General features: G+C 43.9%; 1 protein-coding gene across 1 annotated transcript; it reads left to right on the forward strand.

The window, feature by feature from the left end:
* Positions 1 to 16,742: 16,742 nt before the first annotated feature.
* Positions 16,743 to 60,710, forward strand: LOC115194650 (phosphatidylinositol-binding clathrin assembly protein; the record flags this gene model as incomplete). Its single annotated transcript, XM_029754509.1, is given in 6 exon segments — positions 16,743 to 18,101; positions 36,814 to 36,956; positions 59,159 to 59,234; positions 59,486 to 59,588; positions 60,267 to 60,360; positions 60,599 to 60,710. Coding segments are annotated over 6 exon segments (658 nt in total), but the record flags the coding sequence as incomplete, so codon positions are not given.
* Between the last annotated feature and the right edge of the window lie 1,451 nt (positions 60,711 to 62,161).

The raw sequence follows: 62,161 nt of genomic DNA on the forward strand, positions 1-62,161 counted from the left end.
ATTCTTACCTAAGGGATGGGTTCCAGTCTCCTCATTGCTCTGTTCTCGTTTTCTTCATTGATGTACCGTGGTCATCCATCTTAACTAACTGTATGATTACCTTTCTAACTTACTCCTAATGGTAATATCTACTGTATGATTACCTTTCTAACTGACTCCTAATGGTAATATCTACTGTATGATTACCTTTCTAACTTACTCCTAATGGTAATATCTACTGTATGATTACCTTTCTAACTGACTCCTAATGGTAATATCTACTGTGTGATTACCTTTCTAACTTACTCCTAATGGTAATATCTACTGTATGATTACCTTTCTAACTTACTCCTAATGGTAATATCTACTGTATGATTACCTTTCTAACTTACTCCTAATGGTAATATCTACTGTATGATTACCTTTCTGTCTCCTAATGGTAATATCTACTGTATGATTACCTTTCTGTCTCCTAATGGTAATATCTACTGTATGATTACCTTTCTGTCTCCTAATGGTAATATCTACTGTATGATTACCTTTCTGTCTCCTAATGGTAATATCTACTGTATGATTACCTTTCTAACTGACTCCTAATGGTAATATCTACTGTATGATTACCTTTCTAACTGACTCCTAATGGTAATATCTACTGTATGATTACCTTTCTGTCTCCTAATGGTAATATCTACTGTGTGATTACCTTTCTAACTGACTCCTAATGGTAATATCTACTGTATGATTACCTTTGTCTCCTAATGGTAATATCTACTGTATGATTACCTTTCTGTCTCCTAATGGTAATATCTACTGTATAATTACCTTTCTAACTGACTCCTAATGGTAATATCTACTGTATGATTACCTTTCTGTCTCCTAATGGTAATATCTACTGTATGATTACCTTTGTCTCCTAATGGTAATATCTACTGTATGATTACCTTTCTGTCTCCTAATGGTAATATCTACTGTATAATTACCTTTCTAACTGACTCCTAATGGTAATATCTACTGTATGATTACCTTTCTAACTGACTCCTAATGGTAATATCTACTGTATGATTACCTTTCTGTCTCCTAATGGTAATATCTACTGTATGATTACCTTTCTGTCTCCTAATGGTAATATCTACTGTGTGATTACCTTTCTAACTGACTCCTAATGGTAATATCTACTGTATGATTACCTTTCTAACTGACTCCTAATGGTAATATCTACTGTATGATTACCTTTCTGTCTCCTAATGGTAATATCTACTGTATGATTACCTTTCTGTCTCCTAATGGTAATATCTACTGTATGATTACCTTTCTGTCTCCTAATGGTAATATCTACTGTATGATTACCTTTCTGTCTCCTAATGGTAATATCTACTGTATGATTACCTTTCTGTCTCCTAATGGTAATATTTACTGTATGATTACCTTTCTGTCTCCTAATGGTAATATCTACTGTATGATTACCTTTCTGTCTCCTAATGGTAATATCTACTGTATGATTACCTTTCTGTCTCCTAATGGTAATATCTACTGTGTGATTACCTTTCTAACTGACTCCTAATGGTAATATCTACTGTATGATTACCTTTCTAACTGACTCCTAATGGTAATATCTACTGTATGATTACCTTTCTGTCTCCTAATGGTAATATCTACTGTATGATTACCTTTCTAACTGACTCCTAATGGTAATATCTACTGTATGATTACCTTTCTGTCTCCTAATGGTAATATCTACTGTATGATTACCTTTCTGTCTCCTAATGGTAATATCTACTGTGTGATTACCTTTCTAACTGACTCCTAATGGTAATATCTACTGTATGATTACCTTTCTGTCTCCTAATGGTAATATCTACTGTATGATTACCTTTCTGTCTCCTAATGGTAATATCTACTGTATGATTACCTTTCTGTCTCCTAATGGTAATATCTACTGTATGATTACCTTTCTGTCTCCTAATGGTAATATCTACTGTGTGATTACCATTCTAACTGACTCCTAATGGTAATATCTACTGTATGATTCCCTTTCTGTCTCCTAATGGTAATATCTACTGTATAATTCCCTTTCTGACTGACTCCTAATGGTAATATCTACTGTATGATTACCTTTCTGTCTTCTAATCGTAATATCTACTGTATGATTCTAACTTCACTGACAGGTAGTTGAGTGTCTCTGATGTGCTTCTCCACCTAGTACCTCTCTGATTTGTCTGTGGTCCACTGCAGTTGATAGAATGTTTTAAATATCCAATCGGCTTCATGGGGGGACTTGATAGGATATTCTAAATAGAGACGACATAACATGATAGCTGCATGAGTGCAGCCTTTCAGCGTATCACTTTGCCAGGCCTGTTGGTGGCATCATTCATAAGGAAGTAAAGTTGTGTCAGATTGCAAGATAGGGGCCTGTTTTCTATCTATTCTGTCTGTGTGTGGCATCAGCGTGAGGAAACATTCAGAAGTGTGTGTGGGAAATCTTTGTCTGCATCTTTCTCAGAGGTTCCAAAGGCCCTCTCAGTACTGTTCTGCTCTCTGTCTGTGTCCAGGTGACACTGTTTCAACGATCCAATAACTTTCAATAATATGCAATAGAAAAGTCCCAAAAGTGCAAACCCTGCCCATCTGCCACTCCAGGCAGGCTAAAGCAAATGCTGAAAATATTAGAAAATGTATAAGTAGTATTTGAACCCAGGTCTGTCACTTTCCTTTTAGAGTGAAATAAACAGGAGAGGATGGTACTAACTTAATAACCTCATGATGTTTCCTATCTGTTCTAATGTCCTGTACTAACTTAATAACCTCATGATGTTTCCTATCTGTTCTAATGTCCTGTACTAACTTAATAACCTCATGATGTTTCCTATCTGTTCTAATGTCCTGTACTAACTTAATAACCTCATGATGTTTCCTATCTGTTCTAATGTCCTGTACTAACTTAATAACCTCATGATGTTTCCTTTGTGTCTTTTCCTATGAATTAAGCCACACAAAAATGCATTGAATCTGCTGAAGTAGTTTTTGTACATATTTGCACGAATTGCGTGTGAGATTGTGGATATCTATGTCCAACACAATCTCATCTCTGTCAAACTTGACCTTCTTGGTTATATCTGGCTCGGTATAGATGACCTCAGACATCTTCAACAATGTTTGATGCTTTCTATTATATAAGTCTACTGTACGTTAAGGTTCAGGTTCTAGTGATATCGGTGCCTCTGCCCTGTCTCTGTCTCTGTGTTGCCTCTGTCCTGTCTCTGTCTCTGTGTTGCCTTTGTCCTGTCTCTGTCTCTGTGTTGCCTTTGTCCTGTCTCTGTCTCTGTGTTGCCTCTGCACTGTCTCTGTCTCTGTGTTGCCTCTGCACTGTCTCTGTCTCTGTGTTGCCTCTGCCCTGTCTCTGTCTCTGTGTTGCCTGTGTGTCTGTCTCTGTCTCTGTGTTGCCTTTGTCCTGTCTCTGTCTCTGTGTTGCCTGTGTGTCTGTCTCTGTCTCTGTGTTGCCTGTGTGTCTGTCTCTGTGTTGCCTCTGCCCTGTCTCTGTCTCTGTGTTGCCTTTGTCCTGTCTCTGTCTCTGTGTTGCCTCTGTTCTGTCTCTGTGTTGCCTCTGTCTCTGTCTCTGTGTCGCCTCTGTCCTGTCTCTGTCTCTGTGTTGCCTCTGTCTCTGTCTCTGTGTTGCCTCTGTCCTGTCTCTGTCTCTGTGTTGTCTCTGTCCTGTCTCTGTGTTGCCTCTGTCCTGTCTCTGTCTCTGTGTTGCCTCTGTCCTGTCTCTGTCTCTGTGTTGCCTCTGTCCTGTCTCTGTCTCTGTGTTGCCTCTGTCCTGTCTCTGTCTCTGTGTTGCCTCTGCCCTGTCTCTGTCTCTGTGTTGCCTCTGCCCTGTCTCTGTGTCTGTGTTGCCCCTGCACTGTCTCTGTGTCTGTGTTGCCCCTGCACTGTCTCTGTCTCTGTGTTGCCCCTGCACTGTCTCTGTCTCTGTGTTGCCTCTGTCCTGTCTCTGTCTCTGTGTTGCCTCTGCACTGTCTCTGTCTCTGTGTTGCCTCTGTCCTGTCTCTGTCTCTGTGTTGCCTCTGCACTGTCTCTGTCTCTGTGTTGCCTTTGTCCTGTCTCTGTCTCTGTGTTGCCTCTGCCCTGTCTCTGTCTCTGTGTTGCCTCTGTCCTGTCTCTGTCTCTGTGTTGCCTCTGTCTCTGTCTCTGTGTTGCCTCTGCACTGTCTCTGTCTCTGTGTTGCTTCTGTCCTGTCTCTGTCTCTGTGTTGCCTCTGTCATGTCCCTGTCTCTGTGTTGCCTCTGTCTCTGTCTCTGTGTTGCCTCTGTCCTGTCTGTGTTGCCTCTGCCCTGTCTCTGTCTCTGTGTTGCCTCTGTCCTGTCTCTGTCTCTGTGTTGCCTCTGTCTCTGTGTTGCCTCTGCACTGTCTCTGTCTCTGTGTTGCTTCTGTCCTGTCTCTGTCTCTGTGTTGCCTCTGTCATGTCCCTGTCTCTGTGTTGCCTCTGTCTCTGTCTCTGTGTTGCCTCTGTCCTGTCTGTGTTGCCTCTGCCCTGTCTCTGTCTCTGTGTTGCCCTCTGTCCGGTCTGTGTTGCCTCTGCCCTGTCCCTGTCTCTGTGTTGCCTCTGTCTCTGTCTCTGTGTTGCCTCTGTCTCTGTCTCTGTGTTGCATCTGTCTCTGTCTCTGTGTTGCCTCTGTCCTGTCCCTGTCTCTGTGTTGCCTCTGTCTCTGTCTCTGTGTTGCCTCTGCACTGTCTCTGTCTCTGTGTTGCCTCTGTCCTGTCCCTGTCTCTGTGTTGTCTCTGTCTCTGTGTTGCCTCTGTCCTGTCTGTGTTGTCTCTGTCCTGTCTCTGTCTCGCCTCTGTCCTGTCTCTGTCTCGCCTCTGTCCTGTCTCTGTCTCTGTGTTGCCTTTGTCCTGTCTCTGTCTCTGTGTTGCCTTTGTCCTGTCTCTGTCTCTGTGTTGCCTCTGTCCTGTCTCTGTCTCTGTGTTCCCTGTGTGTCTGTCTCTCTTTGTGTCTGTCTCTAACTTTTGTATAGTTAAACAGGACTTCCTGTGTAACTAAATGCTGTGTAGATAACTTCCTTTGCAAATAGCACCTTTTTTATAGCAATGCTACATAGGTGTGTGTGTGTGTGTGTGTGTGTGTGTGCGTGCGTCTCAGTCATCAGATCTCAACCCAATTGAACATTTATGGGAGATTCTGGAGCGGTGCCTGAGAGAGCATTTTCCACCACCATTAAAACACCAAATGATGGAATTTCTCATGGAAGAATGGTGTTGCATCTCTCCGATAGATTCTACAAGTGTCTGGAGCTCTATGCCAAGGTGTACTGAAGCTGTTCTGGCTCGTGTTGTCCCCAACGCCTTGTCTCTCCTTTCTCTTCCTTTCCTCTTTAGTTCTTTCTCTCTCTCTTTTTCTCAATCTTTCTGCCCCCTTTCACATCTCTTTTCTCTTTCTCTCTTTTCTCTTTCTGCTTCTCTCTCTGCTCTCTTTCTCTCCCCCTCTCTCTCTTTACTTTTCTTATTACTAACTCAGTCTTGAGCTGTGGTAGATCCTCCATTTGTACTCTCATTCATTCTTTCCTTCCTCCCCTCTCTCTGACCTCTAACTCCCTTTCTCTCACCCCCCCTCCCCTCTCTCTCCCATAGTCTACACCCTCACAGCTTTAGAGGAGGGAAAATAACCACAATGCCACTGGTATAATTATAGAAGGACATTGTTCCAATGATTCTACAGCACACACACACACGCACACACACACACACATGCATGAATGCACATGGATAAGTCATTTTGCATTCAATAGTATGATTTACAATACAATTGTGTGGATGTACACAAGGATGGGTGTTCACTAATAATACCACAGTTCTTAATGAAAAGGTGTTCACTAATAATACCACAGTTCTTAATGACAGGTGTTCACTAATAATACCACAGTTCTTAGTGAAAATGTGTTCACTAATAATACCACAGTTCTTAATGAAAAGGTGTTCACTAATAATACCACAGTTCTTAATGACAGGTGTTCACTAATAATACCACAGTTCTTAATGACAGGTGTTCAGTAATAATACCACAGTTCTTAGTGAAAATGTGTTCACTAATAATACCACAGTTCTTAATGAAAAGGTGTTCACTAATAATACCACAGTTCTTATTGACAGGTGTGCACTAATAATACCACAGTTCTTAATGAAAAGGTGTTCACTAATAATACCACAGTTATTAATGACAGGTGTTCACTAATAATACCACAGTTCTTAATGACAGGTGTTCACTAATAATACCACAGTTCTTTATGAAAAGGTGTTCACTAATAATACCACAGTTCTTAATGACAGGTGTTCACTAATAATACCACAGTTCTTAATGAAAAGGTGTTCACTAATAATACCACAGTTCTTAATGAAAAGGTGTTCACTAATAATACCACAGTTCTTAATGACAGGTGTTCACTAATAATACCACAGTTCTTAATGAAAAGGTGTTCACTAATAATACCACAGTTCTTAATGAAAAGGTGTTCACTAATAATACCACAGTTCTTAATGAAAAGGTGTTCACTAATAATACCACAGTTCTTAATGACAGGTGTTCACTAATAATACCACAGTTCTTAATGACAGGTGTTCACTAATAATACCACAGTTCTTAATGAAAAGGTGTTCACTAATAATACCACAGTTCTTAATGACAGGTGTTCACTAATAATACCACAGTTCTTAGTGAAAATGTGTTCAATAATAATACCACAGTTCTTAATGAAAAGGTGTTCACTAATAATACCACAGTTCTTAGTGAAAAGGTGTTCACTAATAATACCACAGTTCTTAATGAAAAGGTGTTCACTAATAATACCACAGTTCTTAGTGAAAAGGTGTTCACTAATAATACCACAGTTCTTAATGAAAAGGTGTTCACTAATAATACCACAGTTCTTAATGAAAAGGTGTTCACTAATAATACCACAGTTCTTAATGAAAATGTGTTCACTAATAATACCACAGTTATTAATGAAAAGGTGTTCACTAATAATACCACAGTTCTTAATGACAGGTGTTCACTAATAATACCACAGTTCTTAATGAAAATGTGTTCACTAATAATACCACAGTTCTTAATGAAAATGTGTTCACTAATAATACCACAGTTCTCAATGACAGGTGTTCACTAATAATACCACAGTTCTTAATGACAGGTGTTCACTAATAATACCACAGTTCTTAATGACAGGTGTTCACTAATAATACCACAGTTCTTAATGAAAAAGGTGTTTACTAATAATACCACAGTTCTTAATGACAGGTGTTCACTAATAATACCACAGTTCTTAGTGAAAAGGTGTTCACTAATAATACCACAGTTCTTAATGAAAAGGTGTTCACTAATAATACCACAGTTCTTAATGACAGGTGTTCACTAATAATACCACAGTTATTAATGACAGGTGTTCACTAACAATACCACAGTTCTTAATGACAGGTGTTCACTAATAATACCACAGTTCTTAATGAAAAGGTGTTCACTAATAATACCACAGTTCTTAAATGAAAAGGTGTTCACTAATAATACCACAGTTCTGAATGAAAGGCCCATGGTGGTGGGTAGGCATTCGCTGCAGGCGGCAGAGGTTGGCTCTCATCAGCAGGACGCGGATATACAGGTTAAAAACTAGACGTTGTACTCTTAACGGCTATGGTATTCAACGGCACGGCCAGAGAAGAGAAAAAGTCTAAAAAGAAAGACATAATTACGGATGTGGTGGAGGGGTTTCTGGGATGGGAGGACTTCTCAGCAGAGGAGTTACATGAAAGGCTGTCACAAGCAGACCCCGCCCAAAGATAAAGTGACTCAGGGGGCAGTTGAAATCGGAAAGGGGAGTACATGTTGGGGGGTTCTGTGCAGCGGGAATTATATTGAATTCTAATCACGCCATAGCACAATAAACATTAAGTTCAAATGCCGAGACTCCGAGATCATTTAGTTTTTAAATCTGTAGCCTATCTCTGCTGCGCTGTATCAGCACAACGGACAGAGGCCTACAGCAAGGCCGTTTTGGTAATGAATAGATAGGCTGTTTGTAATATGGTTAATTACCCTATGTGAATGCAGCCGTACACACAGCTGTCTTAGGAAAATAATGCAAACTAAAAGCTGAAAGTAGTAGCCTAGTTATTCATGGATGCAAACAAAAATACTGAAAGCAGTCGGGCTTAGAATACTGACACAACTGGGAATGTGAACATAACAAACCAGCGGAACCAAGTAGTAGGCCTAGTAAATAAAATATCAGAACGATACCGGCATGACACAATCTAGGCTAGTTACATTAACAGTAAACAAACGCAGTAAACAAAAGGCGAATGGAGATCCAAATAAGCAAAACACAGCCTACAGCCTACTACAGTGAGATACAGCCTACTACAGTGAGATACAGCCAGTCTACTACAGTGAGATACAGCCAGCCTACTACAGTGAGATACAGCCAGCCTACTACAGTGAGATACAGCCAGCCTACTACAGTGAGATACAGCCAGCCTACTACAGTGAGATACAGCCAGCCTACTACAGTGAGATACAGCCAGCCTACTACAGTGAGATACAGCCAGCCTACTACAGTGAGATACAGCCAGCCTACTACAGTGAGATACAGCCTACAGCCAGCCTACTACAGGGAGATACAGCCTACTACAGTGAGATACAGCCTACAGCCTACTACAGTGAGATACAGCCTACTACAGTGAGATACAGCCTACAGCCAGCCTACTACAGTGAGATACAGCCTACTACAGTGAGATACAGCCTACAGCCTACTACAGTGAGATACAGCCTACAGCCAGCCTACTACAGTGAGATACAGACTACAGCCTACTACAGTGAGATACAGCCTACAGCCTACTACAGTGAGATACAGCCTACAGCCAGCCTACTACAGTAAGATACAGCCTACAGCCTACTACAGTGAGATACAGCCTACAGCCAGCCTACTACAGTGAGATACAGCCTACAGCCTACTACAGTGAGATACAGCCTACAGCCAGCCTACTACAGTGAGATACAGCCTACTACAGTGAGATACAGCCTACAGCCAGCCTACTACAGTGAGATCCAGCCAAGCATGCACAGCTGTCTTGCCAAATAAATAGACCTATCTATACAGGCCCGCTTCAAACATGAAAAATCATGCCGATCGCTCATGAGTTCAGCAACATGTTGCGATGTGGCACTTCTGTGTATCAAATTCGACCCACGTAATAATTTAAGCAATTTAAGCATTTCAACTGGGAAAAGAGACCCTTAAACCCAGAGTTGGACCACATACCTTATCCACGGAATAGCAGGATAGTGATTGCTTTGCAATGCTTGCAGTTAGCCACTGATTCCTTCCAAACACCTCAATGTTGAATTTGAGATTTCCAACTTGTTGTGTAATGTTTATGTCCAATGGCCAATGAGCACCGATACGTTTTATCTCAAATTTCTCTTCATATGACAAGGATTTAAAATGATTTTCCAATAGACTGTCAACATGATTCATGATGATAACTGCTTGTCTAGCTTGCTAGGTAAGAGTTTTAAAGAGCTGACATCAATCCAATCAAAGCTACGGTAGATTTAACGTGATTTGACGTCATTTTATCTGTGGCCAATGACCTTGAGCCTTCTTGGATGGGCACTTCTAATGTAACTCTACGGCAGCACCCAAGGGGCTTGAATTTTTGAGCTCTACCCTCTAGATTTTGCGGTGACGTAGGGTCCCCATGAGTGACAGAACACTGAGCCAATCACGGTGCAACTAGAGAACATGACCAACCCCTATGATCTGTATTTTCCGCTGGCTGCCCCACCACCACAGAAAGCACTGAGCTAGGCTGAAACACCTGCATGTTGGAGCTGCTTTGAAAACAATAACGAGATCATGTGTGTATGTGCCTTTATTAACTCAATGATTTTTTTCTCCCCAAAAATCAAACAAAATGAAATGTTATTTGTCACATGCGCCGAATACAACCTTACCGTGAAATGCTTACTTACAAGCCCTTAACCAACGATGCAGTTAAAGAAATAGAGTTAAGAAAATAGTTACTAAATCAACTAAAGTAAAAAATGTCATAAAAAGTAACACAATGAAATAACAATACCGAGGCCATATACAGGGGGTACCGGGACCGAGTCAATGTGGGGGGGTACAGGTTAGTCGAGGTAATTTCTACATGTAGGTAGGGATGAAGTGACTATGCATAGATAATAAACAGTGAGTAGCAGCAGTGTAAAAACAAAGGGGGGGGGGTCAATTTAAATAGTCCGGGTGGCCATTAGATGAATTGTTCAGCAGTCTTATGGCTTGGGGGTAGAAGCTGTTAAGGAGCTTTTAGGTCCTAGACTTGGCGCTGCGGTACCGCTTGCCGTGCGGTAGCAGACAGAACAGTCTGACTTGGGTGACTGGAGTCTTTGACAATTTTTTGGGCCTTCCTCTGCCTCCGCCTATTATATAGGTCCTGGATGTCGGGGAGCTTAGCCCCAGTGATGTACTGGGCCGTACGCACAACCCTCTGTAGTGCTTTACGGTCAGATGCTGAGCAGTTGCCATACCAGGCGGTGATGCAACCGGTCAGGATGCTCTCTGGTGCAGCTGTATAACTTTTTGAGGATCTGGGGACCCATGCCAAGTCTTTTCAGTCTCCTGAGCGGGAAAAGGTGTTGTCGTGCCCTCTTCACGACTGTCTTGGTGTGTTTGGACCATGATAGTTTGTTGGTAATGTGGAAACCAAGGAGCTTGAAGCTCTCAACCTGTTCCACTACAGCCCTGTCGATGTGAATGGGGGCGTAATGTTTGCAAACTGATATGTGACACGTATTAATGCCAAAATAACACGCAAAACAGGCAAAAACCTGCCCTATTCTGGACAGATTTTGGCGATAGTGAGCCCTCTCGCTTCGTCTCTTCCTCTCTGCTGAAACAATATCAACCGGAGAAAGCATCTGAGTGAGAGAAACAGCGCCCCTCTGTCTCAGAATCTGTATACCATGTATCTGATGCTGTCTGGCCAGAAATAATATTACATGCTATACTCTTTTGATCCAGACAGCATTAGATACATGGGCTGCAGATTCTGAGACAGAGGGGCGCTGTTTCGCTCACTCAGATACTTTAACTGAGATTGATGCATCTTTCTGTCTACAGAGGGGCTCTGTTTCTCGGTCAAATAAATGATCAATATTTCAATATTTTATTTAGACGGGCAAGGAGGTACGTTTTATTTGGACGCCGGCCCTGCCCCCTTCCCACACCGCAGCCCTGTCCATTGTACTGACAGTGCAGATTCAGATTTTTTACGCCAACCTATCCCAAAATAATTGTTTATTTTTGCTATTTTTATATTGGAACATAAAATGAAAACTGAGGGGGCTAAAGTTTGAACTGAGGGGATAAAGTTTAAACTGAGGGGGATAAAGTTTAAACTGAGGGGGATAAAGTTTAAACTGAGGGGATAAAGTTTGAACTGAGGGGATAAAGATTAAACTGAGGGGGATAAAGATTAAACTGAGGGGGATAAAGATTAAACTGAGGGGGATAAAGATTAAACTGAGGGGATAAAGATTAAACTGAGGGGGATAAAGTTTAAACTGAGGGGGATAAAGTTTGAACTGAGGGGGCTAAAGTTTGAACTGAGGGGGATAAAGATTAAACTGAGGGGGATAAAGTTTAAACTGAGGGGGATAAAGATTAAACTGAGGGGGATAAAGTTTGAACTGAGGGGATAAAGTTTAAACTGAGGGGATAAAGTTTGATCTGAGGGGGATAAGCCCCTTTTAGCCCCCTCATGAGCCAAACTACCTTCTCAGGCCCCAGAGCCCCAGAGCCTGAGTGGGGAGATATGGATCTTTGAAGGACAGAGGAAGTGGGAGTCTGTTTGATTTGTTTTGTCAACTATTTTAGCTGTGAGGAGTAAGTTAGTTTTGACCATCTAGTATGGGTTTTCTGTTTTACTTTAAATCCAGTAGTGGGCGGCAATGCAACTTTTTGGATGTAGTCCGACCTAAAACCCCACTGAAGAAGAAGAAGTAGTACTGAGAGACGGGAGATGGATTAACTGGTGGGCTGGACAGCGGGAGACAGTGGCGTGCGGACCGGGCCGTTAAAGAGCAGCTGTGAATAGTATACTGCTGTTCTTAAATAGCCTATACTTCAAAACACTCTATTGGAAGAGGGGTGCGGATGGGTCGCAAGGTGGAAAGTCAAAAATATAGTCTAATCAAGCATTATGATTACCATTAGGATTTTTAAAGTGCAATATGGGTAGAATTTTTTGTGCTCCTTGATTGTAGCCTAAATATTCTCCACAGCTAAAAAAGTTGAAGAAAACCTCTCTCTCCCTCTCTCTCTCACCCCTCTCACCATCCCCCTTCTCTCTCTCTACCAACTAAAACATAGACCTTCCTCCCGCTGTCCTCAATAGCAGCGATGACAGCTCACCCCCTCTGACACAGATCACTACATATTCCTACCCAGTTCTACCTCCTACTCCTGGCTCTTGGCCTGGGAATATCTGCGAGTGTCTACGTGTGCGTGGTGCAGTAGGTCTGAGTCGGCTGCTGCCAGTCCATAGTGATGGGCCCTGAGTCGGAGGCTCTGTCCAGTGAGGTGTAATCAAATGGACATTGTGACATCTGGTGCCCCTCCTTCCTAGACACATCAAGAAAACTGAAAATAGCGAGTGCGGCTTTGCTTCTGTGAAGAAAATATAAATGGTATCGAAACGGTGTTAGTTGGAAGCAAGTGTTTTAAGAGATTGAGATAAAGTTTTCTGTTTGACAGTTATTGTTTTGGGGGGAGGGGATTTATAAGCCATAGCGTATTTTGTTGTCAGTACATATTGAGGCTCTCTCTGGTGTTGGGTTCATTAATGCACTCTGTGACATTTACAGATGTAGGATCTTAATTTGATCACTCTTTTCTTACTGAGAATTTAACTGCACCACAGGAAATGCAGATGAGCTTCGCGATTTACATAAATGAATTGAAAATCCCTTACTAACACACGGTCATATTAACAGTATTACACTTTTCATGTAACCTATTTTTGGACGGCTAATAGCCTAACTGCCAATCAAGCAACATTATGGACTAAATGTTCAAATCCTGTTGCTGTAGGATTATTTTGCTGTGATTATATTGGTCAAATTAAGATCCTACATATGTGGCGCAGCTCTTCCTGAGTAGATCTACTGAGGCAGACCTCAAGTAAGCTACCGGAGGGTTCTTGACTATGCCTATTCATGAGGATGCATGAGGGGTGTGATAATCAAGGTTGGCAGTCTGAAGTTAGGATATCATGGACTGATTGGACTAGATGTTTTCAGCCAAATAGAAAGATTTGATTTTAAAGAGACGATAGAAAGCTTTGACACAAATGACATGATCGCTAGAGCTTTAAATCCAACACTGTTCTACCTGCCTATACCAAACAGCATCACAGACTGCTTTTGACACTTCAATTAAAGAAATACTTGATGGATAAATTTCAAGTGTTAATGTGTCAGATGTGTAATTCTCTTCAATAGTGTGTCAATCAATCAAGTGTCATTATGTTAATATTGTTGACATATAACAGAAGAACATAATTGGGCTATTCAGAGGTGAGAGACAGCTACCTATGAAGACACATTTCAGTTGAATAGGACTAAAACTGACTGCTGCTGCAACTGCTTGTTGCCATGGGCTACTGGTTCACATCTAGTTGCCATGGAAATAATTCTACTCTAGTGCCGCTAGATGGCGATATCCTCAAACTGTTTTGGGGAGAATGGAACTTTGAAATAGAATGGAACTTTAGAATAGAATGGAACTTTGAAATAGAATGGAACTTTGGAACATTGAAAGAGGAAGAGGAAAGAACATTTGACATTTGTTTGATACATTTTTCTATTGGATGAATGTAAATGACTATAATGTATACTGAACAGAAATATAAATGCAACATGCAACAATTTCAACGATTTTACTGAGTTACAGTTCATTAAAGGAAATCAGTCAATTGAAATAAATAAATTAGGCCCTAATCTATGTTGTTCATGTGACCTACCCGAACCAGGTCCAGACAATCAGAATTAGTTTTTCCACACAAAAAGTCTTCATTACAGACAGAAATACTCCTCAGTTTCATCAACTGTCCAGGTGGCTGGTCTCAGACGATCCCGCAGGTGAAGAAGACGGATGTGGAGGTCCTGGGCTGGCATGGTTACACATGGTCTGCGGTTACGAGGCCGGAGGCCGGATGGATGTGCTGCCAAATTCTCTAAAACGAAGTTGGAGGCGGCTTATGGTAGAGAAATTAACATTTAATTCTCTGGCAACAGCTCTGGTGGACATTCCTGCATGTCAATTGCACACTCCCTCAGAATCTGCGAAATCTTTGGCATTGTGTTGTGTGACAAAACTGCATATTTTAGTGGCCTTTTATTGTCCCCAGCACAAGGTGCACCTGTGTTATGATCATGCTCTTTAATCACCTTTTTGTTATGCCACACCTGTCAGTCAGGTGGATGGATTATCTTGGCAAATGAGAAATTCTCACTAACAGGGATGTAAACAAATGTGTGCACAACATTGGAAGAGAAATAGTAATTATGTGCGTCTGGAACATTTCAAATCAAATCAAATGTATTTGTCACATACACATGGTTAGCAGATGTTAATGTGAGTGTAGCGAAATGCTTGTGCTTCTAGTTCCGACCATGCAGTAATATCTAACAAGTAATCTACCAATTCCACAACAACTACCTTATACACACAAGTATAAAGGAATGAATACAAATATGTACATAAAAATATATAAATGAGTGATGTCCGAACGGCATAGGCAAGATGTAATAGATGGTATGGAGTACAGTATATACATATGAGATGAGTATTGCAGGGTATGAAAACATATAAAGCAGCATTGTTTAAAGTGGCTAGTGATACATTACATCAGGATGGCAAGATGCAGTAGATGGTATAGAGTACAGTATATACATATGAGATGAGTAATGGAGGGTATGTAAACATTATATAAAGTGGCATTGTTTAAAGTGGCTAGTGATACATCTAATTACATCAAGATGGCAAGATGCAGTAGATGGTATAGAGTACAGTATATACATATGAGATGAGTAATGTAGGTTATGAAAACATTATATAATATAAATAATATAAAGTGACAATCATCTGCATTTCTGGGATCTTTTATTTCAGCTCATGAAACACTGGACCAACATTTCACGTGTATATTTTTGTTCAGTATATTTATTTATAGGTGAGTTTTGAAATACATGTTTGTAATTACCTGTAAACATTATCAACTGGTGATATGGCCTTATTTTAGGCCTATAAATATTCAATGTTTTTTGGAGAGTTCAGCAGACACTATTATCCAGAGCAACTGAGTCAATGTATTTTCATATAAATATATTTTTAATTGTCTCCCTTGAGAATCGAACCCAAAACCCTGGTGTTGCAAACACCATGCTCTACCAGCTGAGCCACACTGGACTGGAAACAATGAACCACGTGTGTTGTTTTGAAATGCAAATGAATATTATCATTCATTAATGTGTATGAGGACGAATGTGTACATGTGTGAGTGTGCACGTAATATTGTTTGTACTCAGAAGAAAAACGTTGCTTGCACCACCCCTCCTGACCACTTCCTTTAACTAGAAAGACAGAATGTGGTTAATCGCTTCTCATACATGCACTTCCTGGAAAATGATTTATCTGCTACACACCTCTATGCTGTTTTACATCCACCCTCTCCTCCACCCTGCAATGTTGATCATAGATCTGCAGAACGATCGATATTTGGCTGGAATGTACCTGACACAGAGACACTTTCCAATGTGTACTCTTGAACACAGCCCTACATTGGTTTAGTCTATGCAATCCAGGTCAAACGCTCTGTGTGTGTGTGTGCGTGTGTGTGTGTGTGTGTGTGTGTGCGTGCGCGCGTTCGTGCGTGTGTGCGTGGGGGGTGAGCAAACGCTTTGAGGTTCATTCTGAAACCATGGTTTCTATCTCATTATCATCATCATCATCATTATCATCATCAGGACTTTGGTCTCTTAACCAGGGCTTTGTAAAAGTAAGAGGTGGTCTGATAAGGGAAAACATCTCATTAAGCCCATAAACTATATGGTTAAGCCCCTGCTATAGCCTACGTTGTAGGCAGTCTAGAAGTAATAACGACGATATACTACTGTATAAGCCCTATATTCAGTATTCCTACATCTCCTGATATTCAGTCAGGCAAAAATAAACAGTGACTTTATATGATTGATCATCATCATACAGTATAAATAGACATATGCCTTCAGTAGTGAAGTAGCCTATGGCAGGAGCAGAATTGGTTTCATTATAGGAAAACATCTATTGTTGGCTATCACCTAATTTATTGTATATACTGTGAAATACCTGCGGGGGAAATTACCTTGAGCGTTGTCATATATTTTGTGCGCACGTCGTACAGATGGAAGGCAGGCAGGCTAATAATAATGCACATCATTGTCCTTCTGAGGATTTTTAGGCACACGATGTTCCATACTCGGAGCGCAAGAGTCAATCAAGGACACCGAGTTTGAGAAATAATTTAATACGACCTTAAATTTGTAAATATGACATTGTTAAAATCACATTTACAGCGGATAAATGAGCTTGAATAACAATTTATTCAATGAATAAAAAATTGTAAATGACTGTGGAGGTTGTTTTTTTTAAACAAATAAAACAACGTTTATTTCTGTATTAGTCTTAGACGTGCCATGACCATCGTCACATTTCTACCTTAAATTTCCGACCCAGTCCAGGTCCCATCCAATCATATATTTGTCAGATCAGCTGATTTCTACGCTGCCATTTTGTCCGCGGTAGTAGGCAGGCAGCTAGTGGAGCCAAGCCCCTACATATTCAAGAAAAACTTGAATAATAAAAAAATAAAAAAAAGACGACGATATGAGTTGGATGTCAAGGCTCAGTGGTTTCTGAGTTAGTTTTTTTTTTGTTTGTTGCCAAATTCATGGATATATCGGACCAAATACGTTAAATTCAGGTGTTCCTCTCCTGGTACGAGACGCGGACAGTAGGTAGCTAGCTGGTGTTAGCGGGAAGGCTAGCCGACTGGCTGCTGTCTTATATCCGTATACATCTAGCTTGAAAACTCAAGTTGGGAAGTTTGACAGTTTCACCTTGGCCCATTTTTCGTTCGTTATGTTTCCCTCGAAACCAAGGGACCGGTCTGTTCGAGGTAGTCTAAACACACAAAACGTCAGTGGAAGTTGAATTCTGAAGAAAGGGATTTTATTTTAGTGAAGGTTTGTTAGTAACTGTTAGCTAGCTTGGCTAAACTGTGATCATAATTCGGGGCGTATAGTTATCTCGCCAGTCGGCTCTGGTCTTGTTAATTGACCGTAGGTAATCCAGCTAGCTAGCGATGTTTATATGTAGCCAGCGAGCTGATATTTCTGTTTACAAATTGCATAGTGGGACTCATTCCCGGTTCGAATGCAGAAACGGAAATATTAGCTAACACAAGCTAGTTTACTTGTTTTAGATGTCAACGTTTTTTTTGTGTTTTTTTTTTTTACTATACAGAATAACTTGTTAATGATAGCTAACGTTTACTAGCTAGATAATTGGTAATTGATTTGCTTAATCAATAATACATAATAACATATTGTCGTGTCCGGATTTTTAGTCAGCTAGCTGAAACCCCCAGGTTTGAGGTTGCAACAAATACCTAAAATTAGCCTGACATTTTTCAACGGTACTGGCCTAGGACGTCATACCGGTTTTTTTTTGTGTGTTTTTTTTTTTTTAACGGAACCGATTGACGTGGCCTGAAACCTCCACACTCTTCCCATCACTGGTGTTACGCACGTCAGCTAATATCCAATCGTTGGACATTGTATGTGTGTGTGTGTTTATCATCTAACTAATCCATAGTGGGTTTTGTAGCGAAACAGTGAAACATAATGTCAGGACAGTCTATAACGGATCGCTTCGCAGCGGCACAGCACAGCATGACCGGGTCTGCTATCAGTAAAGCCGTGTGCAAGGCCACGACGCACGAAGTCAGTGGCCCCAAGAAGAAACACCTTGATTGTGAGTATTTGTGTGTGTGTGTGTGTGTGTGTGGGGACGGACGCCTGTCTGTCTGTCTGCTGTCAAGCCTCATGTTTCTTGACTGTCTGAGTGTTAGCCTTTGATCATGACTCAGTTCAATTACACAGAAGTCATTGGAAGAAGGCGTCTTCTGTATGCGGGGAGTTTTGTTAAGAGCCCTGACGCTTGGTCTGAACATTAAAACTAATCTATTACGTTATGGTTTTGAAGTACAGAAAGGTTGAATTGATACACACCTTTTTTTTTAGAGAGAGTTAGTGTTCCCACACTGCCATGTCTCCATGTTACAGCGCGTGTTTTACAGAAGACTGAGGGACCACCTGTGTTAATTACATATCTAGCATGCTCCACACACCTGTGTTAATTACATATCTAGCATGCTCCACACACCTGTGTTAATTACATATCTAGCATGCTCCACACACCTGTGTTAATTACATATCTAGCATGCTCCACACACCTGTGTTAATTACATATCTAGCATGCTCCACACACCTGTGTTAATTACATATCTAGCATGCTCCACACACCTGTGTTAATTACATATCTAGCATGCTCCACACACCTGTGTGTAACAGAAGGCCGCCAGAAATGTGTTGTCACTGAGAAATCATGTTGGCTGCAACTGTGATGATGCCGATTAAAACGGTCTATAGTAAAGTGTATATTTAGCATTTGTGAAATGATTTTAATGTGATATGAATGTACAGGGCTTTATGTTTCTACAACCGTATTGCAGTTGAGAATCGATTCACATTTAGATGGAGTCCTTGGACCTTATGGAGTAATGGTGGCTCCTTAAGAGTACATCTTGGGATGAGTCTGTGTGCTTAGATCAAAACCAAACATACCGGTACTGTAACTCTCGCTACAGTGTTGAATTCCATCACAATGTAGTCACTTCCCTAGCTAGAATTACATTGTAGACAGTAGCCTAGCAGACGTTGTCAGTGAATTTCTGTGGAAGTTACGTCCCCCTACAGTCTCTGTCTGTGACAGTAGATACTGGTTATGAATTTATTAATAAGATGATCATGTGTAGTGCTTTCCAAGGTCCAGCTGACTGACGTCATTGTGCCTTACTTACCATGCTGCCGTTCCTGGTCACGGCAGTATGATGGTCATCCCATTCTTTTTTTGTACCCTCTTATGTTCACCGACGGAATTTCTGTGACATGTATGACATTTTGGCTGCAAAAAAAAACTATTTTCTGCTTGGACAACAAAAAGTTGAAATGAGAACTTGATGCCTATTTATTTTCCAGTGGCCATTATTGATTACTGTCTATGTGAAGGGACTGAAGGTCATTGAGGAAGCGGCGTTGATGAAAGTCAAGTGTCCCTGTCTGATGGAGATAATGAGTCAAGACTAGATCGGCGACGATACATGAAACAGAGGAAGATGCATCTGCTCTGCAGCTGTTACGATGCTTAGGAGTTCATTATGGTGCTGTCATAACTGGGGTTGTATCATAGCTGGTGTCCCTACACTACTCAGCTGTTATAATGCTTAGGAGTTCATTATGGTGCTGTCATAACTGGTGTCCCTACACTACTCAGCTGTTATAATGCTTAGGAGTTCATTATGGTGCCGTCATAACTGGGGTTGTATCATAGCTGGTGTCCCTACACTACTCAGCTGTTATAATGCATAGGATTGCATTATGGTGCTGTCATAACTGGTGTCCCTACACTACTCAGCTGTTATAATGCTTAGGAGTTCATTATGGTGCTGTCATAACTGGTGTCCCTACACTACTCAGCTGTTATAATGCTTAGGAGTTCATTATGGTGCTGTCATAACTGGCCTTGTGTCATAACTGGTGTCCCTACACTACTCAGCTGTTATAATGCATAGGATTGCATTATGGTGCTGTCATAACTGGTGTCCCTACACTACTCAGCTGTTATAATGCTTAGGAGTTCATTATGGTGCTGTCATAACTGGTGTCCCTACACTACTCAGCTGTTATAATGCTTAGGAGTTCATTATGGTGCCGTCATAACTGGCCTTGTGTCATAACTGGTGTCCCTACACTACTCAGCTGTTATAATGCATAGGATTGCATTATGGTGCTGTCATAACTGGTGTCCCTACACTACTCAGCTGTTATAATGCTTAGGAGTTCATTATGGTGCTGTCATAACTGGTGTCCCTACACTACTCAGCTGTTATAATGCATAGGATTGCATTATGGTGCTGTCATAACTGGTGTCCCTACACTACTCAGCTGTTATAATGCTTAGGAGTTCATTATGGTGCTGTCATAACTGGTGTCCCTACACTACTCAGCTGTTATAATGCATAGGATTGCATTATGGTGTTGTGACAGATAAAACATTTAGTTAGTCCTAAAGGAGGCCTGGTTAAGGCCAAAATGTCATAAATATGCCAACTTTCATCAATTATTTCTCAATTATGCTTTTAGATATAAATGTAAAATATGTGTTAACAATCCTGCCTCTAAAGAATTATTCTATGGGTTACATTTTGTGATAATCTCCCAAATCATAGTATTTTGTTTGGCGTTGCCCTGGTTTTGTGAGGAATCACTGAATGGTGTTGTATCATTGCGGATGCTGTATCCTCATCGGTGTCCCCAGTGTCAAGCTACTCTGCAACGGCTATACAAGAGGCAATGGATATCTATTTGGAACTGTTATAATGCTTAGTTAGTACCAAGAGCTGGTGTCCATATCACGGTATTGTATCATAACTGGTGTCCCCACACTGCAGCAGGCAGCAGCTCCTATCAGCCCAGGCTGACATTCACGCATCGTTGGAGAAAATAAATGGTGTTTTGAAGCCAATTAGTCTTATGATTGGGACTGTCCCCCTCAATTACTCGTGTTTAGGCTCTAAGAGATGACGCTGATTCCCTCCATTTTAAGTAGGCTTATCTGATGTCATGTGTATATATATATATTTTACATTTTACATTTAAGTCATTTAGCAGACGCTCTTATCCAGAGTGACTTACAAATTGGTGCATTCACCTTATGATATCCAGTGGAACAACCACTTTACAATAGTGCATCTAAATCTTTTAAGGGGGGGGGGGGGGGTTAGAAGGATTACTTTATCCTATCCCAGGTATTCCTTAAAGAGGTGGGGTTTCAGGTGTCTCCGGAAGGTGGTGATTGACTCCGCTGTCCTGGCGTCGTGAGGGAGCTTGTTCCACCATTGAGGTGCCAGAGCAGCGAACAGTTTGGACTGGGCTGAGCGGGAACATATATATATACTACTGTTGAAAAGTTTGTGGTCACTTAGAAATGTCCTTGTTTTTGAAAGAAAAGCAAAAAAAATTGTCCATTTAAAATAACATCAAATTGATCAGAAATACAGTGTAGACATGGTTATTAGAGGTTGACCGATTAATTGGCATGGCCGATTTTAATTAGGGCCGGTTTCAAGTTTTCATAACAATTGGTAATGAGGACTTGTGAGGCGTCTGTTTCTCAAACTAGACACTCTAATGCACTTGTCCTCTTGCTCAGTTGTGCACCGGGGGCCTCCCACTCCTCTTTCTATTCTGGTTAGAGTCAGTTTGTGCTGTTCTGTGAAGGGAGTAGAACACGGCGTTGTATGAGATCTTCAGTTTCTTGGCAATTTCTCACATGGAATAGCCTTCATTTCTCAGAACAAGAATAGACTGACGAGTTTCAGAAGAAAGTTCTTTGTTTCTGGCCATTTTGAGCCTGTTATCGAACCCACAAATGCTGATGCTTCAGATACTCAACTAGTCTAAAGAAGGCCAGTTTTATTGCTTCTTTAATCAGAACAACATTTTTCAGCTGTGCTAACATAATTGCAAAAGGGTTTTCTAATGATCAATTAGCCTTTTAAAATGATCAACTTGAATTAGCTAACACAATGTGCCATTGGAACACAGGAGTGATGGTCGCTGATAATGGGCCTCTGTACACCTATATAGATATTCCGTTTTAAAAAATCTGCAGTTTCCAGCTCCAATAGTCATTTACAACATTAACAATAAATACATTAGATTTTTTATAAATTTTATGTTATTTTAATGGAGAATTTGTTTTGTGTTTCTTTCAAAACAAGGACATTTCTAAAGTGACCCCAAACTTTTGAATGGTAGTGTATGTATAAAAATATAGTACCAGTCAAAAGTCTGGGGACACCTACACATTCCAGGGTTTTTCTTTATTTTTACTATTTTCTACACTGAAGAATAATAGTGAAGACATCAAAACTATGAAATAGCACACATGGAATCATGTAGTAACCAAAAAATTGTTAAACAAATCAAAACATTTTCCAAATAGCCACCCTTTGCCTTGATGACAGCTTTGCACACTTGGAATTCTCTCAACCAGCTTCATGAGGTAGTCACCTGGAATGCATTTCAATTAACAGGTGTGCCTTATTAATTTGTGGAATTTCGTTCCTCAATGCGTTTGAACCAATCAGTTGTGTTTTGACAAGGTAGGGGTAGTATACAGAAGATAGCCCTATTTGGTAAAATACCAAGTCCATATTATGGCAAAAACAGCTCAAATAAGCAAAGAGAAACAACAGTCCATCATTACTTTAAGACATGGTGGTCAGTCAATCCGGAAAATGTCAAGGACTTTGAACGTTTCTTCAAGTGCAGTCCTAAAAAATATCAATCGCTATGATGAATCTGGCACTCATGAGGACCGCCAAAGGAAAGGAAGATCCGGAGTTACATCTGCTGCAGAGGATACGTTCATTAGAGTTACCTGCCTCAGAAATTGCAGCCCAAGTAAATACTTCACACATTTCAAGTAACAGACACATCTTAACTGTTCAGAGGAGACTGCGTGAATCAGGCCTTCATGGTCGAATTGTTGGAAAGAAACCACTACTAAAGGATACCAATAAGAAGAAGAGACTTTCTTGGGCCAAACACGAGCAATGGACATTAGACCGGTGGAAATCTGTTCTTTTGGTCTGAAGAGTCCAAATTTGTACAATTTTTGGTTCCATCCACCATGTCTTTGTGAGATGCAGAGTAGGTGAATAGATGATCTCTGCATGTGTGGTTCCTACTGTGAAGCATGGAGGAGGAGGTGGGATGGTGTTTTGCTGGTGACACTGTCTGTGATTTATTCAGAATTCAAGGCACACTTAACCAGCATGGTTACCACAGAATTCTGCAGCGATACGCCATCCCATGTGGTTTGTGCTTAGTGAAACTCATTTGTTTTGCAACAGGACAATGACACAAAACACACCACCAGGCTGTGCAAGGGCTATTTGACCAAGAAGGAGAGTGACGGAGTGCTGCTTCAGATGACCTGACCTCCACAATCTCCCGACCTCAACCTAATTGAGATGGTTTGGGATGAGTTGGACCGCAGAGTGAAGGAAAAGCAGCCTGCAAGTGCTCAGCATATGTGGGAACTCCTTCAAGACTGTTGGCAAAGCATTCCTCATGAAGCTGGTTGAGATAATGCCAAGAGTGTGCAAAGCTGTCATCAGGGCCGTGGGTGGCCCTGAAAATCGCACAAAAATAATCAATGGAAATCCAATTTATCAACCCATGGAGGTCCCAATTTGGAGTCACACTCAAAATTAAAGTGGAAAACCACACTACAGGCTGATCCAACTTTGATGTAATGTCCTTAAAACAAGTCAAAATGAGGCTCAGTAGTGTGTGTGTGTGTGTGTGTGTGTGTGGCCTCCACGTGCCTGTATGACTTCCGTACAACGCCTGGGCATGCTCCTGATGAGGTGGCGGATGGGCTCCTGATGAGGTGGCGGATGGTCTCCTGAGGGATCTCCTCCCAGACCTGGACTAAAGCATCCGCCAACTCCTGGACAGTCTGTGGTGCAACGTGGCGTTGGTGGATGGAGCGAGACATGATGTCCCAGATGTGCTCAATTGGATTCAGGTCTGGGGAACGGGCGGGCCAGTCCATAGCATCAATGCCTTCCTCTTGCAGGAACTGCTGACACACTCCAGCCACATGAGGTCTTGCATTAGGAGGAACCCAGGGCCAACCGCACCAGCATATGGTCTCACAAGGGGTCTGAGGATCTCATCTCGGTACCTAATGGCAGTCAGGCTACCTCTGGCGAGCACATGGAGGGCTGTGCGGCCCCCCCAAAGAAATGCCACCCCACACCATGACTGACCCACCGCCAAACCGGTCATGCTGGAGGATGTTGCAGGCAGCAGAACGTTCTCCACGGCGTCTCCAGATTCTGTCACATCTGTCACATGTGCTCAGTGTGAACCTGCTTTCATCTGTGAAGAGCACAGGGCGCCAGTGGTGAATTTGCCAATCTTGGTGTTCTCTGGCAAATGCCAAACGTCCTGCACGGTGTTGGGCTGTAAGCACAACCCCCACCTGTGGACGTCGGGCCCTCATACCACCCTCATGGAGTCTGTTTCTGACTGTTTGAGCAGACGCATGCACATTTGTGGCCTGCTGGAGGTCATTTTGCAGGGCTCTGGCAGTGCTCCTCCTGCTCCTCTTTGCACAAAGGCGGAGGTAGCGGTCCTGCTGCTGGGTTGTTGCCCTCCTACGGCCTCCTCCACGTCTCCTGATGTACTGGCCTGTCTCCTGGTAGCGCCTCCATGCTCTGGACACTATGCTGACACACAGCAAACCTTCTTGCCACAGCTCGCATTGATGTGCCATCCTGGATGAGCTGCACTACCTTAGCCACTTGTGTGGTTTGTAGACTCCTCATGCTACCACTAGAGTGAAAGCACCGCCAGCATTCAAAAGTGACCAAAACATCAACCAGGAAGCATAGGAACTGAGAAGTGGTCTGTGGTCCCCACCTGCAGAACCACTCCTTTATTGGGGGTGTCTTGCTAATTGCCTATAATTTCCACCTGTTGTCTATTCCATTTGCACAACAGCATGTGACATTTATTGTCAATCAGTGTTGCTTCCTAAGTGGACAGTTTGATTTCACAGAAGTGTGATTGACTTGGAGTTACATTGTGTTGTTTAAGTGTTCCCTTTATTTTTTTGAGCAGTGTATTTTGATTTGTGTTATTACGTGATTCCATATGTGTTTATTTCACTGTTTTGATGTCTTCACTGTTATTCTATAATGTAGAAAATGGTAAAAGTAAAGAAAAAACCTTGAATGAGTAGTTAGCTAAACTGTTGATTGTGTCTTTACACTAATTGTTATAACTGGAGCTGGGAAGTACTGTGTGATTTCTCAGGCTTTATTTAGCCTGGTCTATCGGGACGGATGTTAGCTTTTATGTTAAATCAAGTAGCAGGAAATTTGCTTCTGGTTGCAGAGATGACGTATCCTAGCTGTTGCTAAAGGGAAAACGCAGCGGATGTGTGTTCAGTTAAACAAATATGCCTAAATAAACAGGAAGTAGTCTAATATAGCAGCAAACATGCCGAGATGTTGGCCTACTGTGCACTCCCATTGGAAAAAGGTCATACCTGATGGGTATACTACAAAGCAGGGTCCCCGGTATACTACAAAGCAGGGTCCCGGTATGCTACAAAGCAGGGTCCCGGTATGCTACAAAGCAGGGTCCCGGTATGCTACAAAGCAGGGTCCCCGCTATACTACAAAGCAGGGTCCCCGGTATACTACAAAGCAGGGTCCCGGTATACTACAAAGCAGGGTCCCGGTATACTGCAAAGCAGGGTCCCCGGTATACATAAAGCAGCTAACGCCTAAATATTATTTTGTAATTTTTTTCATAAAAAGATGAGCTTGAAATGGACATGGTGTAATTGATTAAAAAAACTAAAACGCATATCTAAGTTTAGCTTAAATAAAATGAACCAGAAAATCAATAGTTATTTCGTGTTGCTTTTCAAAGTTAGCTGGCTAACTCATTGATCTGTCTTTGTCATACCTCTGATAGGGGAGATTAATTGCTCAGCTATTTGCATGTTGTACGGGAGATCGTTGCCATGACGCTATCAACCAATTTGTTCTGAGACCGGTGTCTTTGTCTGCCACTCTGCCGACACAGCCTTGCCTGGCATGAAGCCTAGTTGTCATGGTTATTTTGTGGAAGTTGTGACATTTTTAAACCCAATCCTTTCCTAATACTTTCGTGCTGTTGTCATGGCAGCCAAGAGTCACAGAACAGAGCCATCGGTTGGTTGAAACAGCGGTTAGTTCCAGACAGGACCTAGCCTAATTCTGCCCCCTCTGAGTTATGGTTTGACTCGTTCGTAGGGCTAATTCAGGGGAACATCCCATATGAGAGGGGAATTCACCTTAGACGCTCCACAATGGGTAAATAAAACATCCGTGTTTGCCCACTGTAGCCTAGGTCATCGTCAGGCTTGAGTAAAGTCTAGACCTACCTCTCACATACTGTTTGCTTTTCAAAATGTGCACCCACTAATTTAAGATTAACAATGCGAGGTGACTTTTTTTTTTTTTTTTAAGCCATTTTTAGTCAACTTAGACTTATAAAATATGCTGCCAGAACAGCCCTTCTCAAACCTTGAGACTGTCCCAAATGACACCATAGTCTTTGTCTATTGCACTTCAGAGGGGTTGGGTTAAATGTGGAAGACCACATTTCAGGTGAAGGCATTGTTGGACAACTGACTAGGAATCCTTTCCTTACTTTTCTTTGCTGTGGACTATAAAGGAAATAGGGTGCCGTTTTGGACACAGCTACAGGCTAGCTCGAGTCCACTACTAATACAGTTTATCATCCACAAAGGAAACGGGTTGTGTCGTAGTGTGTGTGTGTGGCTATTGCGACACTTTGTTACAGGACAGAAGAGGGTAACATTGATTCCCATGTAGCCTAGATGGATTTCTAATGGCTGCAATACGTGAACAATTACTATTGTGATTCATTGCAAAGAAAACCTGTTTGCAGAGTCCCCGTCCTCGCCTTAACCTGTCTGCAGAGTCCCCGTCCTCGCCTTAACCTGTCTGCACAGTCCCCGTCCTCGCCTTAACCTGTCTGCAGAGTCCCCGTCCTCGCCTTAACCTGTCTGCACAGTCCTCACCTTAAAACCTCTTGAGCCTCTCGTCCCGTAAGCGGGATCAACATCCAGCGAAAAACTCCTAGCGACATTAGCATAACGGAATTTAAATATATATTTTTTTCAAATATAGGACTGTCTCATATAGTTTTATAGATACCTCTCCTGAATCGACCCACGTCGTCCGATTTCAAAAAGGTTTTACAGGAAAAGCAAAACATTAGATTATGTTAGAGGAGTACATGGTAAAAGTAGCAACATAGCCATTTTCCGACCAACCACATGAATCACAAATAACCAAAAAACAGCTAAATGCAGCACTAACCTTTTACAAACTTCATCAGATGACACACCTAGGACATCATGTTACACAATGCATGCATTCTTTTGTTCAATAAAGTTCATATTTATATATAAAAACAGCATTTTACATCGGCGCCTGACGTTGACTAATTTCGTTGACTATTTTCCCTCAAATGCATCCCGGGAAACAGTGCTACAATTTACTCAATTACTATTCAAATTTTTTTTTTAAATGTAATATTGTCATTCTAAGATTTATAGATGAATATCTCTTGAAAGCACTTGTCATACCAGATTTAAAAATAACTTTACTGGGTAATCACACTTTGCGATAAAAGGGGATGCGATACTCAGAAAATTAGCTAGTAAATCCAGCTCGGCGCCATCTTGGAACAATCGCATATCACATCTAATCTTTTATACTATTGTCAATAATCCCTTACCTTTAGTTGTCTTCATCAGAAAGCACTTCCAGGAATCCCAGGTCCACAACAAATGTATTTTCGGTCGAAAAAGTCCATCCTTTATGTTCCATTAGCTTGCTGTTGTTAGCGCGTCTGAAGGCTGTATCCAAATGCTCCGTCGGGCGCGGGATAGCGGTTTCGAAAAATAATATTTTTCCCCCATTTAGGTTCGTTCAAACGTTGTATAACATAAATCTTCAGGGCCTGTTTCAACAAGAGAGCCAATAAGATTCGAGGGGGACGATTGTATTGTGTTTCAAAACGTTTCGAAAGGAGGGGGTAGACGGGGCCGCCGGCGTCATAATGGTGATGGCCCTCCCCCTGTGACCAATTTCCACAGCGTCTCATTCATTCAGTTTGGACAGTAGAAGGCTCAAACCACTTTGTAAAGACTGGGGACATCTAGTGGAAGCAATAGAAAGTGCTCAATGAACCATAGCTCACGGTGTGATTAATAGGCAAAGATGTGAAGTTGAGTCCACAATTCAGAATTCCACTTCCTGTTTCAATCGGTCTCGGGGTTTTGACTGCCATATGAGTTCTGTTATACTCACAGACACCATTCAAACAGTTTTAGAAACTTTAGGGTGTTTTCTATCCACAGGTATTAATTATATGCATATCCTAGCTTCTGAGTTTGATTAGTAGGCCGTTGAAAATGGGCACGAATTTTTTCAAAATGCGCTGTGGCGCCCCCTATCCTAGGGTAAGTCCAAGAAGTTAACCTGTCTGCGGAGTCCTCACCTTAACCTGTCTGCGGAGTCCTCACCTTAACCTGTCTGCGGAGTCCTCACCTTAACCTGTCTGCGGAGTCCTCACCTTAACCTGTCTGCGGAGTCCTCACCTTAACCTGTCTGCGGAGTCCCCACCTTAACCTGTCTGCAAGCCAGCTGACAGTCGGTCTCGCTGTGGAGCCAGCTTTTAGTGAGCAGCCTCGTGCTGGACCCTCGAGACGGTGGAAAAAAGCTTTCAAATAGTTTGGGGGGAAAAGTATAGTGCTCTGTAGTCGTCAAGTGTGTGTGTGCATGTCTTTGCAAGAGTTTCTGTGTAGTGGACTCTGAATAAAAGGTGTGTGTGTGTGTGTGTGTGTTTCTGGGAGCTCTGTGTGTGTGGAACATTTTAGTGCTCCTGTCCTCTACAGGGTATTTTTAGCCTGGCTAGCTGGGTCCTTTGGTCATGTCTGTTGGCTTGTTGTGTACATACCTTCCCTCCCCTGGTTCTCTCTCTGTCTTACTCAGCTGGATTCACACCACCATGGAACAGACTACAGATAAAGTTGTCTGAAGGGAGAACGAAGGAGAGGGCTAGCTAGTAGGAATCACACACATCTCCAGAGGGAGAGAATGGAAGACTCTACCTGGCTGGCTCTGCAGCTCTGGATTCACACGACCATGGAGCAGACTACTACAGGACTCTACAGTAGTCGAAAGGGGAGGAATTGGAGAGAGAATCTACCTACCAAGAGTGAGCCAGGAACCTGGGTGGCTGAGCCCATATTCACTAAGCATCAGAGTAGAGGTCGACTGATTAATCGGAATGGCCGATTTTAATTAGGGTCGATTTCAAGTTTTCATAACAATCGGACATCGGTATTTTTGGACGCCGATTCTAAAAAAACAAAAAAAAAAAAAAAAAAAAAAACAATATATATATATATCTTATTTTTGTCTTTTTCTTTTTTCTTTTACGCCTTTATTTAACTAGGCAAGTCAGTTAAGAACAAATTCTTATTTTCAATGACGGCCTAGGAACGGTGGGTTAACTGCCTTGTTCATGGGCAGAACGACACACTTGTCAGCTCGGGGGTTCAATCGTGCAACCTTACGGTTAACTAGTCCAATGCTCTAACCACCTGCTTTACATTACACTCCACGAGGAGCCTGCCTGTTACGCGAATGCAGTAAGAAGCCAAGGTAAGTTGCTAGCTAGCATTAAACTTATCTTATAAAAAAAGCAATCAATCAATCATAATCACTAGTTAACTACACATGGTTGATGATATTAGTAGTTTATCTAGCCTGTCCTGCGTTTTATATAATCGATGTGCATTCGCAAAAAAGGACTGTCGTTGCTCCAACGTGTACCTAACCATAAACATCAATGCCTTTCTTAAAATCAATACACAGGTATATATTTTTAAACCTGCATATTAATTTAATATTGCCTGCTAACATGAATTTCTTTTAACTAGGAAAATTGTGTCACTTCTCTGCAACAGAGTCAGGGTATATGCAGCAGTTTCGGCCGCCTGGCTCGTTGCGAACTATGTGAAGAGTATTTCTTCCTAACAAAGACAGCTAACTTCGCCAAACGGGTGATGATTTAACAAAAGCGCGTTTGCGGAAAAAGCACAATCGTTGCACGACTGTACCTAACCATAAACATCAAAGCCTTTCTTAAAATCAATACACAGAAGTATATATTTTTAAACCTACATATTTAGCTAAAAGAAATCCAGGTTAGCAGGCAATATTAACCAGGTGAAATTGTGTCACTTCTCTTGCGTTCATTGCATGCAGAGTCAGGGTATATGCAACAGTTTGGGCTGCCTGGCTCGTTGTGAACTAATTTGCCAGAATCTTACGGAATTATGACATACCATTGAAGGTTGTGCAATGTAACAGGAATATTTAGACTTATGGATGCCACCGTTAGATAAAATACGGAACGGGTCCGTATTTAACTGAAAGAATAAACATTTTGTTTTCGAAATGATAGTTTCCGGATTTGACCATATTAATGACCTAAGGCTCGTATTTCTGTGTGTTTATTATATTATAATTAAGTCTATGATTTCATAGAGCAGTCTGACTGAGCGATGGTAGGCAGCAGCAGGCTCGTAAGCATTCATTCAAACAGCACTTTCGCGCGTTTTGCCAGCAGCTCTTCGCAATGCTTGAAGCATTGCGCTGTTTATGACTTCAAGCCTATCAACTCCCAAGATTAGGCTGGTGTAACCGATGTGAAATGGCTAGCTTGTCAACGGGGTGCGCGCTAATAGCGTTTCAAACGTCACTCGCTCTGAGACTTGGAGTAGTTGTTCCCCTTGCTCTGCATGTGTAACGCTGCTTCGAGGGTGGCTGTTGTCGATGTTTTCCTGGTTCGAGCCCAGGTAGGAGCGAGGAGAGGGACGGAAGCTATACTGTTACACTGGCAATACTAAAGTGCCTATAATAACATCCAATAGTCAAAGGTATATGAAATACAAATCGTGTAGAGAGAAATAGTCCTATAATTCCTATAATAACTACAACCTAAAACTTCTTACCTGGGAATATTGAAGACTCGTGTTAAAAGGAATCACCAGCTTTCATATGTTCTCATGTTCTGAGCAAGGAGTGCTGATCTAGGATCAGGTCCGCTCTGGCAATGTAACCCTATTGACTATGATCTAAAATGGAAAACTGATCCTAGTTCAGGCATGGTATTCCTCTTGGTTTGGCCTAAAGTCAAGTCGGCTTTATTCACATCGTAGATGTCATTAGATTTGAATGCTTGTGATTCAGTTGAATTGTTAGGCAGGCAGTACAGAACTGTGGTGGCTGCAGTTCAGGATGGTTTGGCTTCTTTCTCAGTAGGTCCAGGCTCTAGTTTCTGTGTGTGTGTGTGTGTGTGTATACACGCGCACACACACACACACACACACACACACACACACACACACACACACCTCCTTTTGATATATCAGAACTGAAAATAGAGGATGCACTTAAGCAAATCATTTGACTAGAGCCTGTCTGGAGGTGGAATTTTTGGTTTTGGAACTAAAGGAATCTTTCCAATTCCCATTGTGATGTGGAGGAATTGTAGAATCCCCTTTGACGCCGACGTGGTTCTAAACTCGGATCACGATCATGCCTTGGTCGCCATGTGACCAGAGACTGTCATCTGAAGCAGGGAAAGACGCAGTGTCACGGAGGAGACAAAGGGAGAAGGAAAAAACGATGTAACTGTCTACTCTTTATATAGCTATTTATACACATTCTGCCATCTCTACCTCCTCCCCCCTCTCTCTTTCTCCCCCCTCTTTCTCTCTCTGTTCATGCAGAGAGAGAAACCCACCATTGCGTGTGTGTCCGGCAGGCAGCAGAAGATTAGAGGATATACAAGGTGCTCCTCTTCGATCTCCCTCCTGTCCACCATCTTTAGGTTGTGTACATGTACGCATCTGTGTTTTTTTTTGTTTTTTTTGTACTGATCATATGGCAGATTAGCGTACCTTTTTATAGATATGCAAGGCGGAGGCGAGGAGGGTGTGAGGGGGGAGGCAAGGAGAGCCGACCCCAGCAAGGAGGCTGGCAGCTGGGCCAGATGTAGTCTGTCTTCCCCTGTCTGGCTGGACCACCTGGCGCCTAGTGCTTCCTCTCTCCACCTGCTCACGTCCTACTTCCTACAGCTGGCAGCACCCTGTTCCCCCTCCATCTCTCCTTCCAGGTCAGGTTAGCTATGTTGTGGCTGACCTACAGTGTGCAGTTATGTCAGTTATCTCGAGGGCTGCATCTCTCAATGGTCTTAAACAGGCCTCCTCTTCTAGATGGACTGGGCGTATACGTTTCCTACTAGAGGCTTGAAATGCTTCCGCTGATGGAGGCTCACTTCACTGACTTCATGTCCATTGAGAGGCCTAGCTATCCTTCCTGTCCTGTTGTTTGCTTGGTCTCTCTCACCCCACCACAGTCCCATCCCTCTCCTAGCCTAGTGTGTGTGTGTGGTGGTGATGAGGTAAGAGCCCTAAGCTCAGGCCGGTACCAGGAGCTCCTCATTACGGGGACTGACCAGTGCAACCCAGAGGGCAAAGGTCATACCAGCCCTGCTGAATGGAACAATGGCGCTGTGTGCATTGGAACACACACACACGCACACACACTAGAACACAGAGCAGCTGTCTGTCAACTCTGAGAAGGACAGATGAGATCACCGCTCATGCCCTCTTTATTGCTCATTGTCCATCTCTCACTGACTCTCTCTAGAATCTCTGGGGTTCTAGAATGTCTTTGGAGTTCTGGAATCCCTCCGTGTTCTAAAATATCTTTATAAAATCTCCCAGAATTGTACCATGATATTAGGAGTGTTTGTGTTACACATTTCCATGGTGTGTAGGGAGCCACACACAAATAAGTCTAGCTGCCGTGTGGGTTTTCACAGCCACTCTCAAACATGGCTGATGGCCAGTAAGATGGGGAAGGGAGGAATTGTTCAGCCCTGCATGGTCAGGGTTTCTGCAGGCTGGATAAGATGGGATCCACCACCACCACGCCCCAGATGGAGCCAGCCTCTCCTCACACTGCAGTTCTCCCTCGTCTCTCCTCGTCTCTCCTCGTCTCTCCTCACACTGCAGTTCTCCCTCGTCTCTCCTCGTCTCTCCTCGTCTCTCCTCTCACTGCAGTTCTCCCTCGTCTCTCCTCGTCTCTCCTCACACTGCAGTTCTCCCTCGTCTCTCCTCGTCTCTCCTCACACTGCAGTTCTCCCTCGTCTCTCCTCGTCTCTTCTCACACTGCAGTTCTCCCTCGTCTCTCCTCGTCTCTCCTCTCACTGCAGTTCTCCCTCGTCTCTCCTCGTCTCTCCTCTCACTGCAGTTCTCCCTCGTCTCTCCGCGTCTCTCCTCACACTGCAGTTCTCTCTCGTCTCTCCTCGTCTCTCCTCACACTGCATTTCTCCCTCGTCTCTCCTCGTCTCTCCTCACACTGCAGTTCTCCCTCGTCTCTCCTCGTCTCTCCTCGTCTCTCCTCACACTGCATTTCTCCCTCGTCTCTCCTCGCCTCTCCTCACACTGCATTTCTCCCTCGTCTCTCCTCGTCTCTCCTCACACTGCAGTTCTCCCTCGTCTCTCCTCGTCTCTCCTCTCACTGCAGTTCTCCCTCGTCTCTCCTCGTCTCTCTTCACACTGCAGTTCTCCCTCGTCTCGCCTCGTCTCTCCTCACACTGCATTTCTCCCTCGTCTCTCCTCACACTGCAGTTCTCCCTCGTCTCTCCTCGTCTCTCCTCGTCTCTCCTCGTCTCTCCTCTCACTGCAGTTCTCCCTCGTCTCTCCTCGTCTCCCTCGTCTCTCCTCTCACTGCAGTTCTCCCTCGTCTCTCCTCGTCTCCCTCGTTTCTCCTCGTACTGCAGTTCTCCCTCGTCTCTCCCTCGTTTCTCCTCACACTGCAGTTCTCCCTCGTCTCTCCTCGTCTCTCCTCGTCTCTCCTCACACTGCAGTTCTCCCTCGTCTCTCCTCGTCTCTCCTCTCACTGCAGTTCTCCCTCGTCTCTCCTCGTCTCTCCTCGTCTCCCTCGTCTCTCCTCACACTGCAGTTCTCTCCGTCTCTCCTCGTCTCTCCCTCGTTTCTCCTCGCACTGCAGTTCTCCCTCGTCTCTCCTCGTCTCTCCTCGTTTCTCCTCACGCTGCAGTTCTCCCTCGTCTCTCCTCGTCTCTCCTCTCACTGCAGTTCTCCCTCGTCTCTCCTCGTCTCTCCTCTCACTGCAGTTCTCCCTCGTCTCTCCTCGTCTCTCCTCTCACTGCAGTTCTCCCTCGTCTCTCCTCGTCTCTCCTCTCACTGCAGTTCTCCCTCGTCTCTCCTCGTCTCTCCTCACACTGCAGTTCTCCCCCGTCTCTCTCCCTCTCGCTGTTTAAGACAACTGACTGTGATCAAGGGCATCCAAATGTGTTTCCACTCCCTTTAAGTCAGCACATATCCACTACATTACAGCAGATACACACGCCACACATACGGACGTGTGCATAGACATATTCTCACACACACACGCCACACACAGGTGGGGAGAGACTGGGACGACAGGGCGAGACAGGGGGGAGTACAGAAATCTGAAATTGGTTTTGTTAAACATGTCTGGCTCTGCTGCGTATAAACAGAAACCTGCTCTCGGAAAGAGTGGTCCCATGTTTTATTACTAATTATGAACCGGGTGGTTCAAGACCTGAATGCTGATTGGCTGAAAGCTGTGTTATACCACAGGCATGACAAAACATTTATTTTTACTGTTCTAATTACATTGGTAACCAGTTTATAATAGCAATAAGGCACCACGGGGGGGGTTGTGGTATATGGCCAATATACCACGGCTAAGGGCTGTTCTTAAGCACAATGCTGATTATAGCCTGGATACAGCCCTTAGTCGTGGTATATTGGCCATATACCACAACCCCCCCCCCCGTGGTGCCTTATTGCTATTATAAACTGGGTACCAGTAAAAATATATGTTTTGTCATACCTGTGGTATACGGTCTGATATACCACGGCTGTCAGCCAATTAGCATTCAGTGCTCGAACCACCCAGTTTATAATGGCTGTTATACCACACCCCCTCTGGCCTTATTGCTTAAATATTCATCTTCATATCACACTGAAATCCTAATGTAGCCTGGCCCCATTGTCCAATAACCATGTTAATATGAGACAGATGCTACAGACGAATGAATTGGTGTTTCCAAAGTTACCAGGTGGGTGTGTGTAGTCTGTACCCACTTTGTTGAACAAAAGAAGTAGGGATTTAGGAGAGCGAGGGGGAGGAGACGGCAGGGGGAAGAATACAATTCTAAAAATCCACATTCACTTGTCGTGGTGGACAAGTACTAATGGGTGGCCATTAGGACTGACCCCATTTAGGCAACTGGTCGATTATTTGGTCGATAGGCTGTTGGTCGACCCGAGAGTTCTTTAGTCAATGGGATGCATACATGTGTCACGTAGAGAGAGAGAGCAAGGGAACAGGGAATCTTTTTCCCTGATCAAATGAGGGATTTCGGTAACAGAACTTTTCAGTTTAGAAATGGCTGTAATTATGTTACAGCTTCAGCAATACGGACGGATGAACCCTGGTTTGTCACTACATCAGGGAGGAGAGAGACAGGTCAACACTGGTGGTCACTACATCAGGGAGGAGAGAGACAGGTCAACACTGGTGGTCACTACATCAGGGAGGAGAGAGACAGGTCAACACTGGTGGTCACTACATCAGGGAGGAGAGAGACAGGTGTCAACACTGGTGGTCACTACATCAGGGAGGAGAGAGACAGGTGTCAACACTGGTGGTCACTACATCAGGGAGGAGAGAGACAGGTCAACACTGGTGGTCACTACATCAGGGAGGAGAGAGACGGGTATAAACACTGGTGGTCACTACATCAGGGAGGAGAGAGACAACAGGTGCTCGTCACAGTCACTGGTTGTCTGATCCCGGCACAATCAAATCAATTGCTCGTCAGACTCCCTCTAATCATTTGTGTCTTTGATTATTTAATCAAACAGTGTGCTTAAAGTATCAGACAAGCTCAGTGAATATAGTTGATTTGATTAAAACACACAGGGTATCTCTATCTATGGAAAAATACTTTTTTTTAAAGTGTCGACCAATCAATTGGTCGAAAGAACAGATGACTCTTGGTCGACCAATATGTTTTTTTTGTCGGGGACGGACCTGGTGGCCGTGAAAGTTGTTGTTTTGGTGCTTAAGAAGGAGACGTGTGAGCCGTGCAGAGTGATGATGCAATAAGCGTAGTATCAATAGAGTTGTCTAAGTGGAACAGGATATTGTTTGATAGGGCTTGGACCATACCACTATCGTGATACTCATTAGTATCACGCCAAGGAAATTAAAACCGCACGAATGTTGTCATCTAGATGCAGTTTTACCACCTATAGCACAGTTTGTACTCGTCTAGGCTAGAGGTCGACCTCTAGTCTAGGCTATATGTTTGTCTCTGGACTCGCAGCCCTGTGTGTGTGTGTTTTCACTGTGTGTGTGTGTGTGTGTGTGTGTGTGTGTGTGTGTGTGTGTGTGTGTGTGTGTGTGTGTGTTCCTGAAATTAGCCTGTTTGTCCTTCATTTCAAACTTGCATGCAGTTCCACTGTCACACCACTGTGAGTGTGTACCCGAGACTACGTTCCTTGTCTTTGATTTCCCAATGTAATTTGCGTACAGGTCCTGATCTCACCACCTCTCTCTTGTCCGTGTGTTTGTCTCTCTGTCTGTCTCGGTCTCCTCCAGACCTGATCCACTGCACCAGTGAGATGAACGTGTCGGTCCCCCAGCTGGCTGACACCCTGTTTGAGAGGACAGCCAATAGCAGCTGGGTGGTGGTCTTCAAAGCTCTGATCGCTACACACCACCTTATGATGTATGGCAATGAGGTCAGTGAAAACACACACACTCACACACACACACACACACGGACTCAGGACACACACGGACGGACACACACACACGGACACACACACACGGACACACGGACTCAGGACACACACACACACACACACACGGACGGACTCGGGACACACACACACACACACACACGGACGGACTCGGGACACACACACACGGACGGACTCGGGACACACACACACGGACGGACTCGGGACACACACACACACACGGACGGACTCGGGGGACACACACACACACGGACGGACTCGGGGGACACACACACACACGGACGGACTCGGGGGACACACACACGGACGGACGGACTCGGGGGACACACACACGGACGGACGGACTCGGGGGACACACACACGGACGGACGGACTCGGGGGACACACACACGGACGGACGGACTCGGGACACACACACACGGACGGACTCGGGACACACACACACGGACGGACTCGGGACACACACACACGGACGGACTCGGGACACACACACGCGGACACACGGACTCGGGACACACACACGCGGACACACGGACTCGGGACACACACACGCGGACACACGGACTCGGGACACACACACGCGGACACACGGACTCGGGACACACACACGCGGACACACGGACTCGGGACACACACACGCGGACACACGGACTCGGGACACACACACGCGGACACACGGACTCGGGACACACACACGCGGACACACGGACTCGGGACACACACGCGGACACACGGACTCGGGACACACACGCGGACACACGGACTCGGGACACACACACGCGGACACACGGACTCGGGACACACACACGCGGACACACGGACTCGGGACACACACACGCGGACACACGGACTCGGGACACACACACGCGGACACACGGACTCGGGACACACACACGCGGACACACGGACTCGGGACACACACACGCGGACACACGGACTCGGGACACACACACGCGGACGGACTCGGGACACACACACGCGGACACACGGACTCGGGACACACACACGCGGACACACGGACTCGGGACACACACACGCGGACACACGGACTCGGGACACACACACGCGGACACACGGACTCGGGACACACACACGCGGACACACGGACTCGGGACACACACACGCGGACACACGGACTCGGGACACACACACACGCGGACTCGGGACACACACACACGCGGACTCGGGACACACACACGCGGACACGCGGACACACACGCGGACACACGGACACACACGCGGACACACGGACTCGGGACACACACGCGGACACGTACTCGGGACACGCGGACACACACGCGGACACGTACTCGGGACACGCACACGCGGACTCACGGACACACGCGGACACACACGCGGACACGTACTCGGGACGCGCACACGCGGACTCACGGACACACGCGGACACACACGCGGACACACACGCGGACTCGGGACGCGGACTCGGGACTCGCTGACTCGGGACACACACACGCGGACTCACATGGACACACACAATGACTCACACACTCCCATATGCCTTCCATAGTGTTCTCAGTGAGATGCCTCCATTTTAAATTGTCTATGCCTGCGTTGAGCTCTTGAGAAATGTGTTCCTGGTAATGTTCTATTTGACAAGAGGGGAGAACAGCCACTCTACTGATGATGATTACTACAGCTACTTTGACTGTTTCAACTCTGTGATGAAAGGGGACCGGACTTTGTCACCTTAGTTTAGCAAGAAGCACATTTCCACATATGAGGATGATGTAACCAACCATTTTTGTAGCTTGGTTTCTTCTCTTACGCTGTTGATTCTAAGACGTCCTCTGGCCAGAGAAAGAGAGAGGGGGAACCAAAAGAGGGAGAGGTAGAAAGATGGAGCAAGAGAGAAGGGGGAACCGGGAGAGGGAGAAAGAGGGAGAGCTTTATCCCAGTCTCCATTCCATAGTGCTGGTCTTGATTGGATTGGTTGGCAGCACTGTGTTGTCAAGTTTAGTTTTAGTCCAACTACCCAGTATCAATACTCCGTTAATTCTTCACCCGAGGTTTATCCTATACACCTGTCAAGCTTTTCTATCGTTCCTTCTCTCTCCCCCTCCCTCCCTCGTGAGAGAGAGCACACTCTTGGTCTTTTTCTTCCCTCTTTCTCTTCTCTCTTTTTCTTCTTCTCTCTTTTTCTTCCTCTCTCTCTTCTTCTTCTCTCTCTTTCTCTCTTCTTCTCTCTCTTTTTCTTCTTCTCTCTCTTTTTCTTCTTCTCTCTCCTTCTTCTTCTCTCTCTTCTTCTTCTCTCTTTTTCTTCTCTCTCTTTTTCTTTTCTCTTCTCTCTCTTTTTCTTCTCTCTTTTTCTTTTTCTTCTTCCCTCTCGCACTCTCTCTCTCAGTATCAATACCCTATTCGATCTTCACCTGTAATTTTCTCTTCTGCTCGGCCAAGAAACAGTTCCTTGGAGACTACATTGTTATGCAGAATGTAATAGTCTACCGTTCTATATCAATGGTGTTGTCCTGTTGGACATTTGAAGTTGGAAGTTTACATACACTTAGGTTGGAGTCATTAAAACTAGTTTTTCAACCACTCCACAAATTTCTTGTTAACAAACTATAGTTTTGGCAAGTCGGTTAGGACATCTACTTTGTGCATGACACAAGTCATTTTTCCAAAAATTGTTTACAGATGGATTATTTCACTTATAATTCACTGTATCACAATTCCAGTGGGTCAGAAGTTTACATACACTAAGTTGACTGTGCCTTTAAACAGCCTGGAAAATTCCAGAAAATTATGTCATGGCTTTAGAAGCTTCTGATAGGCTAATTGACATAATTTGAGTCAATTGGAGGTGTACCTGTGGATGTATTTCAAGGCCTACCTTCAAACTCAGTGGCTCTTTGCTTGACATCATGGGAAAATCTAAAGAAATCAGCCAAGACCTCAGAAAATAAATTGTAGACCTCTCCACAAGTCTGGTTCATCCTTGAGCAATTTCCAAACGCCTGAAGGAACCACGTTCATCTGTACAAACAATAGTAAGCAAGTATAAACAAAGATTGTACTTTTGGGAGAAATGTCCTCTGGTCTGATGAAACAAAAATAGAATTGTTTGGCCATAATGACCATCGTTATGTTTGAAGGAAAAAGGGGAAGGCTTGCAAGCCAAAGAACACCATCCCAACCGTGATGCGTGGTGGCAGCATCATGTTGTGGGGGTGCTTTGCTGCAGGAGGGACTGGTGCACTTCACAAAATAGATGGCATCATGAGGACGGAAAATTATGTGGCTATATTAATGCAACATCTCAAGACATAAGTCAGGAAGTTAAAGCTTGGTCGCAAATGGGTCTTCCAAATGGACAATGACCCCAAGCATACTTCCAAAGTTGTGGCAAAATGACTTTGTTGTCCTTAAGCCAAGGTACTGGAGTGGCCATCACAAAGCCCTGACCTCAATCCCATAGAAAATGTATGGGCAAAACTGAAAAAGCGTGTGCGAGCAAGGAGGCCTACAAACCTGACTCAGTTACACCAGCTCTGTCAGGAGGAATGGGCCAAAATTCACCCAACTTATTGTGGGAAGCTTGTGGAAGGCTTCCTGAAACGTTCGACCTAAGTTAAACAATTTAAAGGCAATGCTACCAAATACTAATTGAGTGTATGTAAACTTCTGACCCACTGGGAATGTGATGAAAGAAATAAAAGCTGAAATCAATCATTCCTTCTATTATTCTGACATTTCACATTCTTAAAATAAAGTGGTGATCCTAACTGACCTAAGACAGGGAATTTTTACTAGGATAAAATGTCAGGAATTGTGAAAAACCTGTTTTTAAATGTATTTGGCTAAGGTGTATGTAAACTTCTGACTTCAACTGTATGTACACGTGGTGTTTGTGTGTGTACAGTCCCAGTCATACTAAGCGTTTGTCCCAGTCGTTTCCTGTGTGTGGCGAGTGTAGGCAGGCCACAGTGTACCAAAACAACCAGATTACAGGAAGCCTCAGACAATGAGCAGGAGAGAGAGAACCAGGCCACCCACCCAGCCCGCCGCCTCAAGCCTCCCCTCAGGTGCTCTGATCCTGGCCGAGGCTATTCAGGTTACTGGGCCGCCCTCCTGGAAGTCTGGCTGCTGACTGTACTATACTGCACCTGAGCCTGAACAAGGTTACTCTGGAGAGGGTAGACTGGGAGAGGGCCTGCTTCCATCCCCCCCAACCCAAGGGCAAAAGAGATGGGTGGGATGGAGTTATGGAGGGCACAACAGTAAGGTCGGGGGAGGATATAGGAGTGCTGGAGGAGGATATGCTTGGAGACCGCTCCATGGCCCAGGTTGGAGACCGCTCCATGGCCCATGCCCAGTACCACCCCTACCTGGCTGGGAGGAGCGAGGACACTGATAGAATGCTGATGCTAAGCCATGTTCGGTCTCCCACCTTGAGAGAGCGAAGTATAGAGATGTAGAAAGGGGGTCATAGTGTGTGTGTGTGTGTGTGTGTGTGTGTGTGTGTGTGTTGAAGCAATAAGGCACGAGAACCTGGGGATTATCGTGTGCTAACTCCCAACTAAGGGGTGTTCTTATGCCCGAGGCAAAGCCGAGGCCCTTTGGAGGGTGTTACTCTCAATAAGTCCCGGGTTCGTGGCCTTATTGATTTCATAAAACGGTTGCCGACATGTATTAAAAAAAAGTTTTAATTCAAAACGTTAGAACATTGAGTGAGTTCTGAAGTTGCTAGCCAAGTAGCCTTGCTAGCCTAGTAGCATGGGGAAATGTTGTCCAGATTCTATTTTTCCAGGAGCGATTAAGTTTATAAATTGACTGGCTGGGCTGTGAGACAGTGGATGCGTATTGATAAATCTAATGAACTTGTTAATTTTTAGAGATTCTCCTCTACTTCTGATTATTTTTTAGCCAGTAGTTCTGAAAGTAGTGCCCACAAGCTAAAATTGGTCCCCAAAAATGGTTTACTATGTCACGTGTGCGGATATGTGCACCACGTCATTGTTCGCTCTGCTATGTGTGTATGACGTGCCTCTTGCTAGCTGTCACTCACATGAAGCTCATTGGCGACTCTAATTGTTAGGGGGCTGGCCCACGTGGGGGAAAATGAAGAGGAAACGGCGCAGTGCAGCTTCCAGAAAAAGTTGCTTTCAAACTAGGGGTTTTGTTGCTAATTGAGGCAAGGCTGTAATTCTTCTCATGGATTATGCATGTATGAACTACACATTGACACATCCAGCCCAAAACGGGAGGATTAAATAATAGTTTGTGGTCGCCAATGTTCCGGAGCATGTCTTTAACAGGCATTACCCGGAGAATTCTGGGATTGTGGTTCTATAACTCCCTGCTATCAACCAGTCAGCATCCAGTTTCCATTAACACCCGGTTTCTAAACTATACTAACACTGAGTCACCTCCCTACTGTCCCAGATACTGAATGTACCTATCTGCCTCAGTGACGTTACTAGAAGAAAGAGGTAGAGGACGAGAGAGGGAATGGAGGGGGAGAAAATGAAAAGAAAGCAAAAAGGGAGAGGGAGTGAGTCAAAGGAGAGGGAGAGAGAATGGGCCAATCTGCTTTAGTGACGCCACTGGAAGATTGTCGTCAATAAAACTACTAATAACCCTTGAAAGGGGAGAGGGAGTGAAATAGAGGCGAGAGAGAAGGGAAGTGAAGGAGAAATGGATGAGAGGGAATGATTAGAGGAGAGAGAGCGAAAAGGACAAAGCATGAGGGGATGAGGGAGCTAGAGAGAGACAGGAAGGCTGAGCGCTAGCAAGAGAAGGCGGGAGTGTCAGAGAAAAAAAAAAAAAAGGTCTGTAGAAAAGCGTTGACCGTGACTGTTGTGTCAGAGGGGAGATAGAGGAGAGCTCTGAGAATCTTTTATCATGTGTTGGAGTGTAGGTTCAAACTGACTAATGGAGGTCGCCAAGCACAATAATCTAGAGATGCATATTGCATACTCAATGGCAGGGTGGACACGGTGTGGTGGGGTGTACAGGAATGATGAGTCTAAAAGGGAGAACAGAGGGGGGGTGTGCCCTTATCTTAAAACACCCAGCTCCAGGCTGGCCCAGCCCAGCAGAATGTACACACACACACCAGGGCTTGACATAAAACATGTTTTAGCCACTAGTCCTTTTGACAAGTAGAACATTTCTTTACTTGTCCAAAAGCTCCTCAAGTCGCTTATCCAAAAATACAAAATTATCTGTAACACCGTTTTTACATTATTGAATGTTGCGAAAATAAAATGCATGATCTTTTTTTTTTTTTTTTTTTTACCATAGAGACCAAACCATCAGACAAAAATGTAGGCTCCACTGCCTATTGACTTCATATTCAAGCCTTTCTCAAAATACAACTGCTCTTTTTTAAGGCTCTCCTGGAGGATCTTTGGCCACCCTTTGGTAGTCTGTAAAATATTACAATTACAACCAAATACTTTAAAAAAAAAAAAAAAAAATAATTCCCTCCGGTGCTCAAAATTGAAGGTAGTCCCTGGGACTATTTAAAAAATAATACATATGTCTATGATTCCAAACAGACTCTGGGACAGTTCTGGAACAACAGACCCACTGCACATAAAAATAAATAACAATAAAATAAACAGAGGCTGAAGCAACAAATCATACCATTTACCTTCAATATTTTAAAGTTTATTTCTTTATAAGCTCATCAATGCGCACATGGCTGTAGGTTACGTGCAGATGTTCCAAAATACAATTAGTGGGGAAAACACTTTTCCCAAAAGCACATGCCAGCGGTTTCATCTGACAGATTATAATATCTGTTAGATGTTAAGGGGAGATCTAAAGATGCATTAACTAGCATGGGTTATTAATATGACTAGGGTTATCATTAACTAGCATGGGTTACTAATATGACCTAGGGTTATCATTAACTAGCATGGGTTATCATTAACTAGCATGGGTTATCATTAACAACCATGGGTCACTAATATGATGAGGGTTATGCCTTTGGCTGCTGGACAGTAAAAGAAAGTTGATTTGAAAATGAATAGATCATGAGAGAAATGCTGGCATATTAAGTGTTTTATAAAATAATTCCTTAATTTCTGTGGTCGTATTTTGTCTAGACTACTTTGAAACAAGGTTAGACTTGCTTCATAAAATGCCCAGGTTTTAAACAGTTAAGTTTATGCTTAAATCGTTTCAAAATACTGACGGCCTCTGGTCAGATTCAAGGTAGGTGATGCCTATATGCAATTAAGTCTCATTTAAAGTTTGGCTACATTTTATGAGGCCTCCCTCGTGTCGGCATCTGTTTGGGCATGAGGCTGTAGCCAATATGCATCTCACCTACACTTTGACCTGTAGGCTTGTTTAATGTACATAAATAATGTATTTGAATATTCTGTTGGCCTCTGATCCAATTCTGATCGGAGTAATTGTCTGATATTTGTATTTATTGTTACTTGTCCATTCGGACAACTAACAGTGTCTTCAGAAAGTATTACATTTTTCCACATTTTGTTACAGCCTAATTTACATAAGTATTCACACTCCTGAGTCAAAACTTTGTAGAAGCACCTTTTGGTGGCGATTACAGCTGTCTTTTTGGCCTAGTCTCTTAAGAACTTTGCACACCTGGATTGTACAATATTTGCCCATTCTTTTAAATATTCTTAAAGCTCTGTCAAGTTGATAATTGCTAGACAGCCATTTTCAAAACATGCTATAGATTTTCAAACTGATTAAGTGATTAGGCCTCTCAGGAACATTCAATGTCGTCTTGGTAAGTAAATCCAGTGTAGATTTGGCCTCGTGTTTAAGGTCTGTTGGAAAGCCGACTGAACCAGGTTTTCCTCTAGGATTTTGCCTGTGGTTATAGCTGTATTCTGTTTCCCTTTATCCTAAAAAAAACTCCTTAGTCGGTGTCTGATGCAGCCACCACCATGTTTGAAAATATGAAGAGTGGTACTCAGTGATGTGTTGTTTGATTTGCCCCAAGTGTAACACTTTGTATTCAGGACATAAAGTTAATACTGCAATGTGGCTAAGAAATTAAGTGCCATGTTGCAAACAGGATGCATGTTTTGTAAAAAAAAATAAAAAATTCTATACAGGCTTCCTTTATTTCACTCAGTCATTTAGCTTAGTATTGTGGAATAACTGCAATGTTGTTGATTCATCCTCAGTTTTCTGATATCACAGCCATTAAACTCTGTAACTGTTATAAAGTCACCATTGGCCTCGTGGTGAAATCCCTGAGCAGTTTCCTTCCTCTCTGGCAACTGAGTTAGGAAGGACGCCTGTGTCTTTGCAGTGACTGGGTGTATTGATACACCATCCAAATCCTAATTAATAACTTCATCGTGCTCAAAGGGATATTCAGCGACTGATTTGTTATTTTGTTTTTTCTACCAATGGGTGCCCCTCTTTGCGAGGCATTGGAAAACCTCCCTGGTCTTTGTGGTTGAAGGCAAGTCAGTTAAGAACAAATTGTTATTTTTAATAAGGCCTAGGAACACTGGGTTAACCTCTCTAGGGTAGCGTCCCACCTGGCCAACATCCAGTGAAATTGCACAGCGCGAAATTCAAAAATACTAAATTCAAATATTTAACATTCTTGAAAATATATGTTATACATCAAAATAAAGCTTAACTTCTTGTTAATCCAGCCACCGTGTCAGATTTCAAAAGGCTTTACGGCGGAAGCAAACCATGCGATTATCTGAGGACAGCGCCCCGCATACAAACGCATGAAAATCATATTTCAACCAGGCAGGTGCGACATAAAAGTAAGAAATAGCAATATAAAAATGACTTACCTTTGATCTTCTTCTGTTGGCACTCCAAAAGGTCCCAGTTACATCACAAATGGTCCTTTTGTTCGATAATGTCCTTTATATCCGTAAAAACTTAGTTTAGCTGGTGCGCTTCAGTCAATAATCCACCCATTTTCCCTCCATCAAAATGCATACAAAATGAATCCCAAACGTTACTAATAAACTTTTCCAAACAATGTTTATAATCAAACCTTAGGTATCCTAATACGCAAATAAACAATACAATTTAAGATGGAGAATCGTTATGGTCTTTACCGGAGAAAAATACCAAAGAACGCGTTTACTTTCACTCACTTGTAAACACTACAGCCAAAATGCACCTAGAAAAACTACAATTTCTGGGTCATTTTTCCAAAAACCAGCCTGAAACTCTTTCTAAAGACTTGACATCTAGTGGAAGCCCTAGGAACTGCAATCTGGGAGGACTTGGCCTTATAATTAAAGTAATAGCCATTGAAAAAAGTGGTAAGCTGAAAATGTTTTATTTTGGGATGGTTTGTCCTTGGGGTTTTGCCTGCCATATCAGTTCTGTTATACTCGGACATTATTTTAACAGATTTTTAGAAACTTTAGAGTGTTTTCTATCCAAATCTACCAATTATATGCATATCCTAGCTCCTGGGCCTGAGGCAGTTTACTTTGGGCACGCTTTTCATCCGGATGTCAAAATACTGCACCCTAACCCAGAGAGGTTAACTGCCTTGTTCAGGGGCAGAATGACAGATTTTTACCTTGTCAGCTCGGGGATTAGATCTTGCAACCTTCCGGTTACAAATCCAACACTCTAACCACTAGGCTACCTGCCGCCTGACAATTGTATGTGTCGAGTACAGAGATGGGGTAGTTATACAAAAATAATTTTACCCATATTATTGAACACGGGATGAGTCTATGCTATTTATTATGCGATTTCTTAAGCACATGGTTACTCCTGGATTTATTTTAGGCTTGCCATAACAAAGGGGTTGAATACGTATTGACTCAAGACATTTCAGCTTTGAATTGTTTAATTTCCAAAATGTTCTACAAACAAAATTCCACTTTCACCTCGGAGTATTTTGTGTAGATCAGTGTCACCATCTCAATTGAATCCCACTTTGTAACACAACATGTGGAAAAGTTAAAAGGTGTGAATCCTTTGTCGGCATAAAATCTATATTCTTGTTTGCCGGAAAATGTTTTTGTTTTTCATGGACGAGAACAAGCATTATTGTCGAGTTCTACACGCGCGCGCACACACACACACTCACGCACTTTTGATTAGTGTTGGTCTACAAGTTGTAGAAGTCAGAAGTGCAGCGTTCTATTCCAGCACTGCAATCAGGTTCTGCAGACAGATTGTCAGGGGAGTTACAAATGCTTGCACTTCGTAGAATGGTTTGTGAACCCCCTCGTTCTAGAATGGTTTGTGAACCCCCTCGTTCTAGAATGGTTTGTGAACCCCCTCGTTCTAGAATGGTTTGTGAACCCCCTCGTCCTAGAATGGTTTGTGAACCCCCTCGTCCTAGAATGGTTTGTGAACCCCCTCGTTCTAGAATGGTTTGTGAACCCCCTCGTTCTAGAATGGTTTGTGAACCCCCTCGTCCTAGAATGGTTTGTGAACCCCCTCGTTCTAGAATGGTTTGTGAACCCCCTCGTTCTAGAATGGTTTGTGAACCCCCTCGTCCTAGAATGGTTTGTGAACCCCCTCGTCCTAGAATGGTTTGTGAACCCCCTCGTCCTAGAATGGTTTGTGAACCCCCTCGTTCTAGAATGGTTTGTGAACCCCCTCGTTCTAGAATGGTTTGTGAACCCCCTCGTCCTAGAATGGTTTGTTAACCCCCTCGTCCTAGAATGGTTTGTGAACCCCCTCGTTCTAGAATGGTTTGTGAACCCCCTCGTTCTAGAATGGTTTGTGAACCCCCTCGTCCTAGAATGGTTTGTGAACCCCCTCGTTCTAGAATGGTTTGTGAACCCCTCGTTCTTGTTTAGCATATTGGCCCTGTGTGGTAATAATAGCTTTTTATGAAGTCGGTGTCTGACTCGCGCCACTGACCAGCTCTCTTCTCTCCCTCCCTCTTTCCTTTCTGCCTTCAGGTGAAATGCTTCTTCTGGAGTAAACCTCCGTTACTAATCGATAGAGGTGTGTGTGTGTGTGTGTGTGTGTGTGTGTGTGTGTGTGAGGGTTTAGATCAGTGTCACTAACAGTGAGTCATTGTGGCTGCATCATCGACCCTGTCGTACAGATTCGTCCACCAACATCTGTGTGTGTGTGTTGGGTTTGTCAACATACAGGTCATTGGTAGTTCTGCCACAGTGGCAACAGGAGCCCACACACCATTGAATGAATTCCGGTTTCAAATGTACCAGGCAGATGGCAGACCCTGTGTATGGTGTCGTGTGGGAGTGCAGTTTGCTGATGTCAACATTGTGCCCCATGGTGGGGTTGTGGTTTGGGCAGGCATAAGCGATGGCCAATGAACACAATTGCATTTTATCTTTTGGCAATTTGAATACACAGAGATACCGTATCGAGATCCTGAGGCCCATTGTCGTGCCATTCATCCTCCGCCATCACCTCATGATTCAGCGTGATAATACACGGCATCATGTCGCAAGGATCTGTACACAATTCTCGGAAGCTGAAAATGTCCCAGTTCTTCCATGACCTGCATACTCACCAGACATACCTGTCAAAGGTTTGGACACACCTACTCATTTCAGGATCTTCTAGTTTTACTATTTTCAAAATGTTAGAATAATAGGGAAGACATAAACTATGAAATAACATAGTCTTTGCACACTCTTGGCATTCTTTAAACCAGCTTCATGAGGTCGCCACCTGGAATGCATTGCAATTAACAGGCATGCCTTGTTAATTTGTGGAATTTCCGCAGACTGAAGGAAAAGCAGCCAACAAGTGCTCAGCAAATGTGGGAACTCCTTCAAGACTGTTGGAAAAGCATTGTGAAGCTGGTTGAGAGAATGCCAAGAGTGTGTAAAGCTGTCAAGGACAAGGGTGGCTACCCTAGAATCTCAAATATAAAATATATTTAAAAACTTTTTTTGGTTACTACATGATTCCATATGTGTTATTTCATAGTTTTGATGTATTCACTATTATTCTACAATGTAGAAAATAGTAAAAAAATAAATGAACCCTTGAATGAGTATGTGTCCAAACTTTTGACTGGTACTGTGGGATGCTCTGGATGCACGTATATGATCGAATGTACACGTTCTCGCCAATGTCCAGCAACTTTGCACAGCCATTGAAGAGGAGTGGGACAACATTCCACAGGCCGCATTCAACAGCCTGATGAACTCTATGTGAAGGAGATGTGTCACGCTGTATGAGGCTAATGGTGGTCACACCAGATACTGACTGGTTTTCTGATCCAATCCCCTTCCTTTTTTTAAAGGTATCTGTAACCAACTGATGCCTATCTGTATTCCCAGTCATGTGAAATCCATAGATTAGGGCCTTTTTTTAAAAATTTAACTGAATTCCATATATGAGCTGTACCTCAGTAAAATCTTTGAAATTGTTGCATGTTTATTTTAGTTCAGTGTAGAATTTCAGTAAGGCATGTCTTAGTGATGGACTGCCTTCCCTTACGGCCTCCACAATGGATTAGTCCACTCAGACAGGAAATTATATATATTTTTTTGCTACTGCTTGACTAAAGAAATCTCGGTCGACCAACAGCCTATTGTCCAGACAATCGACCGGTCGACAGAATGGGTTTAGCTCTTTAACCCTAACCGTTTCTCACAGTCATATCTCTTAGCTCTCACCCCCTCTGTCATTCAGCTATCCTACCACTCCAACTTCGTCTCACTATCCTCTGATGCAATCTGTAGGGTACTACGTTGTGTGTGTGTGTGTGTGTGTGTGTGTGATTTTATAAAACACTTTTTTTCTCCCTAGTTTTTTCAGTTAACATCAACTTCTGTCAGGAGGTGCTCTTGGTTTCCGTGGTAACTGCAAACTTTCTCCTAAAGAAACAAACTTTTGTCTTTCAAGACCTGTTCCTTTCTCTTTTTATTTGCTTGTAACTATCACAACAACAACAACAACAACAACAACAACAGTGCAGTAATATCACAACAGTGCAGTAATATCACAACAGTGCAGTAATATCACAACAGTGCAGTAATATCACAACAGTGCAGTAATATCACAACAGTGCAGTAATATCACAACAGTGCAGTAATATCACAACAGTGCAGTAATATCACAACAGTGCAGTAATATCTAACAAGTAATCTAACAATTCCACAACTACCTAATACACACATGTAAAGGGATGGAATAAGAATATTTAAACTCAGCAAAAAAAGAAACGTCCCTTTTTCAGGACCCTGTCTTTCAAAGATAATTCGTAAAAAATCCAAAACTTCACAGATCTTTATTGTAAAGTGTTTAAACACGGTTTCCCATGCTTGTTCAACGAACCATAAACAATTAATGAACATGCACCTGTGGAACGGTCGCTAAGACACCAACAGCTTACAGATGGTAGGCAATTAAGGTCACAGTTATGAAAACTTAGGACACTAAAGTGGCCTTTCTACTGACTCTGAAAAACACCAAAAGAAAAATGCCCAGGGTCCCTGCTCATCTGCGTGAATTCGCCTTAGGTATGCTGCAAGGAGGCATGAGGACTGCAGATGTGGCCAGGGCAATAAATTGCAATGTTCGTACTGTGAGACACCTAAGACAGCACTACAGGGAGACAGGTGATCGTCCTCGCAGTGGCAGACTACGTGTAACAACACCTGCACAGGATCGGTACATCCAAACAGCACACCCGTGGGACAGGTACAGGATGGCAACAACATCTGCCCGAGTTACACCAGGAATGCACAATCCCTCCATCAGTGCTCAGACTGTCCTCCAATAGGCTGAGAGAGGCTGGACTGAGGGCTTGTAGGCCTGTTGTAAGGCAGGTCCTCACCAGACATCACCGACAACAACGTCGCCTATGGGCACAAACCCACCATCGCTGGACCAGACAGGACTGGCAAAAAGTGCTCTTCGCTGACGAGTTGCGGTTTTGTCTCACCAGGGGTGATGGTCGGATTCGCTTTTATCGTAGAGGGAATGAGCGTTACACCGAGGCCTGTACTCTGGAGCGGGATCGATTTGGAGGTGGAGGGTCCGTCATGGTCTGGGGCGGTGTGTCACAGCGTCATCGGACTGAGCTTGTTGTCATTGCAGGCAATCTCAACGCTGTGCGTTACAGGGAAGACATCCTCCTCCCTCATGTGGTACCCTTCCTGCAGGCTCATCCTGACATGACCCTCCAGCATGACAATGCCACCAGACATACTGCTCGTTCTGTGCGTGATTTCCTGCAAGACAGGAATGTCAGTTTTCTGCCATGGCCAGCGAATACCCCGGATCTCAATCCCATTGAGCACATCTGGGACCTGTTTGATCGGAGGGTGAGGGCTAGGTCCATTCCCCCCAGAAATGTCCGGGAACTTGCAGGTGCCTTGGTGGAAGAGTGGGGTAACATCTCACAGCAAGAACTGGCAAATCTGGTGCAGTCCATGAGGAGGAGATGCACTGCTATACTTAATGCAGCTGGTGACCACACCAGATACTGACTGTTACTTTTGATTTTGACCCCCCCCCCCCCCCCCCCCCCCTTTGTTCAGGGACACATTATTCAATTTCTGTTAGTCACACGTCTGTGGAACTTGTTCGGTTTATGTCTGTTGTCGAATCTTATGTTCATACAAATATTTACACATGTTAAGTTAGCTGAAAATAAACGTAGTTGACAGTGAGAGGACGTTTATTTTTTTGCTGTTTACATATAAATGTACCGAGCGCCATAGGCCCTCTTCTCTTTTTCCCTCTTTTCTCTTCTCTCTCCTCTGAATCCATCCATCAATCTGCAGGCTGTGGCAGTGCTTAGGTTCCCATATCTCCATCTTGCCATGATTTCCTATATTCAAGTGGTCTTGAATTCATTTGGAACTATTCAACCCATTTGATGCATATCAATTGAATTTAATCCAGTTGAGTGAAGGCTCCAATGAAAGCAATACTCATGAATTCTCTCTAATCTACAAGATCACATGAGCTCTGGGCCAATGTGTGGTCCTGTTGCCCTTTCTCTTTCCTCCACTTTCTCGCTCGGTCTTTCCTCTCTGCTCTCTCGCTCGCGCTTACCTCTCTCAACTCCTCTCTCAGCTCCTCTCTCAGCTCCTCTCTCAGCTCAGCTCAGCTCTTCTCTCAGCTCAGCTCTTCTCTCAGCTCAGCTCCTCTCTCTCTCGCCGCTCCTCTCTCTCTCGCCGCTCCTCTCTCTCTCGCCGCTCCTCTCTCTCTCGCCGCTCCTCTCTCTCTCGCCGCTCCTCTCTCTCTCGCCGCTCCTCGCCGCTCCTCTCGGTTTAAATAATGCAAAAACAAAGTGTTGGAGAAGAAAGTAAAAGTGCATATGTGCCATGTAAGAAAGCTAACGTTTAAGTTCCTTGCTCAGAACATGAGAACATATTAAAGCTGGTGGTTCCTTTTAACTTGAGTCTTCAATATTCCCAGGTAAGAAGTTTTAGCTTGTAGTTATTATAGGACTATTTCTCTCTATACGATTTGTATTTCATATACCTTTGACTATTGGATGTTCTTATAGGCACTTTAGTATTGCCAGTGTAACAGTATAGCTTCCGTCCCTCTCCTCGCTCCTACCTGGGCTCGAACCAGGAACACATCGACAACAGCCACCCTCGAAGCAGCGTTACCCATGCAGAGCAAGGGGAACAACTACTCCAAGTCTCAGAGCGAGTGAAGTTTGAAACGCTATTAGCGCGCACCCCGCTAACTAGCTAGCCATTTCATATCGGTCACACCAGCCTAATCTTGGGAGTTGATAGGCTTGAAGTCATAAACAGCGCAATGCTTGTAGCACAGCGAAGAGCTGCTGGCAAAACGCACGAAAGTGCTGTTTGAATGAATGCTTATGTAACCGTTTTGAAATGGCTAGTTAGTTAGCGTTTCAATCGGGTGATGTCAAAAGCCGTGGCTTTTGTGGCGCGATAGGTAATGATGCTTCGTGGGTGTCAGTTGTTGATGTGTGCAGAGGGTCCCTGGTTCAAGCCCAGGTTGGGGCGAGGAGAGGGACGGAAGCTATACTTTTACACTTACGAGCCTGCTGCTGCCTACCACCGCTAAGTCAGACTGCTCTATCAAATCATAGACTTAATTATAACATAATAACACACAGAAATACGAGCCTTTGGTCATTAATATGGTCGAATCCGGAAACTATCATCTCGGAAACAAAACGTTTTTCCTTTCAGTGAAATACGGAACCGTTCCGTATTTTATCTAACGGGTGGCATCCCTAAGTCAAAATATTCCTGTTACATTCCACAACCTTCAATGTTATGTCATAATTACGTAAGATTCTGGCAAATTAGTTCGCATCGAGCCAGGCAGCCCAAACTGTTGCATATACCCTGACTCTGCGTGCAATGAACGCAAGAGAAATGACACAATTTCACCTGGTTAATATTGCCTGCTAACCTGGATTTCTTTTAGCTAAATATGCAGGTTTAAAAATATATACTACTGTGTATTGATTTTAAGAGAGGCATTGATGTTTATGGTTAGGTACAGTCGTGCAATGATTGTGCTTTTTCCGCAAATGCTCTTTTGTTAAATCATCCCCCGTTTGGCAAAGTCGGCTGTCTTTGTTAGGAAGAAATAGTTCGCAACGAGCCAGGCGGCCCAAACTGCTGCATATACCCTGACTCTGTTGCAAGAGAAGTGACACAATTTTCCTAGTTAAAAAAAATTCATGTTAGCAGGCAATATTAACTAAATATGCAGGTTTAAAAATATATACTTGTGAATTGATTTTAAGAAAGGCATTGATGTTTATGGTTGGAGCAACGTGTACCTAAGCGATTATATGCAACGCAGGACAGGCTAGATAAACTAGTAATATCATCAACCATGTGTAGTTAACTAGTGATTGATTGATTGTTTTTTATAAGATAAGTTTAATGCTAGCTAGCAACTTACTTGGCTTCTTACAGCATTCGCATAACAGGCAGGCTCCTTGTGGAGTGCAATGTAAAGCAGGTGGTTAGAGCGTTGGACTAGTTCAAATCAAATCAAATCAAATTTATTTATATAGCCCTTCGTACATCAGCTGAAATCTCAAAGTGCTGTACAGAAACCCAGCCTAAAACCCCAAACAGCAAGCAATGCATGTGAAAGAAGCACGGTGGCTGGGAAAAACTCCCTAGGAAAAACTCCTGAGAAAGGCCAAAAACCTAGGAAGAAACCTAGAGAGGAACCAGGCTATGAGGGGTGGCAAGTCCTCTTCTGGCTGTGCCGGGTGGATATTATAACAGAACATGGTCAAGATGTTAAAATGTTCGTAAATGACCAGCATGGTCAAATAATAATAATCATAGTAATTGTCGAGGGTGCAACAAGCACGTCCGGTGAACAGGTCAGGGTTCCGTAGCCGCAGGCAGAACAGTTGAAACTGGAGCAGCAGCATGGCCAGGTGGACTGGGGACAGCAAGGAGTCATCATGCCAGGTAGTCCTAGGGCTCAGGTCCTCCGAGAGAAAGAAAGAAAGAAAGAAAGAAAGAGAGAATTAGAGAGAGCATATTTACATTCACACAGGACACCGGATAAGACAAGAGAATACTCCAGATGTAACAGACTGACCCTAGCCCCCCGACACATAAACTACTGCAGCATAAATACTGGAGGCTGAGACAGGAGGGATCAGAAGACACTGTGGCCCCATCCGATGATACCCCCGGACAGGGCCAAACAGGCAGGATATAACCCCACCCACTTTGCCAAAGCACAGCCCCCACACCACTAGAGGGATATCTACAACCACCAACTTACCGTCCGAAGACAAGGCCGAGTATAGCCCACAAAGATGTCCGCCACGGCACAACCCAAGGGGGGGGGCGCCAACCCAGACAGGAAGACCACGTCAGTGGCTCAACCTACTCAAGTGACGCACCCCTCCCATGGACGGCATGGAAGAACACCAGTAAGTCAGTGACTCAGCCCCTGTAAAAGGGTTAGAGGCAGAGAATCCCAGTGGGAAGAGGGGAACCGACAAGGCAGAGACAGCAAGGGCGGTTCGTTGCTCCAGCCTTTCCGTTCACCTTCACACTCCTGGGCCAGACTATACTTAATCATAGGACCTACTGAAGAGATAAGTCTTCAGTAAAGACTTAAAGGTTGAGACTGAGTCTGCGTCTCTCACATGGGTAGGCAGACCATTCCATAAAAATGGAGCTCTATAGGAGAAAGCCCTACCTCCAGCCGTTTGCTTAGAAATTCTAGGGACAATTAGGAGGCCTGCGTCTTGTGACCGTAGCGTACGTGTAGGTATGTACGGCAGGACCAAATCGGAAAGATAGGTAGGAGCAAGCCCATGTAATGCTTTGTAGGTTAGCAGTAAAACCTTGAAATCAGCCCTTGCCTTAACAGGAAGCCAGTGTAGGGAAGCTAGCACTGGAGTAATATGATCAAATTTTTTGGTTCTAGTCAGGATTCTAGCAACCGTATTTAGCACTAACTGAAGTTTGTTTAGTGCTTTATCCGGGTAGCCGGAAAGTAGAGCATTGCAGTAGTCGAGCCTAGAAGTAACAAAAGCATGGATAAATTTTTCTGCGTCATTTTTGGACAGAAAGTTTCTGATTTTTGCAATGTTACGTAGATGGAAAAAAGCTGTCCTTGAAGCAGTCTTGATATGTTCTTCAAAAGAGAGATCAGGGTCCAGAGTAACGCCGAGGTCCTTCACAGTTTTATTTGAGACGACTGTACAACCATCCAGATTAATTGTCAGATTCAACAGAAGATCTCTTTGTTTCTTGGGACCTAGGACAAGCATCTCTGTTTTGTCCGAGTTTAAAAGTAGAAAATTTGCAGCCATCCACTTCCTTATGTCTGAAACACAGGCTTCTAGCGAGGGCAATTTTGGGGCTTCACCATGTTTCATTGAAATGTACAGCTGTGTGTCGTCCGCATAGCAGTGAAATTTAACATTATGTTTTCGAATGACATCCCCAAGAGGTAAAATATATAGTGAAAACAATAGTGGTCCTAGAACGGAACCTTGAGGAACACCGAAATTTACAATTGATTTGTCAGAGGACGAACCATTCACAGAGACAAACTGATATCTTTCCGACAGATAAGATCTAAACCAGGCCAGAACTTGTCCATGTAGACCAATTTGGGTTTCCAATCTCTCCAAAAGAATGTGGTGATCGATGGTATCAAAAGCGGCACTAAGATCTAGGAGCATGAGGACAGATGCAGAGCCTCGGTCTGACGTCATTAAAAGGTCATTTACCACCTTCACAAGTGCAGTCTCAGTGCTATGATGGAGTCTAAAACCAGACTGAAGCGTTTCGTATACATTGTTTGTCTTCAGGAAGGCAGTGAGTTGCTGCGCAACAACTTTTTCTAAAATTTTTGAGAGGAATGGAAGATTCGATATAGGCCGATAGTTTTTTATAATTTCTGGGTCAAGATTCGGCTTTTTCAAGAGAGGCTTTATTACTGCCACTTTTAGTGAGCTTGGTACACATCCGGTGGATAGAGAGCCGTTTATTATGTTCAACATAGGAGGGCCAAGCACAGGAAGCAGCTCTTTCAGTAGTTTAGTTGGAATAGGGTCCAGTATGCAGCTTGAGGGTTTGGAGGCCATGATTATTTTCATCATTGTGTCAAGAGATATAGTACTAAAACACTTTAGTATCTCCCTTGAGCCAAGGTCCTGGCAGAGTTGTGCAGACTCTGGACAATGAAGCCCTGGAGGAATACCCAGATTTAAAGAGGAGTCCGTAATTTGCTTTCTAATGATCATGATCTTTTCCTCAAAAAAGTTCATAAATTTATTACTGCTGAAGTGAAAGCCATCCTCCATTTGCGAATGCTGCTTTTTAGTTAGCTTTGCGACAGTGTCAAAAAGAAATTTCGGATTGTTCTTATTTTCCTCAATTAAGTTGGAAAAATAGGATGATCGTGCAGCAGTGAGGGCTCTTCGATACTGCACGGTACTGTCTTTCCAAGCTAGTCGGAAGACTTCCAGTTTAGTGTGGCGCCATTTCCGTTCCAATTTTCTGGAAGCTTGCTTCAGAGCTCGTGTATTTTCTGTAAACCAGGGAGCTAGTTTCTTATGACAGATGTTTTTAATTTTTAGGGGTGCAACTGCATCTAGGGTATTGCGCAAGGTTGAATTGAGTTTCTCGGTTAGGTGGTTAACTGATTCTTGTCCTCTGACGTCCTTGGGTAGGCAGAGGGAGTCTGGAAGGGCATCAAGGAATCTTTGGGTTGTCTGAGAATTTATAGCACGACTTTTAATCTTCCTTGGTTGGGGTCTGAGCAGATTATTTGTTGCAATTGTAAACGCAATAAAATGGTGGTCCGATAATCCAGGATTATGAGGAAAAACATTAAGAGTTAACCGTAAGGTTGCAAGATTGAATCCCCGAGCTGACAAGTGTGTCGTTCTGCCCCTGAACAAGGCAGTTAACCCACCGTTCCTAGGCCGTCATTGAAAATAAGAATGTGTTCTTAACTGACTTGCCTAGTTAAATAATATTATTTAAAAAATAAATAAAAATAAAAATCGGTGGCCAAAAATACCGATTACCGATTGTTATGAAAACTTGAAATCGGCCCTAATTAATCGACCATTCCGATTAATCGGTCGACCTCTAAACCAAAGCATCACCAAATTTATATGGGGCAATAAAAAAACCTAGGATCAAGTTCTTCACTCTATTGAAACCTGAATCTAAGGGTGGTCTTGCCCTTCCCTCCCTTCAATTGTACTACTGGTCTGCCCAAATCCACAACATGCTAACAATCTTAACTGACTTGCCTAGTTAAATAAAAATTACAAAAAGTTGAATAAAAAAATCGGCCAAATCGGCGTCCAAAAATACCGATTTCCGATTGTTATGAAAACTTGAAATCGGCCATTCCGATTAATCGGTCGACCTCTACTCTCTACGCTCTTTCCTCTCGCTCTCTCTACCCTCTCTCTACCCTCTCTCCGCTCTCACTCTACCCTGTCTCCGCTCTCTCTCTACCCTCTCTCCGCTCTCACTCTACCCTGTCTCCGCTCTCACTCTACCCTGTCTCCGCTCTCTCTCTACCCTGTCTCCGCTCTCTCTCTACCCTCTCTCCGCTCTCACTCTACCCTCTCTCCGCTCTCACTCTACCCTGTCTCCGCTCTCACTCTACCCTGTCTCCGCTCTCACTCTACCCTGTCTCCGCTCTCTCTCTACCCTGTCTCCGCTCTCTCTCTACCCTCTCTCCGCTCTCTCTCTACCCTCTCTCCGCTCTCTCTCTGCCCTCTCTCCGCTCTCACTCTACCCTGTCTCCGCTCTCACTCTACCCTCTCTCCGCTCGCTCTGCGCTCTCTCTCCTCCCTCTCCGCGCTCCGCCCCCTCTCCGCACTCCGCTCTCTCTCCTCTCTTTCCGCTATCCTCGCTCTCTTTCCTCTCTCTCTCTCTGTCTCCGAGTAATCTGACCTGTTTTAGCCTTGTTTGACACACACACCACATTCTCCGTGGCAATAAAGACACCAAATGTCCCCAAACACAAGCAATCCATGTGTCCCGAATGCCACCCTATTTTCTATATAGTGTACTATATTTAACCAGAGCCCTCTGGGATGCAGAAAGGGGGTTAAGAATTTTAACAACCTGGGCCAAAGTTTAAAAAGCAATGTTACTTTGCCACAGGCCAAATGCTTAGTTAGCTATACACACACGCATGCAATCACCGATGCACACACCCAATCCACAGAGCACGTTTTTCTCGGCTCTCATACCAGTCCTTATAAAAAAAAAAACTCATGACATCTTCCTAATTACTCTGATAAATGCTGAAGAGGGAGAATATGATCAAGGTCCGTTTCTAGTCCTTAATGTTTTCTTAGGAGAGTTTATTGTCTGTCACAGAAGTGTGCTGGATATTAGAGTGTGGGCTGGCGTCGTGTGAATCCCCCGCGTTCTGAGACGCTCCGTCAGAACCAGGAACGCCGGGCTAGATGGGGAACATCAGCTAGGAACGTTGATGTTCCAGACTGCTCATGTCTCAGCAGAGCGCTCCTCTTTTCCGGGAATTCCCAGCCCTGTGTGTGTGTGTGTGTGTGTGTGTGTCCCTCATCCCTGCCAATTGAATGTAGTCCACGTTGATACTTGAAGAGATGGGATGTGTCTCAAATAGTGCCCTGTTCCCTAAATAGCGCAGTTGTAGTATTAAGAGCCCTATGGGCCCAGGTTGAAGTAGTGAGATGCATAGTGAATAGGGTGGTATTTTGGACGCGGACCCTGTTTAGTCAGGAACTCCTTAATTCTGACCTGAGACGTCTGACTTTTTTTGTCTTCCGTTTTTCTCAGCGTCTTATCCAGTATCTGGCTTCTAGAAACACCCTCTTCAACTTGAACAACTTCTTGGACAAAGGTGCTCTGCAAGGTATGATATGTTACAACACACACTTATACTGTACTAGTGCATGATTTTTACACGGCTTTGGTCTCAGATTCTGTCCATTTTAGTGGGGTGGGGGGAGGTTTCACTGGGGGTACTGTGGTGGGTTCCATCAAATGAGGTTGGCTCAAAGGCTCTCTCTCTCTCTCTCTCTCTCTTTCTCTTTCTCTTTCTCTTTCTCTTTCTCTTTCTCTTTCTCTCTTTCTCTCTTTCTCTCTCTCTCGTTCTCTCTCCAGGTTATGACATGTCTACGTTCATCCGTCGGTACAGCCGCTATCTGAATGAGAAGGCCATGTCTTACAGACTGGTGGCTGTGGACTTTACCAAGATGAAGAGAGGGTAGTACACAATAGCTCATATATCTACAGCCTACTAGGACTGTACCGGGCTGAGCCAAGTTGAGCTGCACCGGGCTGGCCTGCTGAGCCAAGTTGAGCTGCACCGGGCTGAGCCAAGTTGAGCTGCACCGGGCTGGCCTGCTGAGCCAAGTTGAGCTGCACCGGGCTGGCCTGCTGAGCCAAGTTGAGCTGGCCTGGACTGGCCTGCTGAGCCAAGTTGAGCTGGCCTGGACTGGCCTGCTGAGCCAAGTTGAGCTGCACCGGGCTGGCCTGCTGAGCCAAGTTGAGCTGGCCTGGACTGGCCTGCTGAGCCAAGTTGAGCTGGCCTGGACTGGCCTGCTGAGCCAAGTTGAGCTGCACCGGGCTGGCCTGCTGAGCCAAGTTGAGCTGCACCGGGCTGGCCTGCTGAGCCAAGTTGAGCTGGCCTGGACTGGCCTGCTGAGCCAAGTTGAGCTGGCCTGGACTGGCCTGCTGAGCCAAGTTGAGCTGGCCTGGACTGGCCTGCTGAGCCAAGTTGAGCTGCACCGGGCTGGCCTGCTGAGCCAAGTTGAGCTGTACTGGACTGGCCTGCTGAGCCAGCCCAGTACCAGTCAGGTTGCTTCTAAGCGATGAATCGGGTAAAATTACCAGCTCATCCAGGAAAAGGAAAGTAACTAGAAAGTGTTTGTGTATGTTCCAGGATTGACGGTGTGATGCGCACCATGAGCACAGAGAAGCTCATCAAGACCTTGCCAATTATCCAGAACCAACTAGACGCACTGCTAGACTTCCAGGTTAGTGTTTGTTGAGGGGTGTGTGTTTACAGTGGGAGAGATGGGCTTCAGACGTGAGCTGGCTTTTCATTTTGTTGTGTGTTTGGAGATTGAGATCGAGAAATATGTTTTTGAAATGGTTCTTCCTCCCTCTTTCCTCCTCCTCCTCCCCCTCTTCATCCTCTCCCTGTCTCCCTCCCTCCCTGTCTCCCTCCCTCCCTGTCTCCCTCCCTGTCTCCCTGTCTCCCTCCCTGTCTAGGCCAACCCTAATGAGTTAACTAACGGGGTTATCAATGCAGCCTTCATGCTGCTGTTTAAAGACTCCATCCGTCTGTTTGCTGCCTACAACGAGGGTGTCATCAACCTACTGGGTAAGGACAGGTCTAGAATCAGATATAAACGATTCCTTCTTGCTGAGTAAAGGAGTAGGGCTTATCAACTAGATTTAGCTGCAGGACGATTTTATTAAAAAGAAAACTGATTGAGTGGTTGGAAGGGTGTCCGGAATATAATTACTAATCATTTGGAGACCAAGAATCCCAAACAGATGTAATATTTCACTAAAACATGATCATTTTCAAACCTTGCTTACGATTGTATACGATCACGTGTCTCCATTGGGAATACTTAGGAACAGATTTCAAAAATTAAAATCACTTGGAGCTGATTTCCTGTTGTCCTTAGTCTTTTATGTTGTTGCTTTTCTCCGAAAACTTGGAGGGGCGAGTAAAAGTACCGGCGGGCAGCCAGTTGGGGAACCCTGGTATACAGACACCTCTTACACACTGACATATTGTCAGCCCTGTGGTTAAAATAGTGTATTTTTGAAGTGCAGTTCTGGTTGTTTGACCCTTTTAATTGTATGTGTAGACTGGGAGCACTGCTGTCAAACACTAGATTGGTAGTGGTGATAACTGTGTGTGTAGACTAGGAGCACTGCTGTCAAACACTAGATTGGTAGTGGTGATAACTGTGTGTGTAGACTAGGAGCACTGCTGTCAAACACTAAATTGGTAGTGGTGATAACTGTGTGTGTAGACTAGGAGCACTGCTGTCAAACACTAAATTGGTAGTGGTGATAATTGTGTGTGTAGACTAGGAGCACTGCTGTCAAACACTAGATTGGTAGTGGTGATAATTGTGTGTGTAGACTAGGAGCACTGCTGTCAAACACTAGATTGGTAGTGGTGATAATTGTGTGTGTAGACTAGGAGCACTGCTGTCAAACACTAGATTGGTAGTGGTGATAATTGTGTGTGTAGACTAGGAGCACTGCTGTCAAACACTAGATTGGTAGTGGTGATAATTGTATGTGTAGACTAGGAGCACTGCTGTCAAACACTAAATTGATACTGGTGGCTGTTAGCCTGATCACATTGTGTTACTTCTTGCAGTGCGATTTAAAGTTGTTGTGTCAATTTGATGTGATTTTAAATCTGCTATGTTAGACTCTCAGACAGGAAATATCAATGAACACTACAGTGTGTCTACAGGCTGATGTGAGCTCCACTGTCTAACGTGTGTGTGTAATGCTGTGGCTCTGTCTTGACAGGTTGAGATGTATTTCTCAGTGTCTCCCTCTCTACTAATGGCTTCTTTGTACTTTTCTCTGTCTCTCCCATCCTGCATCTCTGTCTCTCTCTCTCTCCTATTCTCTCTCTCTCTCTCTCTCCTCTCTCTCTCTCTCTCTCTCTCTCTCTCTCTCTCTCTCTCTCTCTCTCTCTCTCTCTCTCTCTCTCTCTCCTATCCCTCTCTCTCTCTCTCTCTCCTATCCCTCTCTCTCTCTCTCTCTCTCTCCTATCCTCTGTCTCTCCTGTTGTGC

Source organism: Salmo trutta, chromosome 5 (genome assembly GCF_901001165.1).
Source record: "Salmo trutta chromosome 5, fSalTru1.1, whole genome shotgun sequence".
In the NCBI taxonomy this organism is placed as follows: domain Eukaryota; kingdom Metazoa; phylum Chordata; class Actinopteri; order Salmoniformes; family Salmonidae; genus Salmo; species Salmo trutta.